The following is a 72089-nucleotide window of genomic DNA, read 5'->3' on the forward strand; positions in this document are numbered from 1 at the left end:
TAAAACATTTACTATAACACATCTTTAACTGTTTAAGTTGGACAATGTACTATATTTTCTTTTTAAGTAGTTGTTTTATGTTACTTGAGCTACATTTTGATTTGATTTTAACCGTCAAGCTTACTCATCATTTTATTGTGCATTTCTGCCATTTATATACTTGTATTATATCTGTCTTATGCAATTGTGACTCGTTCCACATTCATGTGATTTATCACAATATGGATTAATGGAATATGAAATAAATAAAAATTCCTTTGTGACATTAGGGAATACTGATTGCATTAATCCTTTCAAGGGTAGTACTGTGAACCTACTCTTTGGTACCTTTTGCATCCACAGCTAACCTTTTATTTATCCTTTCCACGGGCTGTTTAATATTATTATTTCACAAATTTTAGCCACGGTTTTCCTGATCCCATTACGACCACAACTCTCATGTAGATAATCAATGAACTTATCAACTGTTGCTTAGGGAAACGCAACTTCCACACTTGTTTATCCAAAGATTTCCTGATGAATAATAGCTTCTTGTGTATAGCACAACATTGTCTTTCTTTTGGGTTTCCATGTGAATATTTTAATACTGTTTAACTAATTTCAAATTTCAATCTTCATTTTGTTCTGTTCTCATGTGCTTACAAATACATCTAATCAATCTTTCAGCTTTTAAACCCTGTAAATTAAATAATCTTATTTCACTTCATTTATGTAATGACCATCATAATTTCATTTTGCCTACTGTCATTCTAGGAAGAGCAGTCACAATTATATTGTCCTTCACTTTATGTATCTAATTTACATATCAAACTACTGCAAATACATGGCCCATTAGAACAATCTAGGTTGTATAACCTGCACAACTGTGAAAACTTGACTTTGTGTTTTGTGCCCCAACAAATATCCCCCAAATTTTTGGAAACCAAACACAATGGCAAGTGCCTCCAATTTGGATGTATAATAATTTTTCACTAGAGCATGTAAAACCCTGCTAGCAAAAGCAACTGTTCAGTGTCCCACACCCTCATCTGGTTTTATTATCTACATGACTTCAAACCCCAACTTGAGTTAGTGCTCATACAAACTGCAAAGAAAAGTCTGGACGGTACAACGACTTACTGCAAACTAATTCTGTCTTTTTCTTGAAAAATCTCTTCACACAACATTTTTCTTTAATGAAGTTCCTGAATGAGGATGATTAAATTTTTGGTCAGTCAGAAATTTTTTATAGTATCTAAATAAACCAAACATTGCTTTCAATTAATTTCTGTTTTTAGGTGCTAGGGAATCTGGTACTGCTTTCACTTTCCTTTGGTCAGGTTGTATAACTCTTTCATAAATTGTATCACCAAAAATGGCATTTCTTTCCTTACAAACTCAGATTTACTTAGTTTTGAATTCATTACCTCATAATTAGCTATTGCCACACAACAGTGGTACTCAGCCACCACTGGAGTTCTTTTATTTATTTATTTCTCCTTCCTGTTTTAATGTTCCTATTAATACATAGCAATCAAACAAGTATTGCTCTACACTAATTTGGGAGAACTGTCTCAAATGAATAGGTAAAATTTGCTGATAACTAATGTATGTGGAGCCAATCCTGTGATAAATGATTCAAAAGCACCTATTTTGTTTCCTTAACCTTGTACATTGTAACACAAAAATGACAGAATTAATTTAAGTCTATGTGTGGCATGTGTGAATCAAAAGAATAATGAGCTACATCTATAAACACTGGTATAATGGTTCTTTATCTTAAAAAAAGACCTGTGGTTGTAGTCTAGCGCAGATGTATCCTCCTCCTGACAAGCTTTCCCATACATTTCAATTATCAGGGAAATTACTTCAGACGTTCCCGTTTATTAACGTGTAGTTCACAGTTTGTGTGTTCTTCACAGGTCATGTTACTTAGGTATAGTAAAAATAGAAATAGTTAAACTTAACTCATGTTTTTTAGCTCAGAATTGTAGAATTATACTTCTTTATCTACACATGACAATTGTGGCAGATCACAGTTGTCAAGCGTGTTTGCAAACAACTGAAATTACTGAAGTTAAACAAGGCTCCAGTGCTCAGTGGAATCTGTATCAGATTCCATACAGAATTTGCAATGAAGTTAGCTCCCATTTTAAGCATGGTACACCATAGATCCATTGAACAAAAGAAAAAAAGCCCAATGGTTAGAAGAAAGTGCAGGTCACATCCCTCTAGAAGAAGGGAAGCAGAAGTGATCCATAAAACTGCTGTCGAGTCTCACTGATGTCTATCTGATACAGAATACTGAAACGTATTTAGCACTCAAATGTAATGGGATATCGTGGAGAGAATGACCTACATGCCAAAAACCCTCGATTCCAAAAACACGTGGAATGAATATTATTGCATGCTAATCATGGTAGCACATCGACTTCTATCCTACATCTACATACAAGCACTGCAAACCATTGTGAAGTGCACTGAAGAGAGTACATAGCACAGTACCATATATTATGGCCTTTTCTCATTCCAGTCATGTTTGGAGCAGGGGAAGAATGCTTAAATGCACCTGTGCCCTCTGCAATTAATCTAACCTGGTTTTCACAGTCTGATGCTGTATTGGATTTCTAGATTCCCACTTAAAACTGGCTCTTAAAACTTTATTGGTAGGATTTCAGGGGATAAATGGCATCTTTCCATCTGTTTAGCTCGTAGTCTATGTATAAGAGCAATGATAATGATGACTTCGTTATAACTTTATTATGGGTATAATGTTTTTTAATTTGTAGTCATTACATAGCTTTCATATTTTGCATCTAGTACACTCCTTTGGCTTGTGCAATCTTGGTCTGCATAGAGTAGGTTGGAAATAAATAAATATAACAAATTCTGTCACATTTTTTTAATGAAAATATTATTTAATGTTTTACACTGTGGTAAGAGAAGTAACTTCTTTCTTTATTTACAAGTCACCTTCAACTCTTTTAATTCACATGATGATTCAGATGAGAGTAGAAATGAGAGTAGAATCAGCTGTAAAAATAGCCAGAATCCTGGTTTCGTAGACCACCACAGTTGAGTGCCTTACCCTTGGGCATACGGAGGTGAGCCATTAGTTTTTAGGTAGAATGTTCCAGTTGTCCTACAACAAACCACCAGCAGGATTTACTTATTATAACAACTTTGTATCTAATATTATATAGCACAAAATGGATGTGTGGAGACAAACTATATGTCTTCTTAAGCATAATTAATAAAATGAGTTCTCTCATGTTATTTTTCTTCTATCTGTCAGTGGGTTTATTTCCTCTCATAAGCAGGAGGTCTGATTCCACTGCATAAAGTCTACTGAGAAATACTGAAAAAGTTTACTACAAAATTAATCTCAATGGAGGCATTTAATGTATTTATTATACATTGCCCTTCAGCTATGTGAAATCCATCATTTCAGTATTTATTTTGGTTTATTTGGTTTACTGTCATTGGATTAAATATCAATTCATCAATTCACTCTATTCTGACAACTGTCAAACTCAATTAAGAGCTTATAGGAAATCAAATGGTAACAGAACCTTCCCCCCCCCCCCCCCCCCCCCCCGAAGTGGGGTATTAAAAATGCCACATATTACAAATCAACAAATTTTATGACTTGTTATATCTCTGTTTCTCTTGATATATTTAGACATTATTTGAAAACTGACAAAAATAGAAGTGTTTGATCCATCATTATAAAAGAAAACAACAACCAATGAGTAAGGTAAAAAGTATATTATTAATACTACTGTCTCACTAAATCATGCATTACAACATGAAAAAATCCATCTTGACTGAAGATTTGATTTTTGTAAATTTTTATAACATACTTAGAAAGTTTTGTACAACTATTTTAACTAATTACAGTAATACTAACCCAGATGGAGTGGGAGCACCCATTGCCACTTGAGCATTTCCATTGCAGTTTCCATTTTGAAAATTATTCCAACTATCACACTGATAGCTGACAAAAGCAGATGATGTGATTGACTCAGCATACAACTCATAGGATCGATTATGACTGCACTCTGTTTGGGAAATAATAAAAGATGCATCAGATTCCAAGAGGTAATTTACTTAAAACAAGATGTTATATTACGATGTATCATAACATATTAAGTTCTGAAATGTTGTCAGGAAATTATAACTGCTTTTTCATTTGGGACTGTGTGTAATGTTCTTGTGTCATTTTGTTAACTTCACAATATTTTTAAAATATGATACAGATGAAGTGCACTTATTTAAGCCATGATTGTGGCAAGACTATGACAAGCATGGACATAATACTGACTCTTGAGGTTTAGAATGTGGCAGTTCAAAAAAGGGAAAAGTTGAAAAGGTAAGCCTAAGGAAAAGTTGACCAACTACAAACAGTGAACATCTGATTGCTAACGAACAAATTGCCCTTGCCATGTGTTCCACACATTTGGAATATATGAACCCACATACTTTCGGAAAAATTTGACCCTACTGACATGACTTATGTAGAGAAAGAGTAGTGACAAGATTTCAGAAAATTATAAACAAACAAATGCCTGAGAAAATTATGTATTTTGATAACAAGGTCAAATAAGAGAAATTATAAGCTCAGATTGGCCACAAAGAGTGCGGGATATTGATGACCTTCCTGATATTTCAGTGAAACAATTTTGGAAGATACAAAAAAACCTATAAAAATACACAGTGACACAGCGCTGTCTAATAAAATTGTTTATTTACAACTTGCTTCGGTCATAGACCACCTTCACAGCAGAAAAATGGCAACATTACAAGACACATATCTTCAAGTATATCGGATAACATGGTCAAGTCAAAATGCAAGAAACATGTAAATTAGGTATTCAGTACCAAAACTATGGCTTGATAAATAGCAAGTGAAATACTGGCTGTTGATCGAGCAATTGCTCAGATACTGAATACCTATGTTAAATGTTTCTCACATTTTGACTTGTTCATGTTATCCTGCACACTTGAAAACATTTATGTCATATCATGTTGATATTGATATTGATAGCTGTTCTACTGTGAAGATGGTCTATGATCAAAACTGGTTGTAAATAAATAACTTTATAACACAGCACTGTGTAATCATGTATATTTCCAGGTATGCCAGTGCTGTTAATGGTTGCCTGAAAATTCTGTTTGGCAAAGAACCTAAATTAAGATGAATGGATGGGATATGTACTGTCTACCTCTAATGACCTAACTTCTTTGAATTCTGTAGTTTTTTTTTTTTTTTTAAATCAGTGTTTCTGGTCTGATGAAACAACCAAATGAAACTAGTGTCTCCAACCACATGAGCTATATGAATGTTTCTCAACCACTCTCTGGGTTTGGAAGGTTTCACTCAATGTGAGAAAAGTGGCTGACACAACTCTCTGTTGATTACTTCAGTTACATCAGTGTTTCCATTCACTCTATGAGTTTGGGTAATTTCACTTATGATTGACTGATTTATTGATCCATTTTCATCTACAGCTGCACAATGTGCAAGAGATATTTGGATTTTTTTTTTGCTAATATTAACAGTTTTACATATGATATACCTTTGTACATAATAACACACTTTAATATATCAATTAATGATGAATACTTAAATAAATGTTGTTACGCTGTATACGGAGAGATAAAATACAAATGTTCTTCTGAATGAGACTACATTGGGTAAACACACAAAAATTTGGTTTTGTAGGTATTCATTTATTGTGTACGGCTTCAGTTTAGATTTTAAGTGACCAATGTTTTGTATGTGTTTAATGGTATCTGGTAAGGCACTGTATAGTTTGATACTAGGATGGATAAGGCTGTTTTGAATTAGCTTTGTGTTGGCGCTTTGAACATGTACATCCAATTTTTGTCTTGCATCTTAGCTGTGTATTGTGTGATTTCGAGTGGTGAGTGGTCTTTTTGCATGTAAGTTTTGCTTTAAATACATTATATTTTCAGGTGTATATATGCAAGGAAATGGCAGGTTCATCCTTGTTTGAAACAATGGCCTACATGATTTGCCATTATCTACCCCTTCCATTATTCTTATAATTTTTATTTTATTTTTTTTTTAATTTTGAATGTTTTGATGGCATCTCCAGAATTTCCACTTACATACTTTTCCAGCCTTTTGGGTTATAAAGCGTGACTTGAGTTGTCTACCTTTTTAGATACTAGTAATGTATCTTATTTCAAGGAGAGGCAAATAAAAGCTATTTCTAAAAATGAAGTATTTTCCAAATTTATGTATTTATTTACTTAAACAGAAAGTTTTCATACTTCTGGCACTAAATGTGGATTTTTGATTGATTTGAAAAGGTTAATAACATTTGCTACATTGCAAAATTGAATTTAAATAAATGAACAATTAATTTTTTATTTAAATTTACTGATGCTCTCTCTTCCTCTTTCCCAGTAGTGCAGCCATCACCTAATTCTCAATTGGTAAATGATGAGATGACAAGAACAAAAAGCATATACCATACAATGTTTTAAATTGTTTGATGAATTAATCACTTGCTTTTTAAGCATTTACTGTCAGTTTTCAGAAGAATTTTTTTCACAAGAAATGTTTGCCATCAATCATCAATTTTCTTTGATTTATATAGTATTAAAATATTACTCATCCTTGCGGATACCGTATAGTGCACTGAATTTATCTTGAGGATTCTTTTTTCTCCAGTCATATGTTTTGTTGCAGTCCCATATTATTGATCATTTTTTGATCCTTAGACAAAGTTCACTATTACCTAAAAGCTTGTTGGTAAACATGGACGAAAATTGAACTAAGCACTTCTTATTGGCACTAAATAGAAAGCAAATATTGAAACAACAATTAACAGTGATGACAGGTGGTTACATAGAGTAGTTAACATTGCCAAATGATCTAATGTTGCCACTCAGAACTGGATGCACTGGGGATTGGGCAACTTCAGTGGTCACTTCCAGCTGTACAGAAGGGTGTAAATATTATTCCAGACTGTTTACAGTGATGGCTAGAGGTAGACATATCTGTTAAACTGAAGTATCAGTTTGTGAACATGGGCAGTACTTCCTCAGTCCATGAAGCACTAATTTGTGTGCCTACATAAGAAGTGATGTAATTTTCTGCACAATATATTTGCCTACTAGGCAAATAAATGCTGAATGTTTACGGGCTATATCCAAATGATTTTTAATTAATGGACATCATCACAGCTTTTCAATAAAATGAAATGCAAACTGTCACTTGGCAGTGTTCCTTTCTTTTTCACATTCTGCTAAGGGAGTTTTTACACCTGACTTCATTCACTCAATGAGAAATAATTAATTAACATATGAATTGCATCTGGAACAACTTAAACCAAAGCAATATATTGATCAGTTTTAAATGATGAAAAGAAGAATACTCAGTATATGGTTAAGTGAATATGCATAACGGTTATTTTAGCTTGGCATACTCTCTGAAATATCTTCACATTCCCCCATGGATAGGGTTACCCTCTGGGGTATGTGTATGTGGTCATATACCACTACTTTAGTTCAATTACTGAGCGTTCTAGAGACTAGTTTCATTCAGAAGAATGAATTTATAGCTGAGTCAACTGAAACAATCAAGAGTGGCTTCAGTAGAAAGAACAAATAAATGGTTCAACTGAGAAAAACTGCATATTGGTTTCACTTGAAAAGAAAGAATGAAAAATTCAGTCAGTATGCAAAATTGCAACAGACTTTGTTGTTAGTTTTCATTTGGTTGCTTCTAGACACTTGTTTCACTCAAGAGAATGAATGAATAGTCCAGCTGGTATGCAAAACTACAATCAACTGAACTGATTGTTTTTACTCAGTTGCTCCCATACACTGGTTTCACTCAAGAGGAGGAATGATCAACGAAATGGTATGGTGGCTCATGTCTGTATCTGCATTGCTGTCTGTAGCTACTTCGTGAAGTGATATTTCATTGATGTTGTTCATAATGCTGGTTACATTGAATATATTTTATCATTGCCTTTTCATTGATTCATGAAGCAATGGTCGTGCTATGCAGTGCCAATAACTGTACCGTGGAGCTTTGTCACCATCTGCAGAGTGTTGAAGGATGTAAGAGAGCCTGCATTTGCTAGCGACCAGCTACGAAAACATGTAACCACTCTTTAAAGAACTCTTCTGTATTTAAGATTTTCATAAACTATTACAACTTAAGTGAATAGATAGCTCATTCACAACATGCTCCTAGCCAGTCTGGACATGATAACTCAATGAATGACAGATAGTAAGTATGAGATTGCATAATATAGATTCTTTTGTTGTGGGGCTAGCACATTGTCATCAGACAGCTTCTTCTCAGGAGTCAACAGCATCCCCTAAGCATGACTGGGAAGTGTAAATGACTTCTCCATTGCAAGTAAAGACACTCACTTATCGTTGCATATTGTTGATGCACTGTGCTCACATTTCTCCCTTCATGTCTGCACATAAATCCAAAAAAATGCCCACATAGTGGGCAGTTCTTTTTATACTACTAATTAAAATCATGTTTCTCCACAAATATCTTACATTGATAGAGTAGAAAAGTTTTTGATGTGTTGCTATATTAAATAACATGCACCACTACAGTAATTAAACTGATACAAAAAACTACATCCAAATGAGTTGATTATTTCCCAATAACTGGTTGAATCAACTGTTTTGACTCATTTGTTCCCACCACTAGAATTCTGCTCTTCCCATCCAGTATCTTAATCATTGTGCCATCTCAAAGAAAACACCCAAACAATGATATAATTACTATTCCTATATGTCAGTATATATATTCAATGGCAATATTGGCTGCAAGTAACAGAAAGTCTGTTTTGACATAAACATATTTTTCACAGAGACTCCACGAACCTCATTACAATAAACTTTTAACTATCAGCCTTTCAAAAAATTAACCCAGTACTCCAAACCGACTATGAATATATTCAATTATTTGTCTTCATCTAGTGAGATTTAGTTTAGTTACATGCGTGTTTATGCATGTTTCATGGATAATAACTTGTTTTGTTTATGAATGCTACTATGCTGAACTTAAGCCTTTGAGAAGATTTTTGATATATTATTTCCTTACTTAGATCCTCTGATTTCAGAATATGCTGGTTTCATACCATACTGAATTGCCAGAGATCGCACACAATTCTGAAATGAGAATTATTTATTTGCTATAACATGCCTGATCTATTTGCACAAAGTTCATTCTAGATCTATATCCTCCTTACTGTTGCAGTCCTAGTACATGTTAGTGCATGCTGATGTTACTGACAGCATGCATCTGGGCATCTGGTACCCTACTTGCAAGCACCACTGGTTTCAAAATAGTAACATGCAAATTGTTTTTCAAATTCTACAAGGGTGTGATGAAAAGTAATGCCTCCAAAACTCTTCAAAACTTTTAAAATAAAACAAACATTATTAACGTTCTCCATCTTTATTCTTAACCTCCACATATTAATAGCACTCTGCCAGTAGAGGGCTCCGAATTGTAGCTTGTAACATGGCAGTGTGTAATGTAACTTTGTCGGTGCATGAGAAACAGCATGCCGTAATTGAGTTTCTAACTGCAGAGGAGTTCGTCCACAAATGTGGCGCCCTCTCCTTCTATTGTTGGGAGAAATGTGTCCATTGCCAGGATGACTATGTTGAGAAATAAATATGCAGACATGAAGAATATAAATGTAGAATGTTTTATTTAAAAAGCTTTAAGAGTCTTCACATAAAAAACTTGGAGGTATTACTTTTCAGGAGACCCTAATATTAGCTAGAGAAAATTTATCCACAATTTAATAAAACGTATGGGGAAATACTGAAGGTGCCTCACCCAAATTAATAGCAGAACAGCCTTCCTGAAATGTACCACCATTTGGAAAAAAGTCTGCATGGCCAAGTGGATCAGCCCACCCCAGGGTTGAGGTGTGGATGACCTCAACAAATGCTGCATCTGATGAATCAACACGGTCTGCTGCTGCTGTGCCTCCAAACAGTGGTGCTGCAGGATCCATAGCTGATGAAAGACAAATGACAAAAATGGAATGATTATTTTCTTTTGTTAATTGCACATATTTTTATACCAATGAAGAATGCACATTGTACTTTCAGCAAACCACTACAATAGAAAATTATTTAGTCTGTATTTAATGCCATTTCTAAATTCACATTATATGGTTCCAGAGCTTTCGTGGGTGGCACACACATGCTGTTTTAATGATAACTCTTACCAACAGCTGTATAAGTTCCATGCTACAGAAAGATATAACAATAAGTATTTTGTTCTTCTGCATCTGTTAGGCTCAGCAGCTATAGTTATTCAATGCGATCCAGGAAATTTTTACATATGTGACCAACTCGACGTGGTTATAAAGCCCACTTATGAGGGACAAAATACATGGAATATTCATGTCATATTGTGCAGTCAGCACCTCCACTTCCTGCATTGGTCCACATTTTGTTCCCCTTGGTCAGCATTTGCTATAGTTATTAAATTAATCACAAATGAGCAGCAGCCCATTAATTTATTGTTGTAAGTGTACAGCTGTCCGTCAAAATTTCAACACCAGGACAGAAAGCAAATAGCAAAATGTGCACCTATAGTGCAGTTTGAAGAATTTGTTGGAAGTATACAAGATGAGGAATTTAATACAAAAAGCTACCAACTCTGTCACCAACAATGGCTTTAATCTGACTAGGCCTTGCATCAAGTTGAATCTGGGTGAAAGATAGTGGTACAAGGCATGGTCAAAAAGTTTGTTTTTCTTAAAGAATCTTTATTCACTTATCAACATCAACTTTGTCCCTTTCCACATAATCCCCCTCAGATATAATGCACTTGTCCCACTACTTATTTCCAACCTTGGAAGCCCTTCTGGAAAGCACTAATCATTATGGATTTATGGTGATCAGTTCCTTCAGCAGTTCTGTTTTTATTTCATCAATACTGACAAAACGACATCCTTTCAGGAATCTCTTCATTTTTTGATAGAAAGATGTCAGAGGGGCAATGTCTGGCAAATACAGTGGCTAAGCCAACATAATGATTTTGTTTCTTGCCAAAATATTATGAACCAGCTTTGAGGTGTGAGTGGAAGCATTATCATAATGCAATTTCCTCGAGTGGTTTTGCCACAATTTTGGTCATTGTCTTCAGAGTGCTTCAAGCAATTGGTCAATAACTTATTGAAAATATGACCACAAGTAGCGAACTCATGATGCGCTATCCCATTGCACAGTGAGAAGTACCTTCAAATGTGATCAAACTTGTCGAATTTTTTTCGGTTTTGGCTCTTCAGGCAGCTTCCACTGGAAAAAAGGGGCCCTGACTTCAATGTCATACCGATATACCCATTTTTCGTTACTTGTTACAACCTTCTTTAGAAGTTCTGGATCATTGTTGACACATATGTGTGAGATTGTTTTTGGCCAAAATCCAACAATCTCGGAACAAACTTTGCTGCTACAAGTTTCATGCCCAAACATCCCAAAAAAATTGATTGACATGAGCCAAAGGATATGCCAACATCATCAGTTACCTCAATGATGGCAATTCAATGATTTTCCAGAATCATTTTCTTTATTTCTTCCAAATTGTCATCAGTAACTGATGCACTAGGGCATCAAGGGCAGTCATCATCTTCAATATACTCTCGGCCCTCTTGGAAATGTTATCACTCATAAACTCTTGTTTTACTCATAGGAGATGTGCCAAAAGCCACAGTCAACATTTTGAGTGCACTACTGTTCTTTATTCCATTTTTCAAACAAATTTAATGCAGATTCTTTGCTCCATCTTTTTCAAAAGTAAAAATTCACCGAGCACCCAAAAACACGTATAAACTTTCCAACTGTCAACAATGAACTAAATATTCAAAATGGGCTGAAAATGCAAACATACTTGGGGATAGTGTGTGCCATAAGGATAAAAATTTTGAAAATCGGAAGTATAAAGCTCACGAAATTAAAAAATTCCCATTACTTTTTTATCACAACTTGTATGTGATCTCATGCCCACGCCAGAGTTTATCAGTCTTAAAGATGGCTTGCCAGTCTCTTGGCAACCATTGACCAAATGTTTTCTGTGGGAGAGAGATCTAGATACTGTGGGGGCCATGGCAACAGTGGGAATATCCACCGTATCATAGTAGGTCAGGATAACATGGTGAGCATATGGTATTGCAAGATAATTTCACAGAGATGTGGAAGATAGGACACAGACACCAGTCCTAAAATATCAGAAGTGTAATGTCTGCTGTCCAAATTACTGGCTATGAGAACCAGAGATGGACATGTAGTGTGCCCATAGCACTCCATACCACTGTGGCAGGTGTTGGGCCCATTTAATGATGATCACAAATGCAGTATGACAATGTCCATTCTCCTCGTAACCTCCACATATGGATATGTCCATTGTGATTCTGTATGGAGAACTGCAACATGTTTGAAAAGATGATGTGATACTACTCTCGCGTCCAGTGTTGTCACTGGGTGCACCAGTCAGTGTGCTCCTCTCTGCTGCCACAGCAATGAAAGCTGCAACAACAGTTGCCATGCTGACACTCAGTAGTGCTGCAGATGTCACTGCTCTGACCCTGTGAATACTTGTCTTGCTGACTATGGCTTTCCTGAACCCCGTGATTCCACATTCACATGAAGGTTGTGGTATCACAATCATCATGAGCAGCAATACTGCAGAATGATAGTTTGGAATCTTCAAATTCCAGCACATGCTAGTAGATGTTTCTCATTATTACATGGAGCATAACACAATTTTTTTAAGACATTTCAAATGTATTTTTTTAGTAAGACATCTCCCGCAAAATCTTTCCTTATATGCAGCATGTAGACGGCTTTATTCTTGAAGTCTGAGGGTATTTCGCCTGTCTCATACATCTTGCTCACCAGATGGTAGAGTTTTGTCAGGACTGGCTCTCCCAAGGCTGTCAGTAGTTCTAATGGAATGTTGTCTACTCCCGGAGCCCTGTTTCGACTTAGGTCTTTCAGTGCTCTATCAAACTCTTCATGCAGTATCATATCTCCCATTTCATCTTCATCTACATCCTCTTCCATTTACATAATATTGTCCTCAAGTACATCTTCCTTTTATAGACCCTCTATATACTCCTTCCACCTTTCTGCTTTCCCTTGTTTGCTTAGAACTGGGTTTCCATCTGAGCTCTTGATATTCATACAAGTAGCTCTCTTTTCTCTAAAGGTCTCTTTAATTTTCCTGTAGGCAGTATCTATCTTACCCCTAGAGAGATAAGCCTATACATCCTTACATTTGTCCTCTAGCCATAAACACAACAAAAAGACTGACAAATGGATAAGCTTTTAGCCAAAAAGGGCCTTTATCAGAATTAGACACAACACACACACACACAAGATACATCCTTTTGGGTGGAAGCTTACTTGTCTGACAGTCTTTTTGTTGTGCCGATCTGTGACTAAGCATCTCCGCTATATGGTGAGTAGCTGCCTATCCTTTTCATAATGTTGTCATTATTCCACCCTGGATTTTCCATTGTTCAGTTTTATGTTTGTTGCATGCTGTCTTCACAGTGCTACAATTTTAATGGCCAGCAGTGTATCAACAAAACACAATTAGGAACTGTGTAAGGGCCTTTATTGTCATGTTTCATATGGTACTCTGTTACTATCAGAATTGAACTTGAACTATTGGTGTTTCTCCTTGGTAGATTTCTATGAAGTCACAACTGCCAGTGAAGAACTCTTGGTATTTCTCTTGAAGCCACAATTGACACTGAAATTTATGTAGATCTAACAACACTTGGCCCAGAAACTGGAACTAGACACATGGGACATTCCATTTAGGAAGTCATTAGGGAATTCAGTATTCTAAGATTCACAATGCCAAGGGTGTGCCAAAAATACTAAACTTCAGGCATTATCTCTCACCAGGAGCAACACAGTTACCAACAGCCTTCACTTAATGACTGAGAGCAGTACTGTTTGTGAAGAGAAGTCTGTGCTAACAGGCAAGCAACACTGCATGATATAACTACAGGAATCAATGTTGGACGTAAAATGAACATATCCCTTAGGACACTGTGGCGAAATTTGGAATTTTTGGTCTATGGCAGCAGATGACCGATGTGAGCGCCTTTGCTAACAGCATGACATCACCTGCTGCATTTCTCCTGGGCTCGTGTCCATATCAGATGGACCCTAGATGACTGGAAAACCATGGGCCGGCCGAGGTGGCCGCGCGGTTCTGGCGCTGCAGTCTGGAACCGCGAGACCTCTACAGTCGCAGGTTCGAATCCTGCCTCGGGCATGGATGTGTGTGATGTCCTTAGGTTAGTTAGGTTTAACTAGTTCTAAGTTCTAGGGGACTAATGACCTCAGCAGTTGAGTCCCATAGTGCTCAGAGCCATTTGAACCATTTGGAAATCCATGGCCTGGTGAGATGAGTCCCAATTTCGGTTGGTAAGAGCTGACAGTAGAGTTTGAGTGTGAAGCAGACCCCATACCATGTTGAGTTGCTGCACTACACTGGGAAAAAGCAGGTCTGACACAATATTAGGAGATATCACACAACTTTTGTCACCTCAGTGTAATCATCCACCACAGTTCTGGTGCATCATAATCAGTCAATTAGAGCAACACAAGAAACCCAAACTTCACCATCAGTAAATGTAACAAGGTAATAAATACAGACAGTTAACACTTCCGTTTCCAAAAGACATTTCTCAAACACAAAATACAGAAATTTTTAAGGTACTGATACTGTCAAACTTAAGGTGGAAATATATATCTAAAAAGGAAAGGAAAGGTGAAAATATTTTGATAATCAGGATGCTGACTAATAATTGTTTACAGTACATTAAAACCTGTTGAGCTATGAAAATACACGAAGCTGGTATGAAACAATATTATGAGAAGGAAAGCTGCTACTTGCCATATAGCGGAGGTGCCGAGTAACAGGTATGCACAACAAAAAGACTCTCACAATTAAAGCTTTTGGCCATAAGCCCTTCGTCAACAATATACACACACACACACACACAAGTCACACACAAGACTACTGCAGTGTCAGGCAACTGAAACCCCTGGTGGAGACTGCAGTCATGTGCGTGCACATATGTGTGTCCATTGTTGATGAAGGCTTTATGGCCAAAAGCTTTAACTGTGGGGAATCTTTTTGTTGTGCCTGTCTGCGGCTCAGCATCTTCACTATATGGTGAGTAGCAACTTTCCTTCTCATAATATTGTTACACACCATCCCGTATTTTCCATTGTTTGAAGGTGGTATGATATTTATGTATGAGGAGTGATAAACAGATTTTTCAGCCTCTATCAAATCCTTTTAAAATTTTCCACTGCAGCTGCACAATTAAAAAAATGTAGAAACATGAGATTCACAAGTGTGTCCCATAAGTTTCAGTAGGTATAAGGGACTTGAAGTATAAGTAAACATATGCCTCCATTTATTCTGGAACAGTAGTCAAAACTTTCACATAATGCTCTTTGGACACTAGAATATTTACCAATTATTCTTCCAATTGTTGCAGAAGCTCTGTTTCCAGCTATTCCTGCAACATGTGCTCCCAGACTGTGACCAGCAACTTCCATATTACCAGCATTAGCACCCTGCTGCACCAGAAAGTCAATGAAACGTGCAACTATCTGACCAACCTCTGGCACTGCATTACGAGCTGGTGCATACAAAATATTGCTTGCTGGTCCTCTCCAGTCCACCATTATTACATTGTAATCTCCAGCCTGTATCCAACCTGTAATGCACAAATTCTAAATCAAAACAATAGAGAAACTATTTTACAACTAAGAAGTTGTAAATTCCATGTTCTTCATAATTTTCAAGGAAGAATATTGAAAATAACTGCATTGCTAATCCATAAAAAACCACATTTCAGAATCCATGAAATAAAGTTCATAGAACAGTTTTAACTCTCATTCTTGTACATTACATTACATTAAATGAATAGCACTCTATGGATCCTGCCAAGAGGGATACCTAGAATGTGGAAACAAGATAACTTTATGAAATATTATACTATTAGAGAGTTAATATTAATTAGTAGTATACATTTGATGTGTTTCAGTTAGCTATCTTTATTTTTCCTGTTCATATGCACACTATGTTATTTATTTCAGAGTTCCGTGATGACACTTTGAGAGATCTATGTCATTGTCCAGTCATTCAAATAGCATACATATAGAAGATAAAATGAGCAAGCCCACTTTACATGCATGTAGGTATATTACACATTACCATACATATTGATGTCAAGATACCTGTGCATGTCTAGCATAAAATGAGTGGACTTCCCCCATCACATTAAATATATCTGTCATTTTTTAATTTCATCTTCTGAATAAAAAAAAAAAGATTTGACACTGCCATCTTGAGCAGTTCTTTCCTATCTGAAAGTGGTATAATTTGTATTTTCTTCCATGTTTCATATATAGCTCTTTACTTTAAAAAAGTTGCAACAAATTATATTATGCTTAGTATTTGTATTTGTATTTGTATTTCTTTACTGGTCCTGTAAATCATGTTTAGGTACTTATTTTGCACGAACAATGTAGGACAAGTCAGGTTGGTACAGTATATACAACATCATACACATGTCTGCTTGTGTCTGTGTATGTGCGGATGGATATGTGTGTATGTGCGAGTGTATACCTGTCCTTTTTTCCACCTAAGGTAAGTCTTTCCGCTCCCGGCATTGGAATGACTCCTTACCCTCTCCCTTAAAACCCACATCCTTTCGTCTTTCCCTCTCCTTTCCTCTTTCCTGATAAGGCAACAGTTTGTTGCGAAAGCTTGAATTTTGTGTGTATGTATGTGTTTGTTTGTGTTTCTATCGACTTGCCAGCGCTTTTGTATGGTAAGTCACATCATCTTTGTTTTTACATATATTTTTCCCACGTGGAATGTTTCCCTCTATTATATTCACATCATACACATCGTTACTTTGTAAAGAAATAATTAAAAACTATTCAACACATGTTAGTAGTTCCAAATATGCATTTTATGCAAATTCTACTGTGCACCAAAAACTAGTTATTTTGATACAATAATTTTAGTATGAAACTATTTTTTATTTATACAGATTCATTTGCAAATACAGTGCAGAATTCCAGGTTTTGTTTGACTTCAAACAATTTTTTGCAAGTTAAAAGAAAATGCTTATGAGCGACTGTAACAAATTTAATACAGTTGTCAGATTTCTATTATCCGCGCTCTTCAATTTCTTTGGAGTATAGTGCCATCTATCTCCATTCACAAGGCTGTCTTTTGATGCAACATAGTTCTGTCACATACAACATTTTAATAAGCAGTGTACATTGATAGATGATTAATCCTACTGGATATTGGCCTAATATCATATATTACCTTCCTGTAATGAGAAACTGCAGATTCTTACCATGTAACTATAGAGCCATTGCTGGTCTGTATACAACTGAATACACTACTGGCCATTAAAATTGCTACAACATGAAGAAGACGTGCTGCAGAAGCAAAATTTAACCGACAGGAAGACGATGCTGTGATATGCAAATGATTAGCTTCTCAGAGCATTCACACAAGTTTGATGCCAGTTTTGACAGCTACAACATGCTGACACGAGGAAAGTTTCCAACCGATTACTCATACACAAACAGCAGTTGACAGACATTGCCTGGTGAAACGTTGTTGTGACATCTCATGTAAGGAGGCAAAATGTGTATCACCATATTTCTGACTTTGATAAAGTTCGGATTGCAGCCTATCGCGATTGAGCTTTATTGTATCGCGACATTACTGCTCGCGTTGGTCGAGATCCAATAACTGTTAGCAGAATATGGAATCGGTAGGTTCAGGAGGGTAATACGGGATGCCGTGCTGGATCCCAACAGCCTCGTATCACTAGCAGTCAAGACGACAGGCATCTTATCCGCACGGCTGTAATGGATCGTGCAGCCACGTCTCGATCCCTGAGTCAAAAGATGGGGCTGTTTGCAAGACAACAACCATCTGCACGAACAGTTTGATGATGTTTGCAGCAGCATGGAATATCAGCTTGGAGACCATGGGTGCGGTTACCCTTGAAGCTGATCATCACAGACAGGAGCGCCTGTGATGGTGTACTCAACGACGAACCTGGGTGCCCGAATGGCAAAACGTCATTTTTTCGGATGAATCCAGGTTCCGTTTACAGCATCATGATGGTCGCATCTGTGTTTGGCGACAACGCAGTGAATGCACATTGGAAGTGTGTATTCATCATCGCCATACTGGCGTATCACCCAGCGTGATGGTATAGGGTGCCATTGGTTGCACGTCTCGGTCGCACTAATGGCACTTTGAAGAGTGGACGTTACATTTCAGATGTGTTACGACCCGTGGCTCTACCCTTCATTCGATCCCTGCGAAACCATACATTTCAGTAGGATAATGCATGACTGCATGTTGCAGGTCCAGTATGGGCCTTTCTGGATACAGAAAATGTTCGACTGCTGCCCTGGCCAGCACATTCTCCAGATCTCTCTGGTCAATGGTGGCAGAGCAACTGGCTCATAACAATACGCCAGTCACTACTGTTGATGAACTGTGGTACCGTGTTGAAGCTGCATGGGCAGCTGTACCTGTACACGCCATCCAAGCTCTGTTTGACTCAATGCCCAGGCATATCAAGGCCATTACTACAGCCAGAGGTGGTTGTTCTGGGTACTGATTTCTCAGGATCTATGCACCCAAATTGCATGAAAATGTAATCATATGTCAGTTCTAGTATAATATATATGTCCAATGAATACCCATTTATCATCTGCATTTCTTCTTGGTGTAGCCATTTCAATGGCCAGTAGTGTAAACGTTTGGCAATAAAGCATTGATATCTCACCCAGGTCCTCTGGTATTTGCAGGAAGAGGATCATTGTGAGCAACTATTTCTACCATGGCCCACATAGAGTCATAATGGTTGCTTATAATGGTTAGATCATTGTTTCTACATCTTCTATCTACATGACTACTCTGCAGTTCACACTTATTTTAGTGCTTGGCAGAGGTTTCATAGAACTACTTTCAAACTATTTTTTGGGCATCTGACTCTCAAATAGAATGTGGGAAAAATAAAAATTTAAATGTTTCTATGCAAGATCTGATTTATTTTATTACAATGGTCTTTTCTCCAAAAATAGTTAGAAGCCAGTAAAATATTTTTAATTCAGAGGAAAAAACTAGTGTTTGAAATTTCATGAAAATATCTCACAGCAATGAAAATCGGCTTCCCCCAGGACTACCACCCCAACTCTTGTACCATATTTATGACAATCTCTCCACTATTTCACAATAGCACAAAATGTGCTGCTCTGTTTGAACTTCCTAGATGTCCACATCACTCCTATCTGGTAAGTATCCCATGCTACACAGCAATACGCCAAAAGAGAACAGACAAGTATAGTGTAGCAGTCTTTTTGGTAGATTTGTTGCATCTTCTAAGAGTTTACCAATAATATCCTCTCCAGAACATTTCCTAAGCAACAATTCCAATTTAAATTGTTCATAACTGTAGTACCTAGGTATTTAATTGAATTGACAACCTTTAAATTTGTGTGATTTATTGGTAACTAAAATCTGACAGTTTGTAAATAACATGGTATTGACCTAATAAAATCTGAGTGTTCTTCATAAAAAAGTAGATGGATTTTCTTCTCAAATAACCTCTCATTTATGTAAGCAGTAAACAGAGGTTGCAAATTGTGTCTGTGCAGCATTAGCAAACACTTTCTATCAACTGATGTATGCAGAACAGTGATTCCCACTGTTTCTGTGACCATAACCCATTAATGCAATCAGCTATTAGCCAGTACCCCATGCCCTCTTCCATGCATCCCTCCTTCACCCCACCATTATCAACATTAGTGCCTAACTAAACTTCATGATGAAAGATAAATGATATTTAGGGCATTGTATTAAATCATGAACTAAACGTACTTCTAAGATCATACAAAGATTATGTGAACTTGCTCCACTTCCAGCAGCAGTTTATCGTAGTTCACTGGAGCAACAAAGAGTACCTACTCACTGGAAAAAGTACAGGTTGTTTCCATTTTCAAGAATGATCATAGGACAGATGCACATAATTATATTCCTGTATTGTTGACATCAATCTGTTATAGAATTATGGAACATGTTTTATGCTAAAGAATTATGACAGTTTTGGAAAATGAAAATTTCCTGTATAAAAATCAACACCAATTCCATTAACAGAGATCTTGTGAGACTCAGCATGTTCTGTTCCTCTATGAGCCTCACATCACCGTAGACAATAGTGCCATGTTCCTTCACTTCAGAAAGGCATTTGACACAGTTCTGCACTGCTATATTGTGAAAAAAAGTACAAGCTTACTGAATATCAGACCAGATTTCCAACTGCTTTCAATACTTCCTTGCAGAATGAACTCAATATGCCACTGTTAACAGAACAAAGTTGACACATCTAAAGATAATTTCTGGAATATTCCAAGGAAGTGAGATGGGATTGTTACTGTTTACAGTGTATATAAATTTTCTATTAGAAACCATCAGAAGCTTTTTAACACTGTTTGCAGATTATGCGATTGTCTACAAGAAAGTAGCACTGCCAAAAGACAGTATCGATTTGCAGAATGATCTACACAGCATTGATGAGTGGTACAGACTCTGGCAGTTAATAATGAGTGTACACAAATGTACAAGGGGCATTTGAAAAGTCCGTGCAAAGTCTGAGAGATGGAACCACCGGCGTGAATCAAGGTCATGCTTAGTTAGTAGCATCTTTGGAAAGAACACACACTAAGTTTCAGCCATATTGGTTTATTCCTTTGTGTTTGGCATTCGTGTGAATCAAGGAAGTAAAGCAATTGTCAAAAAATGGACAAAAAATAATTTCGTGTGGTGATTAAACATTACTTTATGAAAGGCAAAACACCTCAGGAGACTACAGGGAAAACATAAACATTATGGTGACTCTGCACTTCGATAAGTGGTTTCAAAATTTTCAGAGTGGCCATATGGGCACAAGTGATACTGAATGTTTCTGATGTGATTATGGCCATACAACAGGAATTAACAGACTTTGAAAATGGAATGGTATTGGAGATAGATGCATGGGACATAGCATTTTGGAAATCGTTAGGGAATTCAATAATCTGAACTCCAGTGTCAACAATTTGGTGAGAATACCAAATTTCAGGCATTACCTCTCACCATGGACAACTCAGTGACCAAAAGCCTTCACTTAGTGACTGTGAACACTGGTTTTTGCACAAAGTTGTCAGCGCTAACAGACATGCAACACTGAGTGAAATACCTGCAGAAATCAATGTGGGACATACAACAAATGTATCCATTAAGACAATGTGGCAAAATTTGCATTAATGGGCTATGGCAGCGGATGACAGACACAATATCACCTGCAGCACCTCTCCTGGCCTTGTGGCCATATCAGCTGGACCCAAGATAACTGGTAAACTGTGGCCTGGTCAGTTGAGTCTCAATTTCAATTGGTAAGACTGATGCCAGGGTTTGAATGTGATGCAGACCCCACGAAGCCATGGGCCCAAGTTGTCAATGAGGCACTGTGCAAGCTGGCAGCTACTCCTTAATGGTGTGGGCTGTGTTTACATGGAATGCTCTGAGACCTCTGGTCCAACTGAACCAATCATTGACTAGAAATGATTATGCTCAGCTACTTGAAGACTATTTGCAGCCATCCATGGACTTCATGTTCCCAAACAACAATGTCATGTCTCTGGGCCACAATTGTTTGCCACCGGATTGAAGAACAATCTGGACAATTTGAGTGCATGATTTGGCCACCCAAACCACCCAACATGAATCCCTTCAAACATTTATGGGGCATAATTGAGAGGTCAGTTCATGCACAACTTCCTGCACCGGTAACTCTTTCACAACTTTGTATGGCTATAGAGACAGCTTGGCTCAATATTTCTGCAGGAGACTTCCAGCAACTTGTTGAGTCCTTGCCATGTCAAATTGGTGCACTACGCGAGGCAAAAGGAGATTCGACATGATATTAGGAGGTATCCCATAACTTTTTACCTCAGTGTACTGTCAAATGTTTTCAAAACTAAGTTGGGCCATTTAGCATGGATGGTAGAAAGTAGCAGTTTATTTCTCATGTTTCTGAAAAGATTGAAATGTTAAAAATTTCAGTTCTCATCCAACTGAAATCCTAGGCAGCATAATTTTATTTAGAAGGTGCAGAAAAAGTTCATTCCCTGGTATCAAATGGCTTAGAGGGTAAGGATAACAAAATAAGAAAATGAGTAGAACATTTATATGAAAGTATCTCCCAACCAACTTTCACATGAATGTTTTGTTATCTTTCATGGCTGTCAGCCATTATTTTCTTACATATCTAGTAGCTCCTGCATTAATTTTTTACTTATAGTGCCAGATGTTTATTGTCTGTTGATAATAATAATCTTTTCTAGAAATTACTGTTCACAGTTATGAAATGACCATGGCTGACCACTATTCTGCTTCTGCTGGAAAGTAATATCTTCAGTGTAGTATTCATGGCATAAATGTGGGATCATTGACTGAAAAATGTCAGAAATTTGAAGAATAACATGATGGAACCACCAAGAGCTGCTGCAATATTTGTCTGAAATAGAAGCAGAATGCCCATTTTTCTGGACTTTGCTGTCATGTATAAGATCAGAGATATTTCGCTGTTGATTTTACTTTTGTCCTGCCGCGCACATTTCACAGAGCCTTGAGTGGTTGTACTTCTTAATTAATGAATAAGACAATAAAAAGGGAAGTTGTCATCTACCTGTATAACACCAACATTGTTATACTAGGTGTGGTCCTCAGTGGTGGCTGATGAAGAAAGAAGATGATGGTGCACTTTGCTCACGAAGGAAAACATCAACAAAAGAGAGAAAATCAGTACATTGCTCATGTTTTTGTAATGCCTGATATAAACAGACCACTCACTTGTGTCACTCCTGCATCTACTCATAATAAAACCAAAAGGTGTACACAGAAAAAGTATTACTTGTGCAGAATAAAAGGAATTAAAATCAACTGCAGCTCTATGTACTCAAACAGTTGTATGTATGCCTTACTAACCTTTATCAGCAGGACTGATGCTAATGCCACTCGATTTTATCTCTGAATTTGGATGTGGTGGTGATCACTTGTAGAGGAACTCTATTCTTCTTTCCCTCATATTTGCAAATCTTTCAATCACTCTTTGATTGAAGTCTGCAGTTCCTAAAACGAGGTCTCATTCAATACAGAGCATCGTGAGTGCTGATAGTCTTTCTTGGTCTATAGTATTCCTCAAGAAGGTTTTGATGCATTTCAGCGAAGAAAAACAATGTTCTGCTCCTGATGTGGTCATTGGAATTGTAATTATTGCTTTCAGGAGCTTCACAGATTTGCTCAGTGTATCACAAAGATTATTGTCTGTTATGTAATCCAGAGAGCTCAAAGCTCCACATGTGCTTTTGAACTCCTCTCTTCCATAAATAACAGAGAGTTCTGTTTGAAGTTCTTTGCTTCCAAAAAAGACTAGCATTCAATAGTAGCTCTGAAAGAAGTTTCTGGAAAACTGGAAGAGTAAGTAGTTAATTTCTCTGGTAGAAAGAGAGAGACTGCAAATAGGGGTCCAGTGAACTTGAATCTTTCTTTTGCCTCATAACTTATGTCATCACGTACTTCTTTTGCATCCCGCAGTGGATTACACATCGCTGCCATCTTCTGTTCTCCCTCTTTTATGGTACTCATGTAAACCTGTTGAATTTTCACTCACTCCTTCCCTAATGATTGCAATTTCATGCTCAAAAGCTGTCAGCTGATTTTGTGCATAAGTTGGGTCAATATCCCTTTCTTGTAGCTGGTTATACAAAATATCCACATGGATCATGATTTTATGAAAAAATGAAAGCCAAAAAATGAACTTTTCATCCCCCAAAATTGTTACTAAGCCACAGGCTTGCAGGGTCGTGTTCTCATTACACAGTTTTTCCCCCTGGCTCATATTATTCATGCACATGATTATATCTTCCCTATGCTGGAAAACAGTGTTGATGCTCCTTGACTGAAAATTCCAATGAGCAGGCACTGAATGTGGCAGTTGTTTTCATACTATTTCATCGAGAACTGCTGTTCTTTGAGGAGATGCTGAAAAAAAGCTGCAAAGTCCCGGGAGTTTAGTGAAGAATATTCACACATTTTTATTAATGGAAGCAGCTTTAAGCATAATGAGATTCAACTGGTGGGCATAAAATGAATGTATGAAGCATTGGGAAACTTTTCCTTAACAAGAGCCTGCACGCCACGTGACGAACCACTAATGACAGCTGCACCATCATATGTTTTTGCTATTAGCTTATGTGGACAATTCCCCAAATGATTATTTATCTGTTCTATGATGGACGTTGCCAAAGCTTGGGCATCATTCTTTTCTGGTGCTATGAAGTCCCAAAATCTTTCAACTGGTTTTCTGTTAATGATGTACCTATATACTATAACAACCTGGAAAACACAGGCTATGTCACTGCTCTCATCAGCTATTATGGCCAAAAACTCAGCACCCTTAATTTCCTTTCTAATTTCCTCTTGGCAGACTGGAAGCATGCACTGGAGGAGTTCATTCTGGATGACTTTTGAGGTTCCTTTGAAAACTGTAACTTTCTCTAGATGCGATTTTAATACAGAGTCTAATTCTGCACTAAAATTAATCAAGGAATGAAAAACACCAGGACTGGAAGATGATTCAGTCTCATCATGTCCTCTAAGGGCAAGTTCCAACATACCACAGAAATGAATACATTTAATAATTAGATTCAATATGTACCTATTATCAGAAACTTTTTGGTTGTGTAATGCCACGGACCTTCTGTACCCACTGCCTAATTGGGTAGCTATATTTACATTGCTCAGACTTGCCATATTCAAAACGTTATTTACATGGACTGAAGAAAGCTCATGTTTTCTGATATTGTCATGGAGGTGTTGAATGTCACAGACTCCGTGTTTGGACCATGAAAGATCTCCTCCAAGTAATAATCAAGGAAAACAAAATAAGGCATTTTTCGTGTCACAGCCACACAGCCATTCATGCTTGTTGTACAATTCAGAGTTAAATTTCCTATTGAATTGGTGACTTTTTGTTTTAGCGATTTGCGAAATTTTAAAGCAGGAGTCGGCCTACCTAGCCTCTTGATTTCTAATTTTTCTTCAAACTTCTGTGAACTGAAGAGTTCAGAGAGCAATGAAATTACCTGATTCATTATTTCACATATTCACTTGTCACTTGAGCCTCAAAATTCATTGTAGCACATGCTAAAATAACTAACAAAACGCACAGGAAATAGTTCGCTCACAGCTACAACTGAGCTGGTAAGGTGGCGTGAGAATCCCGCTTTGTTAGAAGATCCGATAGTTCCGTTTCCCTTCCTGCAGCTGGCAGGGTGGCCCGGGTGAGGTGTTTATTCACACAAGGCCAGCATATGAGTACAGTGTTGCCAAGTGTTGCCCCCGCACCCCCTCTGAGACACCCAAGTATGCGTTTGCAGCCACAGTGCAACCCCCTGTCGCTGTCGGCACATTCCGTCCAACTCCACAGCGTTCGGCATTTGGAGCCCTGGCATTTCAAAAGAGATAAACGGCGCACTACTTCTCCACTAGTATAAAATGCTCAGAAGGCAAAGGCAGTTGTATAACCTGCAAACCTATACAGGAGCCACCCCTGATGGTCCTACTGGAGATGGTATGCCCTTGTGTTCCTCTGATTTTTAAGCTGATTTAGCCAGCCAGTTAGGGAACCTACAACTTAGTATGGACTCTGTATCATGGTACAACTATATTTTTTCCACACACACAAACCATTGCGAGATTATTTTACATAGTAGAAAAGGATGCTTGAGTTATATTAAATATTTTTTATGCATCCCTGTTATAATTCAGATGGCAGATTGAGTAGCACAGTGACAAGCAAGCCCCAGCCAATTATTTGTTGAAGCTATCTACAAAAAATGTAGGATTTTCTACAGTTTGTTCGATTCAAAATATATCTGTACTCATGTAATTGCTTGAAACGTCCTGATCTTTTCAGGCTCACAATATCAGTACATTACTCACACATTGTGAAAGTGCACAGTCATCTCTGAGGTTCATACTGATTGCATTTTCAACACTAATACGACTTTTGGCAGTAGGGAGATAAGATTATTGTATCATGTCTCTTAATCATACACAAATGATGAATATTAAATATTGTTAAATAAAAATTTGGTTACTTAAAATTTTATGGGCTCATTTTACATAATCATTTCTAGCATTTAAATAAATATATTTTCCTAGCTTTTATGATTACCATTAAATGGACTCTAATTTGAAATTGGCATAAGGCTATCAAATGAAAAAAATTAAAATGTTTTAACTGATACAATGTATATCCATATACGTGTTGGACATTTACACTAGCATTATGGCCAGCTTTTGTTTTTGTGTACATCTGGTGCCAACTGATAACAAGAAGCACTTTTCTATGTTTACCTGATTCTGCTTAAAAATACTACTTACCATTACGTATTGCCACCAAGTTGTCCTCACTAGCTAGCCACCCATGTATTGCAAATCTTGTGGGACGTGAAGCACTGAAGGAACCAAGAGAAGAGGCATCTCCAATCGTCACATACTGGGGACTTGTTGGGTTTGACCTTCATGAAATGAATATCAGTAATGCATTATCTTATCTGATACTGAAGAAGCCTCTAAGTGTTGTTCAGCTGTATAACTGAAGAAAGTAAAATTTATTTATCTGTTAATTTGTCAATTGCAGAATTGCATAAACTTATACTTCAAATAATCCATGAAAACAGGAAAGATTAAATTAAGGAGACTAATCTAAAAACAAATATAGCATAGTAAACTGAGAATTCCATAAAGTTCATCATGAACGACACTCACCATTTATATGGGAGGAGTGAGTAATACAGTAAGAAAACGTTTGTAACTGACTTACTTTAACCAAATCACCCATAAATGTTTATTGCTACATTAAATTAGTATTCCAGAATGAAATTTTCACTCTGTAGTGGAGTGTGTGCTGTTATGAAACTTCCTGGCAGATTAAAACTGTGTGCCAGATGGAGGTTCAAACTCAGGGCCTTTGCTTTTGCAGGCAAGTGCTCATTCTGGAAACATCTCCTAGGCTGTGGCAAAGCCATGTCTTTGCAATATGCTTTCTTCCAGGAGTGCTGGTTCTGCAAGTTTCGCAGGAGAGCTTCTGTGAAGTTTGGAAGGTAGGAGATCAGTGTGCGATTTGCAGGGGGGGATGGGGGGGATTTCCCCCCCTCTGCATCAGACCATTCCCTCCTCTGGTTTTAGTTTATGCATCCCAACCTGGGATGTTTATTTCCCATGCACTGGAGTAAAACTTTACATATCATTTAAATTTGTGGAGCCGAACACTGAAAGTTTTTAATAAGTCTTACTATTAATATTATTAATATGTTTCAGTTTTCTATCATCAGAATAAGTACAGCTTTTCACAAATGTGCCTCTACTTTTTGAATTCCCCTCATATACCTGTATATAGATGATTTTGTAAATAAGATTTATGTATAATGTACTTTTAAAGATATAACAAGGGATGGCTTTTCTGATAGTTCATACGTGTGAATAGTGAGTTTTGGCATTAACATCTATTTATAAATAGCTGTTTAACCATGCGTAACACCACGGTCCAAGCTAGTAATGTATATAATTCTACTAACCCCCTAAGACATCCCCCCCCACTGGTAAAAGCACAAATCGCACCCTGTAGGAGATGAGGTACTGGTGGAAGTAAAGCTGTGAGGACAGGGCATGAGTCGTGCTTGGGTAGCTCATATGGTAGAGCACTTGCCCTTGTAAGGCAAAGGTCCCGAGATGGATTCTCGGTCCGGCACCCAGTACTAATCTGCCAAGAAGTTTCAACATTAGTATTGTTTATGCCACTAAAATCGTATGTTCCTGGATTTGCTATCAGTGATCAAAAATGACATTATATGAGTGAGTTATTCTAGAGATGGAAGAGTTACCAACTTCAAATAAAATGCTGCTCTTCTAATGTTAATTGGTTAAGCTGTCCATAGTATACTTGTTTAGCTACAAATCCAGTAGTGTCTGGAATTTTTTAGCTCCAGACACTAATAATAATACCCTAATTGTCACCAATAATTACACTTCTGACAAGCTGTTTACATACTAGCTAAATATTTATATCTCATATATTATAAAAATGTAGGGTTCCATATCTCCTTCTCAACAACTGGATTCATTTCAACCAAACTTGGTACACCTATTACTTTCCATCTAAAAAGCAGCACTCTGGGGTTAAGATTGACTTGCCTCTCAAATAGGTGGGAATGGGGCTGGGAAATAAGTAAAACACACTATGTGCAAATATCCAGAACATATTCATCCAGTATCTGAGAATGAGAGCACTTAGCAACTTGCACACATAATTGCACCCTTTCACAAAACTTTTTCTCGCTGACACCCCCACAAAATAATTGAAGGAAAAAAGTTTATCACTTAATATATTTTTGCTGTTCTTCCAGTAATACTGCTGCATCAGGCACAATGTTTTAATTTATTACTTCTTTACTTCTTGCAGTAATACTTCTGCATCAGGCACGATGTTTTAATTTATTACTTCTTTACTACTAACCCCATTCACAGCACACTCTGCAGGCAGTATCCAGATGTACCACTGAATTTACCTGCAAAATTGTGTCATTGTGCAACACATAGTTCAGGAGATTTGAGGTTATAAATGTTAAGATGTGTAAAAAAGAAAATACTACATCAGGGGTGATGTTTTAAAGTATTACTTCTTAACTAATAATTCCATTCGATACACATTTTACAGACAATGTCCACATATATGACTGAATCATTGTACACCACATAGTTGAGGAGATATAACATCATAAACAGTAAGATGCATGAAAAACTAGGTTTTCTTAAAACAGAATGCGAATTACTCAGACTATACTCATCCAATGCTTTATAATAAGAGCATTTAGTGACTCCCAACGCACTTTAAACATAATTTCAAACATTTCCTAAACTTTTTCTGACTTAACATCATATATTTAAAAAGGTAACTCATTTTCAATGTAATCAGTAGTCTGAGGCTGTTTTATACAAGGGGATTTGATTATTTAAAGAATCAAGCATTTACCAGTACTTACTATCTGGAAAACAGCACTGTGGGGTTAAGACCTACCTACATAACACAGGGATAAAAATGAAAAAGTGTGACATTCATGAATAGCTTAGGAACACCTGGAGCAATTTCAGCCAAAGCTGTTAGGTACAAGCAGGATCATATTTAGGCATGTGCAAACGTGTGGAACTACACAGGGTGGCAAAATTTTGGGGCTGGCAGAATGTTGTCACCAAAAATTTATTTTTTTAAGTATAATTTTAATGTCCATTGCATTAGCATTCAGTAATTTACTGGTAAAATGTTGTTTTACTATGAGACCATCTGTATAACATCTGCCATGTACAAGCGCATTAATCCTGTAGGCTACAGTAAGACATAGCTCCCCACATAACTGTGTATCCTACAAGATCTCGCATGTAGCACACTGTACAATTCTTCATTCAATCTAAAAGCAAATCAAAATGTAATTAACTTAATTACAGACCACTGATGATGCTTTACCTCAATAAAGCAAAATGTGCATGGTGCAAAAATCAAGCATTTTTGCAGTTGCAATGACAGAACAAAAATACCCTCAAGAATTCTTCATCCATTTGTGGTTATGATGGTGTCATACGCAACACAACATCATTCCACATGGTTCTCAGCTTAAAATTAAAGTATGTAATTCATTTATTTAAGTTCACTGCATTTTGGAACAGGTCAGTTGAATGGGATTGTAACAAGTATGTTGGACTGATTAAATTTCACATTTAAGTGAGCTAATTTTGGTATAGGGTAGTGATTTTCTTTGATTTTTACCATATATTGTGTCCAAATTTGATGTTTCTGTGGCAGTTTTTCAGTAAAAGGGGCTATTGAATTACAGTATTTATTTTATTGTACACTCCTGGAAATTGAAATAAGAACACCGTGAATTCATTGTCCCAGGAAGGGGAAACTTTATTGACACATTCCTGGGGTCAGATACATCACATGATCACACTGACAGAACCACAGGCACATAGACACAGGCAACAGAGCATGCACAATGTCGGCACTAGTACAGTGTATATCCACCTTTCGCAGCAATGCAGGCTGCTATTCTCCCATGGAGACGATCGTAGAGATGCTGGATGTAGTCCTGTGGAACGGCTTGCCATGCCATTTCCACCTGGTGCCTCAGTTGGACCAGCGTTCGTGCTGGACGTGCAGACCGCGTGAGATGACGCTTCATCCAGTCCCAAACATGTTCAATGGGGGACAGATCCGGAGATCTTGCTGGCCAGGGTAGTTGACTTACACCTTCTAGAGCACGTTGGGTTGCACAGGATACATGCGGACGTGCATTGTCCTGTTGGAACAGCAAGTTCCCTAGCCGGTCTAGGAATGGTAGAACGATGGGTTCGATGACGGTTTGGATGTACCGTGCACTATTCAGTGTCCCCTCGACGATCACCAGTGGTGTACGGCCAGTGTAGGAGATCGCTCCCCACACCATGATGCCGGGTGTTGGCCCTGTGTGCCTCGGTCGTATGCAGTCCTGATTGTGGCGCTCACCTGCACGGCGCCAAACACGCATACGACCATCATTGGCACCAAGGCAGAAGCGACTCTCATCGCTGAAGACGACACGTCTCCATTCGTCCCTCCATTCACGCCTGTCGCGACACCACTGGAGGCGGGCTGCACGATGTTGGGGCGTGAGCGGAAGACGGCCTAACGGTGTGCGCGACCGTAGCCCAGCTTCATGGAGACGGTTGCGAATGGTCCTCGCCGATACCCCAGGAGCAACAGTGTCCCTAATTTGCTGGGAAGTGGCGGTGCGGTCCCCTACGGCACTGCGTAGGATCCTACGGTCTTGGCGTGCATCCGTGCGTCGCTGCGGTCCGGTCCCAGGTCGACGGGCACGTGCACCTTCCGCCGACCACTGGCGACAACATCAATGTACCGTGGAGACCTCACGCCCCACGTGTTGAGCAATTCGGCGGTACGTCCACCCGGCCTCCCGCATGCCCACTATACGCCCTCGCTCAAAGTCCGTCAACTGTACATACGGTTCACGTCCATGCTGTCGCGGCATGCTACCAGTGTTAAAGACTGCGATGGAGCTCCGTATGCCACGGCAAACTGGCTGACACTGACGGCGGCAGTGCACAAATGCTGCGCAGCTAGCGCCATTCGACGGCCAACACCGCGGTTCCTGGTGTGTCCGCTGTGCCGTGCGTGTGAACATTGCTTGTACAGCCCTCTCGCAGTGTCCGGAGCAAGTATGGTGGGTCTGACACACCGGTGTCAATGTGTTCTTTTTTCCATTTCCAGGAGTGTATTTGAGTACTGAACTTGCACATATGCTTTGTATTATATGTTATTTAAATACTTCGTTAAATTTAAAATTCATATTAATAATTGCAGAGTGTTACTGTAAGGTAGTTCATAAATGAATAGCAATGCTGAATTTTAGAAAGGGGGGTGTAAAATAAATTACTGCTCATGGGCGTCACACACCCTAAATACTGCCCTTGGGTAAATGACTTGTTACTTGTATAAAAATACTGTGAGAATAAGAGTCCCCTCTACCACGAGAAACAGGGCTGTGGATAAGGAATGGTGGAGAAAAAATTTTTGAAACTGACTTTCTGGAGTTTATGTCCTGTATTAAGTTGACTTTGAGTACTTCTGCAGAGAATCAGGCATATGAGTGTGTAATATATATGGGGTAGTCAAATGTAAATGGAACACCTGCCACAACAGAAACATAGAACAGTTCTATTCAAAAGTAATCACCACATACATTAAGACAATTATCCCAATGGCAGATGAGACGATCAATTCACGGTTTATAGAACGCCTCTGGCCGCTGGTGGATCCATAACAGTACCCATTCTTGTACTTCTTCATCTGACTGAAACTGATGCCCATGCACATCTTTCTTCAGGTCACCAAAGATGTGAAAACCACATGGTGAAAGATGCGGGCTGTACAGAGGATGTTGCAGTGTTTCCCAACCAAACTGCTGAAGCACAGTCTTTGTCTGATTGGTGGTCTGGGGGTGAGTGTTATCATGCAACAGGATGATTCCATCTGGAAAGATTCCTGGGTGTATAGACTTTATGAGACATCACAGTTTCTGTAAAGTGTCCTCCTAGTGCTGCACATTAATTATGGTATATGCTTGAGGATCTTGACAAGCAGAGGGCCATTGGAGTTGAAGAAGAAGGTCATCATGATCATTCTGGAACTTTCATGAAGAGCTTTGGATTCCTTTTGTGGGGAAGATGTGTGATGTTTCTGCTGTTGGCTTTGTCATTTGCCCTTGGGCTGTCCGAATGCTGTCAGATGAAATCATCTTGTAGCATGATAACCGCTGCTTACACACTGCAAATCAGACCAAGGCAATTTGGTTGGGAAACACCTCAACATGCCCTGAATCTTTCACCATGTGATTTTCACATCTGTGGCGAGCTCAAGAAAGAAAGACATGCATGTATGTTGGTTTCAGTCAGATGAGAAAGTGCAAGAGAGGGTGCAGTTGTGGATCCATCATCAACAGAATTGATCATCTCATCTCCCAATGGGATAAATGACATAAAGCATGTGGTGATTACTTTTGAATGGAATTGTTCCATAGTTCTGTTTTGGTCAGTGTTCAGTTTTCATTTGACTTCCCCCAAATGTCACGAACGCATATGTTCAACAATTCCTCCTAAGCTTCTGGGTCAATTTCAGCAAAACTTGGTACACATTTTACTTACTTGAGAGAGGAGGCAGAAGATGGACAGAGTGATATTTGGAGGAGGAGGAGAGATAGAGAGGAGGAGGCTAAGAGCAGAGAGAGTGGGAGGAAGAGATGGGCAAAGACAGGGGACATGGAGAGATAGGGTGAGAGAGAGAGAGGGGGGGGGGGGGAGGAGGTGGATAAAGAGAGGAAGGATGATGATGATGTTTTGCTTTTGGGGTGCTCATCTGAGCGGTCATCAGTGCCCGTACAAGTCCCAGTTCTTACACAGTCCAGTTTTTACACAGTTCAATCTTGCCACTGACACAAATGATAATGATGATGATGAAATGATGAGGACAACACAAACACCCAGTCCCCAGGCAGAGAAATTCCCCATCACAGCTGGGAATTGAATTTGGGACGCCATGATCCAGAGGGAGCAATGCTAGCCACTAGACCATGAGCTGCAGATGAGAGGAAGGAGGAGGAGATGACAGAGAGAGGAGGAAGGAGGAGAGAGGAGAGAGGATGGAGTTGGGAATACTAACAGAAGATTGGAATAAATAAATACGCAGACAACATAGGGTTTCTCAGGCTAGTAATCTACAAAGAGTAGGGAACCAAGTATGAGGCATATATTACTTAATACCTCCTCATTTGGTGAATAGGTTTATTCCTGTGTCCAGGGTTTTTAAAGGGAGCCTCTGTTGCTTATTAGTCAAGAAAAGACAGGCAATCACACAATAACTTTATAAATGGCACTTGAACACCCTGATCAATCGTGAGAAATATTCATACGATCATAATTGAATTCCATCTGCTCATTGTGTTGTCCATTCAGTACAAATGCCTGAAATTTTGAGAACAGAGTGCCGTTGCTCACAGTAGTGTCACTTACTCTGCTTCTGACTATCAACCACAAAAGTATTTTACCTGCACTATAATAGCATAGAATTTGCAAGAGTATTCTGCGAAAATTTTACAAAGAGGCAGATGGGCTAGCCAGTACCCATCCCCAGGAGGCAGAACTCAGCACAGCTGATAATGACAATGGAAATGAATGCTACCTTTTGAAACAGCATGCAGTATTTTAGATGACATAGGTGGACTAGATAATTTGTCTTTTTCCACAGATATTAGATGTTTTTGTTTCTACTGACAGACTACTTCATAATTTACAATAATTTTATAAGTAGTTTAATTTCATTACTTGAAACTCATTTATATGGATGTATTTTTATACCACTGCCTATTTGGCCGGGAACTAACAACATTCTGTAAGCTGTTAAGTAGACTGTTAATGGCTGTCTGCCTGGAGCCTCCATCATTGATCAGAATTTGATAAATCTGAATAGTCCAAATTTGGGCAATAAATGATTCCATACTATATTCATCAATAATATATTGTAATAAATTGTGCTAAAATTCCCTAATACTCTGAGTCTGCAGCATCTCTTATTAATCAAGCTTTTAATTACTTTTTAATTTTTGGGCTATGTCTTCCTCCCCACCATGAACCATGGACCTTGCCGTTGGTGGGGAGGCTTGCTTCCCTCAGCGATACAGATAGCTGTACCGTAGGTGCAACCACAACGGTGGGGTATCTGTTGAGAGGCCAGACAAACGTGTGGTTCCTGAAAAGGGGCAGCAGCCTTTTCAGTAGTTGCAGGGGCAACAGTCTGGATGATTGACTGATCTGGCCTTGTAACACTAACCAAAATGACCTTGCTGTGCTGGTACTGCGAACGGCTGAAAGCAAGGGGAAATGACAGCCATAATTTTTCCCGAAGGCATGCAGCTTTACTGTATGGTTAAATTATGATTATGGTGTCTTCTTGGGAAAAATATTCCGGAGGTAAAATAGTCCCCCATTCGGATCTCCAGGCAGGAACTACTCAAGAGGACATCGTTATCAGGAGAAAGAAAACTGTCATTCTACAAATCGGAGCGTGGAATGTCAGATCCCTTAATCGGGCAGGTAGGTTAGAAAATTTAAAAAGGGAAATGGATAAGTTAAAGTTAGATGTAGTGGGAATTAGTGAAATTCAGTGGCAGGAGGAACAAGACTTTTGGTCAGGTGAATACAGGGTTATAAATACAAAATCAAATAGGGGTAATGCAGGAGTAGCTTTAATAATAAATAAAAAAAATAGGATCGCAGGTAAGCTACTACAAACAGCATAGCGAACGCATTATTGTGGCTAAGATAGACATGAAGCCCATGCCTACTACAGTAGGAAAAGTTTATATGCCAACTAGCTCTGCAGATTATGAAGAAATTGATGAAATGTATGATGAGATAAAAGAAATTATTCAGGTAGTGAAGGGAGACGAAAAGTTAATAGTCATGGGTGACTGGAATTCGAGAGTAGGAAAAGTTAGAGAAGGAAACGTAGTAGGTGAATATGGATTGGGGGTAAAAAATGAAAGAGGAAGCCATCTGGTAGAATTTTGCACAGAGCATAGCTTAATCACAGCTAACACTTGGTTCAAGAATCATAAAAGAAGGTTGTATACATGGAAGAAGCCTGGAGATACTAGAAGGTATCAGATAGATTATATAATGGTAAGACAGAGATTTAGGAACCAGGTTTTAAATTGTAAGACATTTCCAGGGGCAGATGTGGACTCTGACCACAATCTATTGGTTATGAACTGTAGATTAAAACTGAAGAAACTGCAAAAAGGTGGGAATTTAAGGAGATGGGACCTGGATAAACTGGAAGAACCAGAGGTTGTACAGAGTTTCAGGGAGAGCATAAGAGAACAATTGGCAGGAATGGGGGAAAGAAATACAGCAGAAGAAGAATGGGTAGCTTTGAGGGATGAAATAGTGAAGGCAGCAGAGGACCAAGTAGGTAAAAAGACAAGGGCTAGTAGAAATCCATGGGTAACAGAAGAAATACTGAATTTAATTGATGAAAGGAGAAAATACAAAGATGCAGTAAATGAAGCATGCAAAAAGGAATACAAACGTCTCAAAAATGATACCAACAGGAGGTGCAAAATGGCTAAGCAGGGATGGCTAGAGGACAAATGTAAGGATGCAGAGGTTTATCTCGCTAGGGTTAAGATAGATACTGCCTACAGGAAAATTAAAGAGACCTTAGGAGAAAAGAGAACCACTCGTATGAATATCAAGAGCTCAGATGGAAATGCAGTTCTAAGCAAACAAGGGAAAGCAGAAAAGTGGAAGGAGTATAAGAGGGTCTATACAAGTGCAATGTACTTGAGGATATCATCATCATCATCATCATTTAAGACTGATTATGCCTTTCAGCGTTCAGTCTGGAGCATAGCCCCCCTTATAAAATTCCTCCATGATCCCCTATTCAGTGCTAACATTGGTGCCTCTTCTGATGTTAAACCTATTACTTCAAAATCATTCTTAACCGAATCCAGGTACCTTCTCCTTGGTCTGCCCCGACTCCTCCTACCCTCTACTGCTGAACCCATGAGTCTCTTGGGTAACCTTGCTTCTCCCATGCGTGTAACATAACCCCACCATCTAAGCCTGTTCGCCCTGACTGCTACATCTATAGAGTTCATTCCCAGTTCTTCTTTGATTTCCTCATTGTGGACACCCTCCTGCCATTTTTCCCATCTACTAGTACCTGCAATCATCCTAGCTACTTTCATATCCATAACCTCAACCTTATTGATAAGGTAACCTGAATCCACCCAACTTTCACTCCCATACAACAAAGTTGGTCAAAAGATTGAACGGTGCACAGATAACTTACTCTTGATACTGACTTCCTTCTTGCAGAAGAGAGTAGATTGTATCTGAGCACTCACTGCATTAGCTTTGCTACACCTCGCTTACAGTTCTTTCACTATGTTGCCATCCTGTGAGAATATGCATCTTAAGTACTTGAAACTGTCCACCTGTTCTAACTTTGTTCCTCCTATTTGGCACTCAATCCGTTTATATTTCTTTCCCACTGACATTACTTTCGTTTTGGAGATGCTAATCTTCATACCATAGTCCTTACATTTCTGATATAGCTCTGAAATATTACTATGCAAACTTTCAATCAAATCTGCCATCACAACTAAGTCATCCGCATATGCAAGACTGCTTATTTTGTGTTCACATATCTAAATCTCACCCATCCAGTCTATTATTTTCAACATATGATCCATAAATAATATGAACAACAGTGGAGACAGGTTGCAGCCTTGTCTTACCCCTGAAACTACTCTGAACCATGAACTCAATTTACCGTCAACTCTAACTGCTGCCTGACTATCCACGTAAAGACCTTTAATTGCTTGCAAAAGTTTGCCTCCTATTCCATAATCTCGTAGAACAGACAATAACTTCCTCCTAGGAACCCAGTCATACGCCTTTTCTAGATCTATAAAGCATAGATACAATTCCCTGTTCCACTCATAACACTTCTCCATTATTTGCCGTAAGCTAAAGATCTGTTCCTGACAACCTCTAAGAGACCTAAACCCACACTGATTTTCATCCACTTGGTCCTCAACTAATACTCGCACTTTCCTTTCAACAAGCTTCAGGATAAGGAAATCAGGCACAAGTACATAACAGCGATCTCAGAAAGGTACCACTTAGTTGAATGTAGTCAATTACAGTCACTGGAAAAGGAATGGACAAGGTACAGGGACACAGTACTAGAAGTGGCTAAAGAATGTCTTGGAACAGTAGTGTGTAAAAGTAGGATGAAGCAAACAGCTTGGTGGACTGACACAGTCAAGGCAGCCTGTAAAAGGAAAAAGAAGGCGTATCAAAAATGGCTACATACTAGAACTCAGGTAGACAGAGAAAGTTATGTTGAAGAAAGAAACAAAGCCAAACAGATAATTGCAGCATCCAAGAAGAAATCTCGGGAAGACTTTGGAAACAGGTTGGAGACTATGGGTCAAGCTGCTGGAAAACCATTCTGGAGTGTAATTAGCAGTCTTCAAAAGGGAGGTAAGAAGAAAATGACAAGTATTTTGGACAGGTCAGGAAAACGGCTGGTGAATCCTGTGGATGCCTTGGGCAGATGGAGGGAATATTTTGAAGAGCTGCTCAATGTAGGTGAAAATACGATCAGTAATGTTTCAGATTTCAAGGTAGAATGGGATAGGAATGATGATGGAAATAGGATCACATTTGAGGAAGTGGAGAAAATGGTCAATAGATTGCAGTGCAATAAAGCAGCTGGGGTGGATGAAATTAAGTCAGAACTCATCAAATACAGTGGAATGTCAGGTTTTAAATGGCTACACAGGATAATTGAATTGGCCTGGGAGTCGGGACAGGTTCCATCAGACTGGACAAAAGCAGTAATCACACCAATCTTTAAACATGGAAACAGAAAAGATTGTAACAACTACAGAGGTATCTCTTTAATCAGCGTTGTGGGTAAAATATTCTCAGGTATTGTACTTGAGGACAATATTATGGAAATGGAAGAGGATGTAGATGAAGATGAAATTGGAGATATGATACTGTGTGAAGAGTTTGACAGAGCACTGAAAGACCTAAGTCGAAACAAGGCCCCGGGAGTAGACAACATTCCATTAGAATTACTGACAGCCTTGGGAGAGCCAGTCCAGACAAAACTCTACCATCTGGTGAGCAAGTTGTATGAGACAGGCGAAATACCCTCAGACTTCAAGAAGAATATAATAATTCCAATCCCAAAGAAAGCAGTTGTTGACAGATGTGAAAATTACAGAACTATCAGTTTAATAAGTCACAGCTGCAAAATACTAATGCAAATTCTATACAGACAAATGGAAAAACTGATAGAAGCCGACCTCGGGAAAGATCAGTTTGGATTCCAAAGCGAAAGGCTATTTACAATTGGTACAGAATCCAGATGGCAGTTATAAGAGTCAAGGGGTATGAAAGGGAAGCAGTGGTTGGGAAGGGAGTGAGATAGGGTTGTAGCCTGTCCCCGATGTTATTCAATCTGTATATTGAGCAAACAGTAAAGGAAACAAAAGAAAAATTCAGAGTAGGTATCAAAATCCATGGAGAAGAAATAAAAACTTTGAGGTTCGCCGATGACATTGTAATTGTGTCAGACAGCAAAGGACTTGGAAGAGCATTGCATGGAATGGACAGTGTGTTGAAAGGAGGATATAAGATGAACATCAACAAAAGCAAAACGAGGATAATGGAATATAGTCGAATTGAGTCGTGTGATGCTGAGGGAATTAGATTAGGAAATGAAACACTTAAAGTAGTAAAGGAGTTTTGCTATTTGGGTAGCAAAATAACTGATGATGGTTGAAGTAGAGAGGATATAAAATGTAGACTGGCAATGGCAAGGAAAGCATTTCTGAAGAAGAGAGATATGTTAACATCGAATATAGATTTCAGTGTCAGGAAGTCATTTCTGAAAGTGTTTGTATGGAGTGTAGCCATGTATGGAAGTGAAACATGGACAATAAATAGTTTGGACAAGAAGAGAATAGAACCTTTCAAAACGTGGTGCTACAGAAGAATGCTGAAGATTAAATGGGTAGATCACATAACTAATGAGGAGGTATTGAATAGAATTGGGGAGAAGAGGAGTTTGTGGCACAACTTGACTAGAAGAAGGGTTTGGTTGATAGGACATGTCTGAGGCATCATGGGATCACCAATTTATTATTGGAGGTCAGCGTGGAGGGTGAAAATCGTAGAGGGAGAACAAGAGATGAATACACTAAGCAAATTCAGAAGAGTGTAGGTTGCGGCAGGTACAGGGAGATGAAGAAGCTTGCACAGGATAGAGTAGCATGGAGAGCTGCATCAAACCAGTCTCAGGACTGAAGACCACAATAACAACAACAACAATGTCTTCTTACTGGCATGTATACTGTGATGATAAAATTGAATTTATAAAACTTCAAGGTATAGGTTATGTCAATATTCATAGAGAGACTTGAAACCGCTTCTGTCTGAACAGTACCTTCCTCTTTCCCTTTCGAACTCTTGCAGGAGCTTGAACTGTCCCTATACCCCTCAATGAGCATTTTTGGAAATCTATGAGTGCCAAATTATGTTGGTCTACTGACATACATAGCACCTCTTCAGACAAACTATGTGATCCTTAGTTTTCTCATATTTATATAATAAACTTTTAAATTTTTGAGTGAATGATTCTAGCAGTTAAATTTGAGTTTACTGTCACAGATAGAAAACAAGAGACTTACCTGAACAGTTAAGATATTCCAGCTACTTTTTATGTAGAAATAAATAACAGTGGTGAGTGAAGCATACAAACAAAATAATGTTGATCAAATTTATGACCTCAAGTTGCAAAAAACTGTCGGTGGGGTACCCTACAATTTGCTAGGGTTGATTTTGGGAGTTAATGCAGGAAGGAACTACAGTTTCATGGCAAAGAGAGATCTTCAAATACTAAAGTAGTTAAAGCTAACAGAAAATCCTCAGATTTCTTAGGCTTAGCAAACCATCTGAAGAGTGGCTATTTCTATTGCTTTCAACCATCCACGGAAATGCAAATGAGAAAAGAACTCAACTTCTTGTGGGCTGGGAATGAGTTATCACCCTCTGGAAGGCAACGCATATCCAGGGAGTGTAATAAGAAATATTGATAGAAGACACAACACTCAGTCTGGATGTAAAAACAGTTACAAATGGAGAATGGAATCTCTTAATGTGATAAGCATGAGAGGAAAGACAGAGGAAATATTGAACATAATCAAGAAAAGGAAGAATCATATATTTGAGCTCAGTGAAACAAAATGAAAAGGCACTAGTTCAAAATCGTTGAGAGGTGATTACAGTCTTTACTGGTATGGCCAACTAAAGGAGGCACAAAATGGAGTGGGTTGGTATTTCTCAGGAATAAGGCTTTTGTCTCTAAAGTTACTTTTATTAGTGGTAGAATAATCAAAATGAGAACAAGCATGGTGAACACTAGTTTCACAATATTTCAAGTGTATCCTCCTCAAAGAAAGAGCAGTGTTGAACAGAAACAAGAATTTTACAAAAAAACTAAAAGAGGAGGTACAACAAGAAAACAATATGATAATACAGATATGAATGCATAAGTTGGAACAGCAGATCTGGTTATGAGGAGGTGATGGACTTGGCTATGGAACAAGGAATATTAATGGAGAACATGTCCTACATTTTTTGCAAGAACAATAACATTTCAGTAAGAAATATGCACTTTTAAAGCAGGTCAGAGATCAACAGATATATTTAGGATCAAATAGTACAACTATTGACTATATATTAATGGATAAACGTTTGGGTGAAAAAGTAAGAGGCACAAAAGTCACCCCACATGAATGTCTGGACAGTGATGACTGGTTTCTAGTGTCAGATCTAAATTATATCGTGAAATACCATGAAGAGAATAGAAGCCTTAGAATGTGGTGCTGTAATAAACATGTTCAAATGACCATAGGTTACAGTGCTTATTCAGAGATGAAGAAGTTTACAAAAGACAGGCTACATTGAAGAACTGTGTCAAACCATTCTTCAGACTGAAGAATACCACAACATCACATGCAACTTCAACAAGAAGAACACTCATCAAGTCCTATAGTTTGGAGAGTTCTATCACAACCAAAAGACACATAAATCAACTACTAGCTTGTGAAACATTATTCCTTAGATCTGCTCGACAAAAGACAAGGAGAGATAATACCAGAAGGGACCACATAAGGAGATCTGCACGTTGAAGTGACATGGAGGAAAGGCTTACTGCATTGAGATTAAAGTGGTTTGGTCATGTGAAATGGATGCAGCCTATCCAGGCTGCTATGCAGCGTCATAGCTATCAGATCTCCGTCTGTGTCTACACTTTAATAGGGAATGCTCACAGCCAGAAGAGTCAGTGAGGTGCAAACTTGTGAAGCAAGCATGAATCATACCAAGGAGATGCAATCATGCTTCTTATAGCCAAATGAGTGAGTTTGAAGGAAGTCAAATTGTGGCCTTGCAAGTGATGATCCTGGTATAAGTGGTCATGTGAACATTTTCACACCATAGGTGAGGTTTTGGATATCCACGCAACGCTGATTCCTGCCAGGATTGTCATATTGTAAGGGCAGCATTGGCAGATAGTAACACCGTAGCACAATTGCCACGAACTGGTTATTAGCAGTGAGACTATGGGCATGCACACCTCTAGCCCGTATTATACTCTCACCACAGCATCAAAATGAACAACTTGGGTGATACCATCAGAGGATCACTTGGAAGATGGAATGGCATGCCAGGGTCTTCAGTGATGAAAACAGATTCTATCTGCAAGCAGGTTACAGTCATTTCCTTGTACAATATAGATCTGGTGAGGGATGTGTCATGGAGCGCATTCATCCAAAACACACTGGGCCCACCCCAGACTTTATGGTCTGGGGTGAGATAAGCAACAACTCTTGGTCACCTTTGATGTTTCTGAAGGTGTGTTTACCAGTACTCTGTACATGCAGAATGTTGTTATAACTCATTATTTTGCCGTTCTTGTTTGAATAGAATAATTTTTACCCATACACCACTGGGGAAACTCCACATGCTCTCCAAAATGTGCAGCAACTGCCCTGACCAGCACAATCTCTGAACTTCTCCAGTCGAGCATGTGTGGGATATGATGGGACGAGAAGTGACTTGTGTGACTTGTCAACCAACAACTCTTACAGAACTATGTGAACAGGTTGATCAGGCATGGCATAATGTGTCCCATGACAGTATTCATCGTCTGTATGATAGCCTGGATGCCAGTGTCAGTTCCTGCATTGCTGCTTGTAGAGGCTACACCATACACTCAGAACCACTTCTACTACTGATCTATTAAAGTAATCATTTCACGTATTCCATATGCACTGTTGGAACACTAAATCTTGAATGAATTGGAAACCTCTAAAGGGGTGTACTAAATTTTTTTCTGGAAATGTATTATGATAATGTGAATTCATTTTCATTATTTGAAAACTACAAATAAAAATGACAAGCACACACTTATGACCATGGTGTTTGGATGTTTGTTGACATGTGTTTGAGTGTGAGTACTTAAAACAGAAAAAAATGCAGCACGTTAAAATCTAATAAAATTCTCCAGTTATGTTTTTTTCATGCTACAGCCAGTAACAGATGAATGGTCATCTATCTTCACTTTTATTTATATACTGAATATAGCTTTTCAGGATGTCAAAATGACCATTCTACAATTTCTTGTGATGAAACAAAAACATGTAACTATTCCTGTAAGTAATGGCACCAAGTGCAATGTTTACAGTCATTTGTTTGTAGGTGTATGCCTACTTACTGTGTGTAAAGGCGGAAAGACACATCACTGTCACTTACAGCAAGAAGTTCAGTGTCACGATTCAGGTCAACCAAATGCAATTTTCCATCACCTCCAGGAATTATTTCCCATCTCTCTTCACGTGCTGAAACAAATCATAGTTCTAGATCTTATAATTACATTTTCTCTGAGACATTCAAGTTTCTTCTTTATCTACGATAATGATTGAAGCAGAAGAAATGAATTAAAATTTTTCTTCTTTATCTACAATAATGATTGAAGCACAAGAAATGAATTAACTTTTTTTAAATTCATTTGTTCTGCTTCAATCAATATCGTAAATCATAATTAATACATTAAAGCAAAACTGTTAAAGAAACTGGGTTTGCAGCATTGTGGTCAAAAATTTGTTTACTGTCTGTTTTTGGGTATCAATTAGCGAGGATGTTAATTCTTTTTCACATTTGCACAGTTATGAAGTCAGAACATGATAAGATTTCAAAGTAAGATAAAAATTTACTTTATATACTCAGACATGTGAAATGTGCACTTCACAAAATTCAAACACATAGTATCTTATCACTACAATATCAATTAATTACAATTTTAATCAGACAACTCACACAAACACCCGGATTATCAATTTGTGGGGACGTGAAATGGAATTATCAGAGAGGTTCAATCAAAGGTAAAGCATGTGGCAGACTTTTTTTATTGGTGGAATAATGTGAAAATACAATGAGTCAACAAAGGAGATTATTTCAAAGCATTCATACATTCCATCTCAGAATATTGCTCAAGTTTGTGGGATCCATACCAAATAGGACTATCATGGGAAATTGAATTTATGTACAGAATGGTAGCACTAATGGTCACACATTCGTTTCACTCACGAGAAATCGTCACAGAAATGTAGGAAAACCTGAATTTGCAGATACTGGAGATAGACATCAACCATCTCATGAATGCTTCTTACAGAGTTTCGAGAACATACTGCAGCCTGCACAAATCACCCTTGTAGACCTCATGAACTAATGACAGTGGGCACAGAGACATTTAAACAGTCATTCTTCCTACACTCTGAATGCAAATACCTCAGGAAGAAAAGCTAATATGTGTGAAGTACAGTTTGCATGCCCTTCACAGTGGTTTGCAGAGTATGGATCTAGATGATCATGCAACTGAAGCACACTGGGATGGAAGAATTTACAGCTCTTTTTTTTTTCAGAATATTCCTCCTTATCTGACTTTGTCAGCTTTCCACAATGAATGGACACTTGACCTTCTTACCAAGCTGAATGCCTGCATGTTATTGGATTTATATCTGAAGGACTTTGACTGATAGCTTAGTAATATCAGTAGTCTACTTTCAGTGTGTCTATCTGCTGCCCAATGCTGCTGCTATTTGATGAGTAAAAATCTATTGATTTCACTGTGTTGTTTCTTTCAGGATAATATTTTATTTTACTTGCAGTCAATGCAGGTAACAATAAATAAAGCACAGAATAATTTTATAGTCAAGGGATGAATACCATATAAATGCCATTTCTGCGTATGAGTTGGAGTCTGCTACCACTATAATAAAGAAACTTGGCTACTAAATATAAACTATTTAGACTATACTACTTCCTTGTTTTTTAAGCATACGGATAATTATGATCCCTAATTCTCCACATCTGAAGTTTTGTTAGACTTATGATGGTCACAATGAAAGCCATGCCTCTCATTAACTACTCTATTAAGCTTAGCCACATTTGTAATCCATGTAAAAATTGTTGATTATGGAAGTTGCAAGTTTATAGTCAAGCATGATGTTTCAGTTTTATTACATAAACAACAGAAAGGGAAATTTGCTTCTACTAATGAATTATAACAACACTGAATACAAGTAAAAAGAATCTTCAAGAGAGGTTTTGGAGCTATTGATTCTAATCTGGTGCCTTATATTTCTAGCATTTTCCCTTGACAGTAACTCCACAAGGAATAAATATATACAGAGGCAGTCTGTTCTCCATAGAGTTGCTATCTTGCATATACAGTGTTTCCTATCTTTGTGTCAGTTTAGAGAAGTTCTTACTGAAGCTTTTAGTGACTGCAATTAGTCATCACTGACTGCCCTTAATGTTTCCACGTAAACCTCAAATAGAGTAGGGCAGAATGAAGCGACAAGAAATTCTAATGTGGACAAGTACATGAAAGAAAAGAACTATATGTGCACTGTCAATCGATGTGACTCATGGCAGTTGCAATGCAAAAATATTAGGTTGACACATAAGTTTGTAGCATTTTTGTTTGCTATGGGTTTATTTATCGGTTATCATTTCCTACTTGTAGGTCACTGATGCTACTTGAGTTTATGTATTGTAATTGGAGGCAGTGAGTGGAACTGTAGATGCTAGAAATGGTATGTTAAGTGGAGAAATCGTAACGTTTCTTAAATATTCTTCTGTTTGAGCTCAGTAGAGGGGAAGACGCTAGAAGCGTTTGCATTTTCTCTGGGGATAATGGGCATTGGACAGAGCATGGCAAGAAAATGATTTTCTGATTTTAAGGAAAATTGTTTTGACAAGTGATTTTCCACATTTGGGAAGACCTTCACGGATTGATGAAGATCTTTTAAACGCATTAATCCACAACAATCCACATCAGTGTACTCAAAAACTAGCAGATGTGATGAATTGTGATCATTCCACCATCATTCAACATCTGCTTGCAATGGGGAAGGTTCAAAAATCAGGTGTACGGGTACTGCATGCACTAAGCCAAAATCACAAGAATCAGTGGGTGGCCATATTTGCTTCTCTGCTTGCACCTCATTAATTGCCTTGTGAACAACGTTAACAGTTCCTACCTCCACATTCACTGGTGATGAGAAATTATGTATTTATGCTAATATAAGGAAAAGAAAGAACTGTCTGAGTCCAAACAAAGAAACAGCTCTGTGCACAAAGACCTGTGCACATCCACAGAAGATAATGTTTTGCATCTGGTGGAACAGTGATGGTGTGGTGTACTATGAATTGCTTCCCTGAGGTATAACCATAACTGCTGACATTAATTGTCAACAACTGAGAAATCTTGCAGATGCAATCCTAGAACAATGAGCAGGAAGAGTGTCTGAAGTGATGCTACTCCACAGTAACTCCCACTTGCATTCTGATATACTGACAAAAATGATATACTGGAATTGGACTGGGAAGTCATTCCAGAGCCACCTCATTCACCTGATGTCGCACCCTCAGATTTTCACCTTTTTGGATCTTTATCAAACTAGGTTCAAGGAACTTCCTTTCTGGATGAAAATGCCTTCTCAACATGGCTTGACAAGTTCTTCATCACAAAACCAAGTGATTTCTACAGTTGTGGCATCAAAGAGTTACCCCAGCATTGGCAGACTGTTTTAAATAGTGAAGGGGAATATATTATTGATAACTAAAGTCTCTATTGTGCGTCTCTGTTGGGTTCATTAAACTTATGCATAAATAAAATATATGAACTACAGAATGGCATTTCACAGACAGCTCAAAGCAAGCAGTGATCAGCATCCAGCAGTGTGCACCTTTATCATTATGCAAAATCTTGGCAGTGGTGTAGTGCACATGGGCGCAGAAAAGATAAAGCAGTGAGAACTAAGCCACCGTATCAAGACAGCAAATTTCTTGGTCTGATTCTGCAAGCGACAGACCACATGGGTTGAGCCTACTGTGAGCTCCCCACCAATGTGCACAGGACATTAATTTAGCATCAATTGCATTGTTTTCTCATGTTTACAAAAGACATGGGAGCATGTAGGTCAATTGGAATGGATTCCTTAGTTTGATTCCATAAGCCATAAACCACGTAAATCAAGCTTAGTGTGAGCTCCTCACCAAGGTGCACAGGATGGTAATTTGGGGCCATTCGTGTCTTTTCTCGTGTTCATGAAAGACATCGCACCCTGTGGGTCAAGCAGAAAGCCATTCTCTTACAAGTCAGCAGTTTTCCTACAGGCCTGCAATGAGGACAGTACACTCATAACACTGGGGGATGTACATCCTATAGGACCAGTATTCGGGCCCTGTGATGTGTGACAAGTGTGAAATATACTGTGGCCACGCAATCCCCAGTGCATTGCCATTTACAAATGTAAATCAGTTGTCAGTTGGCTGTGTAATAATTTGTGAGAAATAATTGTGTATTTCACAACCATACTCATTCTCAGATCCCATCACCATAGCCTTCCTCCGAGTATAGTAGATGGGTGTGGCAGTAAGGCTGGGTCCCTGTACAACTGAGTTGTATGTGGTGATCTCCTCTTTCTTTTAAATTTAGTGTGAGGTTCATTCACATGATGTTGCATAAGGGACTAGGGTATTAGAAATTTGTGTTTTGTAGGTACGTTGAGTCTTTGGCAAAGAGCAGAAAGATTTGCACACAGGAAAATACCTAAGGATGGAACAGGGTGCCCCCATTTCTAACCAGTAGCAAAAAGGATGGATCAGGAATGTGGCTATCCAATATCAGCTATGCCAAAAAGGCCCTGTCATCTGCTGTGACTAGAAGGTCATGTTCAGCCTGTCCTACAGTATCCTGGAGTTACTGATATCAGAGATAATAAACTAATGTGACACTTTACAGAGCCTTCAATGCATTATAAAAGGTAGGGATCAGGCAAATTGTCACAAGGTGTGGGTTTGTTTCAAGAATGCACAGTGCATATGCAACACTAGACACTCTGCATTCATTGCAATGGGAGATGTTGGATCATCATCCTCATGGTCCCGATCTCTTATTTAGTGATTATGACAGATCTGATACCTTAAAGAAAAACCTAAAATGTCAGCATTTCACTTGTGGTCAATTAGTTCAAGATGATGCAGAAGAGTGGTTCCCTTATCAGCCATTGCCTTTTGTAATGGTCCCTTTAATATGTTGAACATTGGTCTATGTTCAATTTCAATGACACTTTATTCCATGTATCAATGCCTAACGACCACAGAGAAGTGTTCCACACATAACAGAGTATTGACCTTACCAAGCATGTCTTAATGGTGTGTAGCAGCAAGGTTTCAAGTTTCTCAGAAGACACGCTAAGCTGTGAGAAATGACCAATAGACCATTTGCTGCACAGCCTCATCAGTGAATATGGCTTGTGGTTCTTTGGACTTCATGTGTTGCTTTCATCATCAGGTCAACAATGACTCAGTCTTACAATATAAATCTTTTGTTGTTGTAAAAATCTCACATTCCCACCTTCTTCCAGAGTTAAACCTGCACTGTACTAATCATTCTTGCTTTGATGTCTCTTCTCTCTCTTTCACACACACACACACACACACACACACACACACACACACACACACACACACACACTCCTTTTATAACTCTAATTGTCCATTCTTCTAACAATGAACCCTTAAACGATCACACTGTCATATGCCTGTAGTTGATGACAGACAGAAACTGATATTTTGACATTAAATTTACTCACCACAGGTAAGACCTATTAACAGAAACAGCAACAGCAGCTTGTGACCCATGATGACTGCTTGGCATTTCATCAGCTCTTCCTGCCTTAAGTACATATTGCTTATCTTTGAGAGTTTTAATGTGCTTCGTTCAACTGATAAGTCACGTTTGGATAATTATCTGTCTTATCAGCATGTAGTAACATGAAATTAATTTATATCATTTGAAATCACATTCCTGAGCCTATACTAGATGTAAAAAGTGCTTGTACATTATCTTAGTCATACTAAAATGAAATGAAATTCAGTTTTATGTAAGTATATTTGGATGCCTGTACATCTATACTAACACATAAAGGGGAAAAGTTATTTTCAAAAATCTTGAAAAGTTCTTGATTGATTTACTTTACATTTTTATGTGATATTCTTATAAACACTCAGACAGCCATAGGCTACATATTTAATAAAAAAGTAAAAGAAATAAAACAATGTAGAGGTTTCCTGTCAAAAATGACTACAAAAAAGAAAATGCTGTGCTGGTTTCATCCGAGCTTCATAAGCAGCATCAGAATCAGCTTCATTCCAATATTCTCCAACTGGTCTTCCATCAGCGCAAATCATAACTTTATGCTCGATGGATACCATTTGATCCAGTGCTGTCTTGAATACGTGAACTACTTGACTGTACTTATGTAAAATCCTCTACTGTTCCTCAATGTTTTCCATCTCAATCAACTTATATTTGTCAAAACTGATTGACTTCCATTTCTTCATTGCCAATAAAATATACTTGCAAAGATATAAGATTAATTTGGCAATGGTTAGCAATCATTCCACTCTGTGGTAGACTTATCCTTTAATAGAAAACACAGAACTGAATCGATGTTTGTCACTGTTCACGGAAGTAGCATCTAATGATGTTAGTCGAAAGCAAGCATTGAACTTTTTTTTATATATTCTGTCAAAAATATTTTGATTCCAGAGTTTCTCCAGTCACATAACAAAATAGTTCGGGTGGAGGCAACTCCAGTGGTGCTAATCAAATTTTTTTCCACTCATACAACATTTTCCTGAGGTTTCTCTATGGAATTTCTTAGCACCATAATGTGTTTGTGTTTTTTATAATCTTTATTGGTGTCATACCAGACAGCTTCACCTCACAAACTGTAATCTCTGCTTCTTCCACTTTGCACTTCTTGTACACCAATGTTTTATTCTTGCACCTGTAGTTGTTGTCTTTCACCAACTTCACTCACTGTAACTCCAAATAATTAGTTTCATATTCTTGTTCCTTCAGCTGTTCCTCTAATGCCTGATTGCTGAGCATCTCACTCATACCTCTTCTCCAATTTCATCTCATTGTTCATGTGTTGAGTTTTCTATCAGTCTATTTATTCTCTTCCATTATGAGGATAAAAATGCTTCTCTCTCTGCATCTGTTTTCACAACTGACAATAGCTCTTCCTCTTTTGCATTTTGGCGTGGTATTAAATGTTAAGATTACTTAAGACACTAATATTCCATTTAATGCACTGTTCACGACCACAAGTAACTCACTTTCAGTTACATTTCAGTTTCTATCGCTTTCACTTTTCCTTGATTCAGTCTAATTGATCTGTAAAAGTTTGCTGCCACATGCATCTTGCCATCACCCTTCTGATCTGGAATGTATCACCATCACAACAGGTTAATGGAATAGTTGAGAACATTCTTGAATGTCCTAGAATGTCACCTTATCGAACCCTCTGCAAGATTCTAGAACATTCTTGGTGTGATTCTCTCTTTTGATATCTTCGAAACCAACCTCTGCAGTTCCACACCAAAACCTTCTTCTTGGATTGAGGGATGGATGGCTACCATACCATATAACCCTTATATGGCTGTGGGAATTGACTGTGGAGTTACAGCAGAACACACAGACAAACCACACTTACATTTATTACAGGTACTAATTACGTTTTTATGCTGCGCAACCACGAGCCCCCTAATATGGATCCATAAGGCAATTAATCACTCTAAACCTATTTCATGAAATCTTTATCCTGGGAAGTTATGCCCAGAAATGAGTTCAGTTGTGGAGAGAAAGGCTGTCTGCTCAGTAACGAAACCTCTTACTCTCATAAAAGATATGGAGCTGGCAAAGATCCGGGGTTCAGTTCTGGGGAGGAGGTGTCACGGTTTACTGCTGCCCCCCTGATCCCTCTCTCCCCATTTATCTAGCAAGCTGTCACCTTCACTTTCAACAAGTCATGGGTGTCAAAGATTTCAATAACAATAAAACACATAAAATGTTTTAATATAATTATAATAATTTGTTCATACCAGTGATGTCACTATAGCGTAAATTCCATGGATTGACAAGTACTTGATGAGATATGCTAAATATTTGTGTCACACACAATTTATATGATTAAAATCAAAGCTCACAATCATTATTAACAGTATTCTACACAGCACCATAGTGCTAGTATTCTACATAGTGAATGCAGAGCATTTTTATATACATTTGGTAAAGCCAGTCTTTCTGGGCTTTTTCCCCTCTCCCTTAGTGTAGCATCTTTCTCTTTCTATCTAGCCTTAGTCAGCTTCCTGTGGTTTGCCAAAACTACCTGTCTTCCTGTGGACTCATGAACTGAGTTAGACTTGATGTTGGCAGAAGGTATAATCACTTTGTGAATGGATATCTTTCCCTGGTTGGGACGCTTTCTGCACCCTGTCTATGTAGGATAGCCCTTTATTCTTTTTAAAAAAAAAATAAAAAAATAAAAAAAAAAAAAGCTTAATTTTACAGCATTTTTGCCACTTTCAAGACTAAGTTTTCATTGGGGGGGGGGGGGGGGGGGGCGGCAAGGAAGGCAGTAGGGTTGATATGAAGATGGCAGAATGAATGTCTCAAGCATAAACTAATAGATTTATCAAACAATGGAAAATCCAATAATGGACAACCATTATGAAATTTGTGACAATCCACACAGCATATTACTGAAACACAAGTAGCACAAAGTGTTCAGAGTGAGAAATGTAGATTTAAAAAATCACAAAAATAACACTGTAAGGAAAGAATCATAAAGTTCCAAATTTTGCATACTGGGTCATGTGTTGGCAGAAATTTTATTGTGGGAAAATTTTATAATTTAGCAAAAAGTAAGAGAGAAATGGCAACACCAAATATGAGTGAAATAAAATGACACACATTACGAATGCAGATCAATCTAATGTAACATCAAAACAGCATTCTAGTTTATATTAACTTGTAACATGATAGGAAGAATGTTGTATGTTTTGCTTTGTGAAAGTCACAGATAAATGAATTCCACAAACTGAAGAATATGAAGAAATGTGCAAACGAAGGGCATTTTTGCTTAGTGCAAAATGCAGGTGTTCATGACAGAAGCTACAGGGATGTAGATCTTTGCACAATAAAAACTAGTCAAACAGAGCTAACAAATTGGACATGACAGCAGAATATAGGGCTTGCAGATATCAGAAAAGCTAAAGGATAACTAAAAATATGCAGGAATATTTTCAGGGAGGAACTTTCTTCAGAAGTTCATATGACTTTTAAGATAAGGAAGAGAGAGTGTTGGGAATAACACAGGTGTTTGACTGGCAATAATAAAAACTTGGAGCTGGCCAATCAGATGTAGGAACAGGCCCATGGGAAACATTGCAGGAAACCAGGGGAGAGATTCTCATAGTGTATGGGTCATTTCAACACAAAACTTCATGGGAGACTCTTCACTGTGAAACCAGATGTAAGACACTTTAGCATTTGGAAAATCCAGAAAGGGATCATGACAGTATTATGAAAAGGGTAGATTACTACTCACCATATAAAGGAAATGCTGAGTCGCAGATTAGCACATCAAAAAGTGTCAGATAAGTAAACTTTTAGCCAAAAAGTCCTTCTATGACATTAGACAACAGACACACACACACACACACACACACACACACACACACACACACACACACACACACGCATGACCACAGCTCTGGCTGCTGAGGCCAAACTCGTCAGGTATTTGGCCTGGAATCTGGCCTTGGCAGCCAGAGCTGCGGTTATGTGGGTGTGAGATGCATTTACATGAGTGTATGTGTTTGTTGCCTAATTCCAATGAAGGTCTTTTTGGCTGAAAGCTTATTTGTTTGGCAGCCTTTTTGTTGCGCCTAACTGTAACTCAGCTTCTTTGCAATATGGTAAGTAGGAATCTATCCTTTTCATAATATTGGCACTTCAGCAGTTGCTGGAAGGTCAAGCAAGACCTTGCTGATGTGTGGAAGCTATGTCCACCTGTAAGAATTTTAGTCGGTAGCCACCTGTCCCTGTCCAACCCGTCCACCACTGCAAGCCTTGGCTGACACCACTTATAGAAGTTGCTCTTCTTCAGAGTACAGCACAGAGCTTTCATGATTGCCCCACTGCCAACATATCAACCATCTATAATAAAAATGGATGCCAAAGCAATGAATTTAAATTTGTACCAGCACCTGGATTTAATACCCAGTCTCCTGCTAACTAGGCAAATGCACTATCCATTACACCACACTGGCACTACAAATACCTCCACTGCATGGCCTACCCTAGGATGTATCCCTCACTGATACAAATTCCAAATCATTCCAAATCACACCTCATTGCATTGCTATTCTCCCTCTAATAGATTAACATACCAATCATTGTTTGGTAATGGTGTGCACATAAGAACTCCCTTACTAGCATCATAATCCACGTGGCTGTGTCCCATTTGTCTCAGACCAAAACGAAAAGTCTGAGATTTTTCACAATATAATGAACATATTATTGTGTTCTTATTTTAATCACAGTGATGGAAACATATTGTGACTGTTTTAGATGAAGGGTAACTCAGCGTCACTACCCGCAGTGCAAAGCACAACATTTTATGCAAATAAAACAATTGTAATGTACTTTATTTACATTCTTGTAGGTGGCATACCTAATCCCTTTACTTATTATAAACTGTAATCATTGCATTCAAATGCTCTTACCTCAAAAGTAATTAACCTTCCAATATGGGACTTTAAAAATTGGTGCCCACACTGAACCTAATAACTAAACTGAATCATTATAACATTACTCAGACAGTCAGGACACAGAAAAATTTATCTTTGCTATATTTCACAGCTCTCGTCAATGGGAATGATGAAGATCAAAAAGCATACGTAATGATCACGTACGATTTTTCTGTGTGAAGATGGTCTATAATGCATTTATGAAGTCATTACGTGTCATATAACATGGCTGCTCCATTTCAATCCAAAAAACAAATCAGTCGATAGCATAAACATGTGCAGGATCTCCTTGTTGAATGGTGTCACTAATTACTACATCACACAAAAAATAGGAGACGATGTTCTTTTAAGGTCACCATGGGGTATCTGCTTGCTGAACAGCAAGTAACAAAGGACAGGGTAAGTTCTCAAGGAATTGCAGTGCTTACAAAGAAAGGAATGCAATACATGAAATGGTGAATAGTGGGAGGTATGGAGGGGGGGGGGGGGGTGGAGGGAGGGACTTAAGAGTGGGCATTGCCCCCTCCTGGGATTGAAAAACAGATTCCTTTTTCATTACAGAATTCTCACATATTTCTAGAAATCACTGTTTATGATTCTGCTAAACTACAGGCTCAACACTCAACTGAGTGTAATGGAAAACCCTGTGGCTCCGGCAAGTAATAAATAACTTGTTTTTGTTTGTCAGGTTTTTCACAATATTTTACAAAGTTTCTTTGGCATGGCAACCACCTTGATGCTGTTTTGAAATAATGACAAATGTGAATCTTTACACAACACTGCTGAAATAGAAAGTAATTTTTGAGAACATTTCTCTTGGAGAAAGTCACCAATCTAGCTGAACTAGAGTCTGCAATCTTTCTCCTATTGCTCCCTCAGGCAGCCTTTATCAATCTTCAGAAAGGAACAGTGTAAACATCCAGCACTATGTAAACATGGCTGCAGATACCATCTGTTACCCATTCTCACAAGGATAGCCTCTTTTCATTCTGCACAACTGTAAGTTACCACTTACTTGTGGCCAAAGAAGACCTGTCACACCTTGCTGACACTATGTTCACTTTTACGTGACAGAACAATTGTAGTAGAGTCTGAAGTGCACGATCATTCTATACTGTTGGCATATTCCTCTGTACCACATCTATGCATGTGACTGTTGTTTTGTGAACTTCAATCTGGAGAGTGGTTTGATGCAGCTCTCCACACTAGCCTATTCTGTGCAAGCGTCTTCATCTCTGCAGAACTACATACATGTGAATCTGGTTACTGAATTTGAGCTTAAGTCTCGCTCTATCCCCCCCCCCCCCCCCTTTACACACACACACACACACACACACACACTACCTTGATGCTATTTTTCCCCCCAGTTCAGTTCAGAACCTCCTCATTTGTTATTCTAATCTTCGGCATTCTATAACACCACATTTCAAAAGCTTTTATTCTCTTCTTATCTAAATCACTTATCATCCACTGAGAAATATCAGTCAAAAAGAGTATATATCATTTTCTGCACTAGCAAAAAACAGAAACATTGTAAAAATCCATAGTCAAGAAGATGTGCACCCCAGTAGTTGGGAGCTGATCAAACTATGAGGTGTAACATATTGCAACGGTTGCACAATAACATGTGAAATGGATGGGAGGTTAGGACTACTTTGGTTCAAAATAAAAAGGGATGATTGAAGGAATTGCTGTGTTATGAATATGTCTGAGGATACCAGTGACTGTATGCTGGGCGCTATTTTGATTGTACAAGAGGGTGATTTCTTCCTACATGTTGGTCAGGCAGCCTGAAGATGACATAATGTAATGCTACATCTGGTAGCACGAATAAAGTAAAACTGGAAATTTAAGTGGCTGAAGGTGTTTTGATATGACATTTTATACTGAACAGCCAAAATCCTGCAACCATCTTGTATAAAGATGGACTTACAGACACTTTGGTTCACTTCTAAGCTGTTAAGAGTCAGTCCTACTGACCAGTTTGATGGTAGTTTTGGGAAGTTTTCTTATGTACCTCTTCATTTGTGCCCATGAGTTACACTTTACCCAAACATCCCAAAATGTGGCTTTCAGAATTAATTTTGTTCAACTTTTAATGTATGCTTCATCATGCTTTTATTGCATCAATCAAAACTGTAAACCAGAAGTCATGAAAATCCATTAATATAATATATTTAATCAAAAAGTAAAATAAGCATTTTAAGGTATATTACCTGTTTCCCCACTCTGAGGTGATTAGGTAAGTATTATTCTTTGCTGGTTATTTTTTGTTGACATCCAACAGGATTTTCTCAACAATCTGACCTTTTTTTATTTCAGTCTCTTAATCTCTAGTGTTACTCTGAGATTACTGGTATATGAACAAAAATATCTTTTGTGAATAGTCTCTGTCTTTTTTCATAACTCATTAGATATGGTTGACTAAGAGGATGTAATTTCACATTTGTTAAATTTAAATGTTGGGCATCCATATTCACATACATAACATAAATATGTGTGATGCTTTAAATGTACTACTGGAACATTCTTACCTTTAGGAATGAAAGTAATTTACCTTCCAAAAAAATAACTGGATAGCTAATCAAACAATTGACATACCATAAGTTTTGTGCAATTCCTGTCAATTTTAGTTCTTGAGCACAAAAGATTCTCAGGCTCACTGAAACAGTTGTATCAAAAATAGTAATTCCACAATTTTCCTCCCTGTTGGATAAATTTCTGTTGGCAGCCATGATCACAAAAACAAAAGCCATTTGCTGCTGGCATAACATGGGAGAAGATCGGATATTAACTGGAATGGACAATTTTGCCACAGCCCCCATACAGCTGCAGCTCAGCACAAATGGATTTTTATCTGGACAGTTGACAGTTTTTTTGCCTGGGAAACAGTTTCGTGGTCACAAAGAGCTTCTTTTTTTTTTTTTTACCAATGTACAATTTCACTTACCCGTGTCTATGGTTTCATTAGGCTGCTTACTGCCACTTCTCCTCCAATCGGTGCTCTCAGACACATTCAGTAACACATGATAGGGTACACGAGCAATCAACGCACCACAAATTATGGTAAATATTTTGGTTATAGTCTCATACCTGTGAGGTTGGGCAGCTAATTGTCACACTACAAATTAAAAAGTACAGGGTTCCCTCCTCAGCCAGTACTAGAATTTTTTTCTGTCACATACGACTTCCCTCACATATTCAGATGACTTTACAGTTTAGTTTAGTAGAGTTAAGAGCATATTCCATCAATTATAATTGTGATCTCTCAGCATAATGTGGTATAAGTTAGTTTTACAATTAATGTACATTTTCTCGGTGAAAATATGGCAAATGTAAAAGGCAATGTGCTAAATACTTACACAACTGTCTTAAGCAAATCTCTCTCTCTCTCTGTCAGGAATGCAGAGTTGCATAATGGTTTGGAGTCTGTGGTAAATTGTAGTTCCCCTATAGGTGCCTGGGTTTAAGTCAACTGTAAAGTCAGAGGAAGGCAATCCATCAATCAGTCTCTTTACTCATCCATTAACAATGCACATTGTATAGATGTAGTCAATTATAACATAATTTCTTATATTTAATTTGTTTAAAAAACTTGGATAATAAATACAAATATTTAATATGAGTATATATAAAAAATATTACCTTTCCATATTCAGATATTTTTCAATGTTATGAAAATTAGGTGTTAGTAAAACCTTTCTTAAGATCTACCTTGAATTTATGAAATTATTTAATTTCCTTTATTGTAGCAGGCAATGCACTAAAAAGTATTTTGGGCTGGTAGTTTACACTTTTTTGGTAGAGTGCTCCTTTGTGGGTGTCTCTCTGAAAATCATCTCTGTTCCTTGTTTCATGGTTATGAACCTGATTATTTAATGTTGTAAATTCCTGGTGAGTTTTCAGAAAACAGATACATTCATAGATGTATGAGCTAGGAAGAGTCATTATTTTAAATTCTTTAAATATTTCCCTGCATGACACTCTACATGGAACCCCTTTCATTATTCTAACAGCCCTTTTTTGAAGTTTGAAAGCTTGTTTTGCCATACCTGTATTTCCCCAGAAGATCACACCATATCTAAACAAGCTATTCATATAAGCATAATAGACACACAGCAGTGATTCAGTGTTGCAACAGTCACAAAGAATTCTTGGCACATAGCTGCATTTAATAAGTTTTTTACTGAAAACTTCTAGATGTGTTTCCCATCTCAAGTGCTCATCCACCCAGATACATAGGAATTTTGTGCACTGATGTAGTTCCCTAACTCAGCTTTTACTCTTCTTCAAGATTTACTTTTAATATTACTGAAACTCATCAATACCTTTTTATCTTTATTTATGATCAAAGCATTATTGCTAAACTATTTTCCTATCTCATTTATTGTCCTAGAAATGCTCTGCTGTAGATTATCCTCGGTGTATCCTTTTATGAAAATACTAGTGTCATCAGCTAACATCACCGCTTCTGCAACTGTCAGATGGTTTGGCAAATCGTGTAAGAACAACAGAGGGCCTAACATGGAACCTTGGGGCACTCCATAGCTAGGTGTTTTATATATATATATATATATATATATATATATATATATATATATATATGTAATGGAAGGAAACATTCCACGTGGGAAAAATTATATATAAAAACAAAGATGAGGTGACTTACCGAACAAAAGCGCTGGCAGGTCGATAGACACACAAACAAACACAAACATACACACAAAATTCAAGCTTTCGCAACAAACTGTTGCCTCATCAGGAAAGAGGGAAGGAGAGGGGAAGACGAAAGGAAGTGGGTTTTAAGGGAGAGGGTAAGGAGTCATTCCAATCCCGGGAGCGGAAAGACTTACCTTAGGGGGAAAAAAGGACAGGTATACACTCGCACACACGCACATATCCATCCACACATACAGACACAAGCAGACATTTCCAATTCATAACATTTCAGTGATCGTTAATTCAGTGTGTCACTTCTCCTCTCGTCTGCTTGTGTCTGTATGTGTGGATGGATATGTGCGTGTGTGCGAGTGTATACCTGTCCTTTTTTCCCCCTAAGGTAAGTCTTTCCGCTCCCGGGATTGGAATGACTCCTTACCCTCTCCCTTAAAACCCACTTCCTTTCGTCTTCCCCTCTCCTTCCCTCTTTCCTGATGAGGCAACAGTTTGTTGCGAAAGCTTGAATTTTGTGTGTATGTTTGTGTTTGTTTGTGTGTCTATCGACCTGCCAGCGCTTTTGTTCGGTAAGTCACCTCATCTTTGTTTTTTTTTATATATATATATATATATATATATATATATATATATATATATATAAACTTCCCCCCCCCCCCTCCGAAAGATGCTCTTTGCCTTCATAACAGATTTGTACTTTCTGTTGTCTATCAGGGAGATAAGACTTGAACCATTTGAAGGCAAGTCCCTGGACCCCATAAAATTCTAGTTTCATAAGCAATAACTCATGGCTGATTAGATCAAATGCTTTAAATCTAAGAAAATGTCCCCCAGCTTAATTCATTCTTATCCAAGACATTTAGGACCATGCCATTTCTGTGGATCTGTTCTTTCTAAACCCATTTTGAGCATTAGTGAGTATTTTACTTTTACTCAGGAAGTCAGCTAGCCTTTCATACAATACTCTTGCAATTACCTTAGAAAAACATGACAGTAATGACACTGGCCTATAATTATTTTGTTAAGTGGCTTTATTATGGAGAGTTTTAATTTTGATGGGAACACATCTGTCTTGAAAGAATTATTAATAAAGTCAGTTAGGTAGGTATCTGTACTGGTAAAACTAAGTTTGATTACTTTGTCTGGAATTCCATCAATACCACAAGACATTTTATTTTTTAATTTATTAATAGCATTTCTAACTTCACATCCAAAGCACTGTGGTGCTCAAATCAACCTTTGGGTTGAGGGCAGCTTTACTATTCTGACACATGCTGTATTACACTGCTCATGCCTCTCTTCCCCCCTTTCTAAAACCTGTTATATTCGGTCAGTAGACTACTGCCTCCCTTCAAAAAAAGGTTCAAATTCTAATATCACTTCGTTGATGAAAAATACAATTTACGAGATTTAATTATACAAAACGGAGAAGAGGCTTACAATTATCTCTACAAAGTGTCAGAATTATTAAACGTCCACATATTCTCGCGCAATTCTGACGCGAAAATTTGTTTACATGGTTCTCACAGACAGCAGTTTTCTTTGCAAAGCCACTGATACAAATATGACTGGTGTTAATGCATGTCACCAAAAATCGCAACACGGTATTGCCTGATTTCAGATTTTCCTGATAATTTTGTTTTCATTTCTAATACGCACGTAAACGGGAACTTCAGGCAATTACCTCCACAATTATTCATGAAAGAGTAACAAAGGTGTCCACAAACATATTACATACCATTCATCACGAAAATTCATCCAGATTAATCCAAATTGTAAACCACACATTCCCATCTTGTCGTGCATATACAAAATGGCTCAAAAATTTCTGCTCCACTGTGTACAGTACGTCTCAAGTTTCTCACCAGAAGATCGAGGAAGTGTCGGAGTTATGCATCACCTCACGTTTAGGCCAGTTTCTTTTTTTTTTTTTTTTTTCAGTTGCCTTCCAAATTTCTGAAAGTCCATCGTAGAAGAGGTGAGCCAAGTTCCATACAGCGGTGCACATTGAAATTTGTTTTTATTACTATTGACCAGTATGCATCACTGTCAAATGGGCCTAGAATAGGAGTGAATTCAGGATGAGATGTGAAATTCGCAGCAACAAAACTAAATAAAAATAATTTATGTAAGACTGTACCCTTTCCTTGGGTTCATAAGGGAATTTTATAGTCTGGTGCAAAAGACTTTAACATTTTGCCAGCCCACATCAAGTGCGATACTGTTGAAAATTCAAATATTTAAAACTAAAGTATTTCAACTTGTTGGCCTCTCCTGCAATAATATTTACCGGAATACTTGGCAGGTGTGTGTGTGGGGAGCGGGGGGGAGGGGGGGGGGGGGCGTGGGGGGGGCGGGGGGGGGGAGGGGGGGAGAAGGAGCGCTTGCCAGTTGTGCCCTACACCCCCTCCCTGGGAACTCAGGAACAGACTTTTTACTCATCATAGACTTCTTATGAACTTGTAGAAACGATTATCTGTGATTCCGTTAAACAGCTGATTTAAGCAATTTAAGTGTAAATAGGATGGCCACAATGAGAAATACAAAGACCCACACTCACACCACTTCCTGTACGTTTGATTGTCACTCTGCTAACGGGAAATTATGTCGTTTCCTTCGGAGGAGCTGCGTTTCTGCTCTGACCTAAACTAATTCAATAATTCAAGGCAGTTGCGATCCTCAGACAACAATGATGAAACTTAGTTCCTAATTTTTCTTTTTATTTCCCACATTCACTTATATTGGGTGTGGACAGTGTTCAGTTTTCATTGGACTGGCTCCTGTGGAACGCAGTCTTGTTATGGAGTGTGTGTGTGTGTTTCAGCCACAGCGAGGCCTTTCTGGAAAATCGTCAGTTGTCTAAAAGGTAAGGCACGTTTTCTGTAAAATTAATACTTATGTTTTTATTTTGCTTGCAGTCCATAGTGAGCACAAAATTGTTGATTTTGTACGAAAGCCTATATTTTTCTGTTTTCCCACAAACTCATTGTAAATTATCAGGATTTTCACTGTTTCCTCCCAAGAACAGACTCAGTTGCTTTTTAAACTTTATGTAGCTATTTAGAGAGACAAATGAGAGTCAGCATGTAGGGTAGGTCAGACTTGGCTGAAATTAAGTACCGGTCCTCGATATCCCTGTTAAATCTTTTTTGAAGCCTGTAAGTGACTTGACGTAATAAAAATCAAAGAAAGAAGCTCTGTTTTATTAGACAGTATGTCACGTTAATATAACTGTATTATATGAGCACTCTAAGAAGACAAACAGCGAGGTGGCTAATGGGAATAGCCGGTTCAATTGAAACGGAATGCTGGCAATAGGTATTTACTCCTTTACGACCACTACCAATTTTACACAACAGTATGTCTAACTCATCATTAAATATGATTATTTCCAATTCATAACATTTCAGTGATCGTTAATTCAGTGTGTCACTTCTCCTCTCGTAATGTACGCAGACTCAGCGGTGTTGCCTCCTAGTCCATATTAGCTGCGATCAGAGGTCAATGAATATTGGTCTATGTCATTTGATTTCTACTGGTTAAAGTAGTCCCATCAGCCACCTCGCTGAGAGTGTTCTTGTAGTGTATATACAGAAAGTGCTCAGGCACTCACACTTTCGAAAATCATGTAGGACGTACACACTATATTCCATAGCACACTGCTTTACAAAACTTAAAGATGAGATGCATAAAGCAACATAACATATTAATACATGGTGGAAATTAATGAAAGGATCGGAGCTTGTTGCCAGAGATCTCCTAATCATGTACAAAAGATGGACATCTCATGGCATGATATCAACGTGACTATAGAGTCAAATGGGGATGGCTGTGCAACACAAGGGAATGAAGGAAGGGGAAAGGACAATGTGTCAATCAGCCGGCAGTTATGGTGCACCATGGTGGTGATCTTCAACACTAGGTGCAGTTGGAACTGCATTTAAGAGGACTGCAAGGCACACAGTCTCACCCTCAATAGTGGCACAGTTACTGAACAGGGGGTGGTCTCTTTCTCCGACAACCAATGTGTTGTATTTTGCTGACACCCACACATTGGCGGTACTGTTTGCAATGGTGCCAAGAGTGCAGCAATGGACTGACGAGGATTAGGATCATGTGCTCTTTTCGTACAAGAGCAGATCCTGTCGGATTGTGAGTAGTGATTCTGGGCATACCCTCACATGGAGAGGTGCTCACACGGACATTGTTGAACATAATCCTTTTAGCAAGCTAGGTGTTGCATGGGCGTTCTGACCTCCAAATCATTGATTTCAGTGGTACATACAGCCTGAGACAATGACCACATCGAATAGTCCAGGTGGAGGAGCTCTCGGAACGAGAGGAAATACGGTGGATGGACTGGCCTGCCCATTCCCTCGACTTAAATCACATTGAGCACATGTGGGATGTGGTGGAGAAACATACTGCAGCACATCCAGATGCACAAAAAACCATCCAGTAATTGTCAACTGCTTTGGTGGGGGAACGGAATGCACTACCACAAGCACTCGTTACCGACCTTGTGGCCAGCATGGGAACACGTTGTAGAGCATGCATTGCTTTCGTGGTGATAACACACCCTATTAAGAGCCGTGGTCTGCCTTTTGTAATGTCCAGGAGATCACCATAAAATGCATTGACTTCAGTGTCATTATTGTCATTTCTATTTGTCTCATTGTTTATTTCTTTCATTTATGTTATTTGCTGTACTGTGGCAGTTCTTTTCATGTATATAAAAGTTTTGTAGAGCTATATTACTTGGTAGCGACATATAATGCAGAAGTTACATTCATCCTTAAGTACTGCACTCCAGTGCATAATTTAGCGATGTACAATACAGGGCATTTGATTACCCCAACATTCAGGCAACACGCTGTAGTGAACTTGACGACAGTATGTTGGAGAAGTCAATAATGAAAGTTGGCTATCATGAAAGAACAACTCTATTTCAGGCTCTCTTTGTTGTACAGTACAGCAGTGAGTTCAAAAATATGAAAGGGAGAGTCACTCACAATCATTGACTTTATTCAAGGCTTCCTTTGTTGTACGGTACAGCAGTGAGTTTCAAAATATGGAAGGGAGAATGACTCACAATCAGTGACTTTATTCCAAGCTTTGTCTGTTGTGTGGTACAGCATTGTGTTTAGAAATATGGACGAGAGAATGACTCACAATCAGCGACTTTATTCCAAGCTTCTTTTGTTGTGTGGAACAGCAGTGAGTTTAAAAGTATGAAAACGATAATGACTCACAATCAGTGACTTTATTCCAGGCTTCCTTTGTTGTGCAGTACGGCAGTGAGTTTAAAAATATGAAAGGGAGAAATTCTTCCAATCCATATGTGGCATACAGCAAACCAGTGCTTAACAGTATTGGTTAAAAACAGTCTTGGTTGCAATTTTAGTTTTTTATTTTTCAGCGACGCGTTTCTCCTTATTTAGGCATCTTCAGGTTATCTACTGGGAGAATTACTCACAGTCACAAAGGAATGAAACCCAAACTCCAAAATTGAGAGCGTTGTTTTACTCTTTACCACTCTTTAACAGAGAAATGGTATTCTTCAAGTCACAAATTGAAACTTCTATTAAGTAAAATTGCTTCTCTTACACTCCCATTTTTTAAAAAATCTGTTACACAATGTCTGGATAGCTTGGAGCAGTAGAGTGTCAGGGAACTCTCTGGGTAATAATAAGCTTTACATATCTCATGAAATTTAGTGTTTGTGCCAAGACACAAATCTAAACTCAATGACTCACTTATATTTTAAAAAGTGCAATTTTTACAGTCTTACTCACCGTTAATAAATTTCTGCTTATGCCCATGATTTTGTGTAAAGTTTTTGCATACCTAACTTGAAATAATAGATAAAAATCGCATCTGAATATTGTAAGAGGAACAGCAGGCACTTTTTTCAAATCATATGTGTATCCAGGGTCACCTTTATTACCTTTACTACCTGTTTGATGTCATCCATCAGTCATGGCCGGATGGACAGTGCCAAGTTTACAATAATATTACTATAACAAAATTTTAAAAAATATTTCAGTTTAAACTATGGTACTAAAGTGGGTACTGTAAAACATAAATTTAAGAACTAGATTACAATATACAGTACAGTCACAACGCAGTCATCTTTAGAACACAGTGTAGTAAAACAGCAGTGTAGAACAACAATCTGATAATCAAGAGATACTGAATCGAGCAAAATTTTTCAAATGGGCTAACTATAGCTTGAAAATGCAGCACAATGGAGATATGGCCATAAAAAGACAGCCAAACAGGAACAAGTGGTTGGAAATGTGTTTGCCAAGAGGATGAGTTTGAATGTGACCAGCACTACAGTTCTGTCCAATAACCATATCTTGACGATATCAACTTTGTAGGGATGTTGCTGTGAAAATTGTGATTTCTAAAAAAAGCATGTTTAAGTGTAATTTATGTTTTGTTTTTCATCATTTTCTTAGTTCATACTTACTGCTCTACTGTACTTGATAGAGTAATAGTTTATTCATGCTCTCTGTACATTAGTAAACGTCAAAATATGTGGCCTTGGATTTCATTACTCTTGACATTGCACCCTTCGATTATCTCTTTGCAGTGTGTAGGGGTTTTTTTTTCCCCAAGCCTGATCTTATTTTTCTTTCTATGCATATGTATCTGAATATTTTCTACATCTACATATATACTCCGTTAGCCACCAAGCAGTGTGTGGCGGAGGGCACAATTCGCGCCAAAGTCATAATCCCCCCCCCCTTTCCCCCCTCTGTTCCACTCGTAGATTGCGCGAGGGAAAAACGACTGTCTGAACGCCTCAGTACGAGCTCTTATTTCCCTTATCTTTGAATGGTGACTATTGCGCGATTTGAAATATGCTCTACATCCTCGGTGAAGATCGGATTACGGAATTTAGTGAGCAGCCCCTTCTGTTTAGCGCGCTGTCTATCTGCAAGTGTGTTCTACTTCAAACTTTCTATGAGATTTGTAACACTCTCGCGATCGCTAAATGTACCAGTCACGAATCTTGCCGCTCTTCTTTGGACCTGCTCAATCTCTTGAATCAGACCCAACTGGTGGTTGGTGGTTGTTGGGATGTTTAAGGGGGACTAACCCAACTGGTAAGGGTCCCATACAGACGAACAATACTCCAAGACTGGACAAACTAACGTATTGTAAGCTATTTCCTTTGTTGAAGGACTGCATCGCTTCAGGATTCTACCAACAAACCGCAATCTAGAGTTCGCCTTACCCGTTACTTTGTAATCTGATCATTCCATTTGAGATCATTTCGAATAGTCACACTCAGATACTTGACGAACATTACCGCTTCCAAAGACTGGGTATTTATTTTGTACTCGTAGATTGAAGGGGATTTTCGCCTTGTTATATGCAGTAGGTTGCACTTACTGATATTGAGAGATAACTGCCAGTCATTACGCCACGCATTTATTTCTGAAAATCCTCATTGATTTGTTCACAACTTTCGTGTGATACTAGTTTCCTGTAGACTACAGAATCATCGGTAAACAGTCTATGGCTGCTGTCAATACCATCAACCAGATCGTTTATGTAAATCGTAAAAAGCAGAAGACGTATTACGCTGCCCTGGGGCACACCTGAAGTTACGCTTGTTTCTGTTGAAGCCACCTCATTCAGGACGACATACTGCTTCCTGTCTGTTAGAAAACTTTGTATCCAATCGCACATGTCATCGAATAGACCATAAGCGCGCACATTTTGTAGGGCCAGCTGCGTCTCACATGACCGCTGTTTCCTAAAACTGTGCTGGTTTCTGCAGATGAGATTCTCAGAGTCTAGAAAGGTCATTATGTCTGAACACAAAATATGTTCCATGATTCTACAACAAATTGATGTCAGTGAATTTGGCTGGTAATTATGTCGTCCGATTTTCTACCCTTTTTATAGATTGCTATGACCTGGGCCTTCTTCCAGTCCCGTGGAACTTTCTGCTGTTCCAATGATCTCTAATAGATGATGGGTAAGAATGGTGCTATATTTGTAGCATAGTCAACATAAAATCTTACGGGAATACCGTCTGGGCCAGATGCCTTCCTGGCGTCTAAGGATCTTAACTGTTTTACAATCCTAGATACACTAAACACTATGTCAGTCATCCTTTCGTTTGTTCGATAATTGAAAGAGGGAATGGTGCTGCAGTCCACTACCATAAACGAGTTTTTGAAGGCTAGGTTTAGAATTTCGGCCTTCTGTTTATCATCATCAGTTAATTACCCGCACTGTCACCAAGAGAAGGTATTGAATTATTTGTAGCATTCATAGATTTTACGTACGACTGAAATTTTTTGGGGTTATTTTTAGAATCTGCAGATAAATATTGCTTTCAAATTCGTTAAAAGAATCTCTCATTGTCCTTCTGAAAGCTGCTTTCATTTCGCATAATTTCTGATTGTCAGTGGGGCAGTGACTACTTTTAAAACGACTGTGCAAAATTCTCTGCTTTCTCAGCAACTTCCTAATATATTTGTTGTATCAAGATGGATCCTTTCCCTCCCCTATACTTTTGTTAGGCACATACTTCTCTAGCACATGGTGGACAATACCTTTAAATTCTGACCAAAGATGCTCATTATATTTGTGTCCCGCGGTGAATGCTTGGGGCTGACTATGAAGACATTCATTAATGACACTTTTATTTGCTTTCCCAAACAAGAAAACTCTACGCTGTTTCTTTGGTTTTTTGCAACTTCCACTGACATAGAAGCCACAACGACATTATGGTCGCTAATACCTTCTTCTAGATTAATTTCATCAAAAAGATCAGGTCTGTTTGTCGCCAAGATATCTAACATGTTCCCACCTCGAGTTGGTTTTCTTACCAATTGCTCAAGGTTGTATGTTGAGAGCGCTCCTAGAATAACTTCACACGAATCTTTGCTTCTGCCCCCTGTGATAAACGTGAAATTTTCTCAGTCAATGGATGCTAGCTTAAAGTCTCCACCAATAACTAATGGATAATTTGGAAATTTACTTCCTATGTACTCAAGACTTTCCCTGAAACGTTTCGCGACGTTTGTTGCGGATGCTGGTGGTCTATAAAAACATCCTAATACAATGGTCAATACTTGTCTGATTGACAGCTTTATCCAGACTATTTCACAGTCCGACCCAGTATCCATCTCAACTGCGTTTAAACAGCTTTTAACTGCAATGAACACACCACCTTCCATAGCATCAATCCTATCATTCATAAACATTGTCCAATCCGATTTCAAAATTTGACTGCTTTTTATGTCTGGTTTCAACCAGCTTTCAGTACCTAATACAATATTGGCATTGCTACTGTTTATTTCGGAGATTATCTCGGGGATCTTGCTACAGACACTTCGACAATTTACTAACATGAGATTAAGCATATTTAAATCCTTTGGAATGGCCTGTTTAGGCGAACTAACAATTTTTACAGTTGGCACACCCACATCAGTGTCATGAACTGGTAATTTTTCAGGCCACCATCACTAGTACTCTATTATATATCCACTTGCTCATTTGCCACTTGCTGCTTGCCCATAATGCTCCAAACGGTCTCAATTGGGGAGAGTTCAGACGAACTTGCTGGTCAAGGTGGGTTTTGGCAAGCACAAAGACAAGCAGTAGAAGCTCTCATCATGTGCAGAAGAACATTAATCCTGCTGAAATGTAAACCCAGGATGGCTTGTCACGAAGGGCAACAAAATGAGGTATAGAATATCGTCGATGTACTGCTGTACTGTAAGTGTGTCGCAGATGATAAACAAAGGGGTCTTGCTATGAAATTAAATGAACCCCAAACCACCATTCCTGGTTGTCATGCCATAAAGTAACGGTTTGGTATCCCACTGCTGTCCGGGTAGTCTACTCCACTAAATGAGATTCAGACAACCACTGATCAGCGAAAATGTGCCTGGAGATGCCCTGGGCAGCAGGGGATACCAGCATGACAGTCACCCCCCATACAGTCCGAAAACCAGGACTGATGGTCTGAGTTACCATTTCTTTTCATAGCAGGACCCCTTTGTTTGTCATCTGTGGCACCCTTACAGTACAGGTATGTGTAGACAATATTCTATGCCATTCATAGCAAGACATCCTGGGCTTACTTATCAGCAAGATAATGCCCATCTGCACACCATCACAGTTTCCCCATGCTTGCAAATCGTACCTTAGCCGGCAGGGTCGCCGGATCTCTCCCCAACTGAGAACGTTTGGAGCTTTATGGGAAGGGCCTTCCTACCAGCTCAGGATTTTGACGATCCAGCGCGCCAATTGGACAGAGTTTGGCGTGTTGTCCCTCAGGACATGTAACAACTCTACCAATCAATAACAAGCGGAATAACTGCTTGCTTAAGGATCACAGGGGGACCAGCACGTTATTGATTTGCTCAGTTTGGGAACTGTTTTTCTGTAAATGTACGTCACTTCTTCCGATTTCCGTCCCTTTCGGATAATTCCTCCATGGTGCGTCGTTTTTTCCGTAGAGTGTATAATAGAAGTTTTGCAATTCCGTATCAGGTGGACGCAAAAGGCCACAGATCCGCAAAACAGGCTGGATGCTGCACCACAATAATGCACTGTCTCATATTGCAAGTGTTACTGAACATCTTGCAAAAGTCAATGTGCACTGCATCCCTTACCCTCCTTATAGTCCGGATTGAGTCCTGTATGACTTTTTGTTATTCCTTAACCTAACGCCACTCCTTGGTGAGAGGTATTCTCCATCATCAGAAGCATTAGAGAAAGCTTTAGGAACGATACCGAAAGAGCTTTCAAAAACATGGTTTCCAGCATGTTTTTATTACTATTATTTTTTTTTACACGCAGGAATGCTGGGACATATGCATCACATCTGAAGGAAACTATGTTGAGGACCATCAAAATTACGATGAGTAAAGGTATGATGTCAAAAAAATTATGAACACTCTTTATTGAGCAGCCCTTGTATATATACCATGGGGGTGAAACTCATATAGGACATCTGACAACATGACCTTGGTTTGCTGCCAGGCCACTTGGAATGCTGCAAGTTTATCAGTCTTTTCTATTATCGTTTTCATACTGAGTGATTTAACGTCTTCCATATTTGTTTTCGTTTCGTAGTAAATAAACAGATGTTGATCTCATCACATTGTGCTCCTAACTACGAATTCTTGTGAGTATTGCACTCTCAGAATTGCGATGTGGATGAGTTGTTCGTATTCTGTCTGATTCTTGCTTGCATCTGTAACATTGGGCGAGGTAAATGATTCCATATTTATGTTTCATATGAAACAGAAGCTGGTTTCGTTGCATGGTGTTCTGTGGACTCATACATATTTGTTGCTGCTTACGAATTCACGCGTGAACGTCGTAATTTTCGTTGTGGGCTATATCTACATGTTATGAACCTAGCAGCACGTCTCTGAATTCGTTCCATGTCTCCCATCACAACTGCATGATCAAGACTCCAAATGCGGGAGTTATAATCCGGAAATCGCTGCAGTAATTTATTTATTTATTTATTCAGTCCTTCAAATCCTACATGTATAGAATATATACAAGGATACTGGACATGGCTAGGTATTTACAAGATAAAATACAGTTTGGATTGCATTCCTAAGGACTAGATATTGAAGTAATTTAGCAAAGAATCATACATACAACAAACATTAGAAGCAACATAAAAAGTTGAATATTCATCATGATCTTTATTTTTGTTGTTTGTCTTCTAGGTACTCTGTCAGACAGTAAAAGCAATGATCAATTAAATATGCCTTTAGTTCAGCCTTAAAGCTACTGAGTTTACCTACTGTTTTAATGTGGTTAGGCAGATTAGTGTAAATCTTCATCCCAGTATGTAGTGTGCGTTTTTGGCACAATGATGTTCTCACCTGTTTCATACGAAGGTAAGATTTTTGCCTTGTATTGTAAGTATGTATATCTTATTTTTTAATAAATAAGATATCTGGGTGTCTATCAATATATTGTTTGATGAAAACTGATGTTTCGTAGATAAAAATGCAAGGAAGAGGAAGAACTGACAGTTTTTTGAATATGGATCTGCATGATTTCGTATTGTTTACCCCTTCAATAATTCTTAATATTCTCTTTTGCATCCTGAAAAGTTTAAAATTTGTTGTTGCATTGCCCCAGAAGATTATGCCATATTTAATTGCTGAATGCACATAGGAGTAGTATACATTTAACAGGCTGGCTTTGCTGCAACAAGTTTTTAAGACCTTCATCGCATAGCAGGTTCTGCTTAGTTTTCTTTGCAAATATTCTATTGCACCTCCCATTTTGTGTTACTCTGGAGCCAGAGTCCCAGAAATTTTGTGCTGTCAACACTTTCAAGAACTCTGACCCTAAGTTCTATTTGTATGTTTCGGTTGTGTCTTCCTTTTAGATTATAGAAGTTCAGTGCTACTGTCTTTTCTTTGTTTATAATTAGCCTGTTATAGCTAAACCACTGTTCTACACTGTTCATTGTTTGGATAGTGGAGTCTTTTAGTTTTTCTTCTGTTTTACCACTAATAAGGAAGCTTGTATCGTCTGCAAATTGGAATGTAGTTTGGCAATATTTGTTGTACATAAGATGATTGACATAGAGGAGAAACAGAATGGGTCCTAACACTGATCCTTGAGGGACGCCATATTTCACATTTTCATATCCTGAATAGTAGTAGCTGATTTTGTTACGGTCAGTATATTGCACTTCAGCCACCTGTTTGCGTATTATATTGATTTCCTTGACTGATGCATTGCAATTTTCCAAAAAATATATTATAAATGTGTAGGCTTCCACAGCATAAAGTTTTTTAGCTACAGTACCATGTCATTTTATAAGAGACTATATAAATAAATGTTATGGTCACGGTTGCAGTGCCCTTCTTTACGTCTACTGGTGTATATTTGTTGTCAGGAATCACTCATATCTTGTCATGACTGTTCTACTGAGCATGATATTATGGCATAATTTTAAAAGACGTTTATATAATTGGTCCCTTGCGGCGGAAGGAGTGGAGAATTTTATTGTTATAGGTTACTGTTGCGGCGGGAGTGGGGGTCTGCTGTTGTCTATTGCTTCTTACAGCGTGTGCCATAATCAGCGCAGAGCATCTACCTTGTCCTTGATGGAGCCTAACACATCCTGCTCCCTTCACTGCTGAAGAAAATGGGCTGCACACAAATCCTGCGGAGGCATTTACCAGTCCTGTTAGTGACATTCTCGACAGAAGATATGTGCCCTGCTGCTGCTGCAGTTTATCGATTTCGTGCCCACATAGCTTTTTTTGATTCGTTGCCTTGGATGTGCAGATCTATGAAGGCCTGCAGCCATTGTCCAAAATTTTGTTCACAACCTTTTGAGATCAGGTGTTATACTGTGAGCACCACTTAGGCGCTGCACGTGAATAGCAGGAGACTGACTGGCTGATTTCTACTGTACTGGCTAGTGGTTGGACTGAGCTTCTAAATACTTGTCCGTATGTGTAGGCTTGTGATATACTGTGTGCCCTGGTGTGAATATACTGTGTGTTCTGGTGTGCTGTCCATTGCCCTATATTTTTGCATGTCTAGGACTGTAAGTACGATATTCTTCTGAACTACGATCATGAACTCGAACTTCTCGTGCATTTTGTTGAAGTAATCGTTAACCTTGTGTTGCTCTTTCTCAGCACGGGTCATATAGTGTATATGTCGTCCACGTATCTTAACTATCACTGCGGGTGTAAGGAAGTGGAACGAAGTGCCATTGTCTCAAAGGGCTCCATGAATATGTTGGTTGCTAATGGAG

General features: G+C 38.4%; 1 protein-coding gene across 1 annotated transcript; it reads right to left on the reverse strand.

The window, feature by feature from the left end:
• Positions 1–2866: 2866 nt before the first annotated feature.
• On the reverse strand, positions 2867–48712 carry LOC124620007 (lipase member H-like). Its single transcript, XM_047146672.1, has 7 exons — positions 48619–48712; positions 43170–43293; positions 26582–26718; positions 15516–15761; positions 9836–10018; positions 3890–4040; positions 2867–3121 (listed from the first exon to the last, which is right to left on the reverse strand). The coding sequence occupies exons 1-7, from the start codon at positions 48710–48712 to the stop codon at positions 3064–3066; spliced, it is 993 nt and encodes a 330-aa protein (XP_047002628.1). The 3' UTR covers positions 2867–3063.
• Positions 48713–72089: the final 23377 nt, after the last annotated feature.

This window comes from Schistocerca americana, chromosome 6, assembly GCF_021461395.2.
Source record: "Schistocerca americana isolate TAMUIC-IGC-003095 chromosome 6, iqSchAmer2.1, whole genome shotgun sequence".
NCBI classification, from domain to species: Eukaryota; Metazoa; Arthropoda; class Insecta; order Orthoptera; family Acrididae; genus Schistocerca; species Schistocerca americana.

Bases quoted from the DNA above. Each gene is read 5' to 3' on its own strand.
- LOC124620007 (XM_047146672.1), bottom strand. From the start codon at position 48,712: ATGTACTTAAGGCAGGAAGAGCTGATGAAATGCCAAGCAGTCATCATG. The intron at 26,719-43,169 runs GTAAGTAGGCAT...CATTTCATGAAG, and splicing joins TCTTTCCGCCTTTACACACA to GTCAAACCCAACAAGTCCCC. The intron at 10,019-15,515 runs GTAAATATTCTA...GTCTTTCATCAG, and splicing joins AACAATTGGAAGAATAATTG to CTATGGATCCTGCAGCACCA.